Source organism: Mus caroli, unplaced genomic scaffold (genome assembly GCF_978045245.1).
Source record: "Mus caroli unplaced genomic scaffold, Mus_caroli_1 scaffold_18, whole genome shotgun sequence".
NCBI lineage: Eukaryota > Metazoa > Chordata > Mammalia > Rodentia > Muridae > Mus > Mus caroli.
The window spans coordinates 38,904,325-38,973,658 of NW_028227273.1; the positions used below are offsets into that span (position 1 = coordinate 38,904,325).

Here is a 69,334-nt window from a genome sequence, read left to right on the forward strand (position 1 = left end):
TTGTGTTAGGGGGTGCTAGGGTTGGAACCCAGGCCTTGTGCGCTCTGGAAGAGTGCCCACCCCACTGAGCCCCGGGCTCTCATCTCTCACCACCCCCCTGTCTCACACTCTGCCCTTGCTTTTCCTCTGCATCCTTTGTATATTCCTGTAGAATCTTCAAAGAGGTTTCCATTTCCACCACCCCAGTCTCTACACTCACAGATAAATGCATACTCCCTTTTGGATCTAGAATACTTTGAGAGAAACTGAGGCATGGGGTAGAAGGTACTCAACCCCTTTCTCCTCACAGCCTGGAACACAGGATGTCTGCTTGCCCTCTGTCTTTCCCCACCCCCAGTGTCACTTCAACGGAGGTGGGGTGGATACTGTGACAGGAAGAGAGTGTGTGGGGTGGCTGAGGTGACACAGGTGCAGCATGGCGGCATGGTGAAACTGGGGCCTGATGGTTCAGGGATGGGTTTTCCTGGCTGGGTATTCATCCTTCTGCAGCTCTGGAGTGAATATCTGGGGGTCCCCACTTTGTGTATCCCCTCCAGTTACCTAGCCCACTTCAGCTGCCTGATTCCTCATCAGAACCACCCTGAACTTCAGTCTCCTCTTCTGGACACTTAGGCCCTCATGGAGGTTGGATGCCCTTATGGAATCTTCAGAAGAGTCCAAACCACAACTTAAACACCAACCTTTGGGGACCTGGGACCCCGCCTCTTTGGCCCTCACACTTTTTTGTTCCTTTGAGACAGGATACTGCTTTTGGGGGGTCAGGTTCCTACTATGTAGCCCAGGCTGGCCTGGAACTCAGAGATCTGCTTGCTTTTGTTTCCGAAGAGTTGGAATAAATGCATGATCCACCATTGTCTTAGTTAGGGTTTTATTGCTGTGAACAGACACCAAGACCAACGCAAGTCTTATAAAAATAACATTTAATTGGGACTGGCTTAAAGGTTCAGAGGTTCAGTCCATCATCACCAAGGTGGGAGCATGGCAGTATCCAGGCAGGCATGGTGCAGGCAGAGCTGAGAGTTCTACATCTTCATCCAAAGGCTGCTAGCGAAAGACTGACTTCCAGGCAACTGGGGTGAGAGTCTTAAGCCCACACCCACAGTGACACACCTACTCCAACCAGGTCACACCTATTCTAACAAGGCCACACCTCCAAATGGTGCCACTCCCTGGTCCAAGAATATACAAACCATCACATTCCACTCCCTGGCCCTCATAGACTTGTTCAAAAACATGAGTCTATGGGGGCCATACTTAAACATAGCATAATGCAAAGTGCATTTAGTCCAACTTTCAAAGTCCTCATAGTCTATAGCAGTCTCAACAATGTAAAAAGTCCAAAGTTCAAGGGCTCTTCTGAGATTCATCCAACTAATTAACTGTAATCTCCAAAGCAAGGCAGGAAACCAGCTGGACAAACTCCAAACTCTGCATCTCCATGCTGATGTTAAAGCAGTCTTCAGATCTCCATTCCTTTTTCATCTTTGTTGACTGCAACAAACTGCTTTCTCCTGGGCTAGTTCCACTCCCTGTTAGCAGCTTTCCTCAGCATGTATTCCATGGCTCTGGCATCTTTAACATCTTTGAGTCTCCAGTGCAATTTCAATGTTTGGACTCCTCCTAAGGGCTGCTGGCATCACATCTCCAGCTCTGCCCTCTGTAGCATTCTAAGATCAGGTTGATCCACTCCACTATGGCTGCTGTTCTCTGTGATCATCCCATGGTACTGACATCTCCAATACACTGGGGTGTTCCACTCCAACTAGGCTTCACCAATAGCTTCTCATAGGCTCTCTTCATGGTGCCAAGCATCAAATCCTTTGCCTAACCCATTCAGTCCTGGGCCATCAACTACAGCTGAGGCTACACCTTCTCCAATGGCCTTCCATGACCTCTCACAGTGCCAAGCCTCAGCTGTTCTTCATGACACCTTCATGCCTTCAAAACCAGTACCACCTGGGTGACTCTTACACATTACCAAGTCCAGCTGCAGCACGAGGCACAACCTTGGCTATCTCTGGAACACAGCTTCTTTGTGCTCCTAGAAAACAACTCCCAGATTTCAACTCAGTGATGTTGGTCTCTTCTTAATCATTGCTAATGTCTTAGCTCCAATTAACCAGCATCAATTGTCCCAGTAGTTCCTTCCATTCTTAACTCTAGAGCCAGAGCCACATGACTGAAGCTGCCGAATTCAGGTGCTTACAGGAACAAGAACATGATCCCCTAGTACTATTACATTATCGCTAGCTTTTTGTTTTCCAAATCCTTCACTGCCTAAGCTTGGCTATCCTGGTTCTTGCTCTGTAGATTGACCTTGAATGCCTGTCTCATGGGATTAAAGGTGTGTACCACCATGCCTGGATCTAAATTCAGCTGGATAGGATCTTGTGCCAAGGTCCCACACCCTTAATCTGTTATTTCCTAGAACACAGGATTTTGCTCCATTTCACTTCCTGGTATGCCTTTAATACTCAAACCATATATTTTATATTTTGCCTTTCTAAGCTTGCTATGCTTGTTCAAACTTCTCTTTGTGACACTTAACCAGAGAACAAAGTCTCTGCTGGGCTTTTTTGAAACTTCCTTTGTCAATGCAATTAATGCAATTAATCCAAGTCTCTTCACCTTTGCCTCAGGCAGACTTTTCAGACAAGGAAAAAAAGTAGCCACATTCTTCACCAAAATACCACAAAAACAGTCTTTATGCCACATTCTGAAATTCTTCTCCTTTGAAATCTCTTGAGCCAGGTCAACACAGTTCAAATTACTCCCAGCAACAAAGTCTTCCATATTTCTACTTGAATGACCCATTAAACCCCATTTAAAGCATTCCACTGAGTTCCAAATCCAATGTCCAAAAATCCATTTTTTTTTTTTCAAATAAAAGCATGGTCAGGCCTATCACATCAATACCCCACTCCTGGTACCAATTTCTGTCTTAGGGTTTTACTGCTGTGAACAGACACCATGACCAATGCAAGTCTTATAACAACATTTAATTGGGGCTGGCTTAAAGGTTCAGAGGTTCAGTCCATCATCACCAAGGTGGGAGCATGGCAATATCTAGGCAGGCATGGTGCAGGCAGAGCTGAGAGTTCTACATCTTCATCCAAAGGCTGCTAGTGGAAGACGGACTTCCAGGCAACTGGGGTGAGAGTCTTAAGCCCACACCCACAGTGACACACCTACTCCAACCAGGTCACACCTATTCTAACAAGGCCACACCTCCAAATGGTGCCACTCCCTGGTCCAAGAATATACAAACCATCACAACCATGCTCAGCAGGGATTACACACACATACACACACACACATCTGAGTTGTTAGTGTGTATGTGAGTGCAGGTACCCCCAGAGGCCATAGGTGTGGGGTCTCCTGAAGTCATTATAAACACTAAACCATCTCTCCAGCCCTTCCCCTCCCCTTTACTATATGAGTTGTGGGGGATGAAACTTGGGTCACAGGCTTAACAGCAAGTGGCTTTACCTGCTGGCCAACCACATTTTTTTCTTTCGTGTGTGTGTGTGTGTGTGTGTGTGTGTGTGTTTGCATGTGTTGCATGCACGAAGGCCCAGCATTCACCTGGGGCATCTTCTTCCTCAAATCCATCTCCACTAATTTTTTGGGATTTAGTTTCTCTTTGGCCTTGCATGGATCCTCCAGTTGCTGTGCCTTGGGGTGCAAGCTCGGCCCTTTGTCGGGGCTCTGGGAATTCAAACTCAGGCCTTCACACAGCTCGCCAGACTTGGGTGACACTCATGTCTTCCCTAGGTGTACAGGAAGCTGTTAGCCTGAACAGGCATCAGTGGCCCCTGTGGGTGAGGGTGACACAAGGTGACAATGTGTCTCCTGTCCTGCGGGGTGATGATGCAGAGTCAGGCCTGGGAGAAGCTGTGTGTAGAGTAAGACAATGATGTTTTTTTTTGTCACCTACTCGTCTCCAGTGGCAGCCTCATCTCTGGGGGCTGTGGGAATAGGAGACAGCTGTTCTGGTGGCCACCTGAGGACCTCACCCTGTGGCTGAACCATGTGAATCTTGAGGACAATGGGAACTATGTGTGCCAGGCCACCATGGAGATTCCCAAGTTGTAGGAGGCCAAGGGCAACAGGAAAGAAGTCCTGGCAGAGGCAGGCATGATGGGGGATGAAGTGATATGTGGGTGGGGAAAGGTTCTAGAATCTTCAGACTCCTGACTCTTAGATCTGAATATAAAATTTTCACAGTGCTCTTGTGGTTCCAGTGCTTGAGAAGCTGAGGTAAAAGGATGCCAGGCTCAAAGATAGTTTGGGCTCCGTAGTGAGAGAAAGAAAGAAAGAAAGACAGAGAGAGAGAGAAAGAAAGAGAGAAAGAACAAGACAAACAAACAAACAAACAAAAACAGGTGGTGGTGGTGCATGCCTTTAACCTTAGAACTCGGGAGACACAGACTGGTGTATCTGAGTTTGAGGCCAGTCTGCCGACAGAGAAAATTCCAGGACAGCCAGAACTACACAGAGAAATCCTGTCTCTAAAAACAAAACAAAACAAAACAAACACAAAAGATAGGCAGTTGAGGCAGGAGGGTCAGGAATTCAAGGCCAGCCTGATTTACATGAGATCCTGTCTCAAATAACTGAGTGAGGGGATGGAGAGGCAGTTCAGTATTTAAAACGACTGTGGTTTAGTTCCCAGCACCCACATGGAGGCTCACAACGGGCTCTAACTCCAGCTGCAGGGGACCTGATACCCCCTTCTGGCCACCATTGAAACTACATGAACACATAACTAAACATAAAAATAAAGTCCTTTTTAAAAAGGTGGCAGGCCTGTCATGCTGGCTCTTGGGAGGCTAGCCTGGGCTACACAGAGAGATCCTAAAATAAATATATAATGGTAGGGCCCACTGCAGTGGTACACTTCTGTCACCCCAGCATTGGGGAGGGTGAGGCAGGCAACAGACAAACAGCTTTAGTGGGATGTGCTGACACTTGCCTGCTAGCTTAGTGCTCAGGAAGCTGAAGCAGGAGGATTGCCAAGAGTTGTTCGGGGTTCATTGTCTCCACACAAAGGCAACTGCAGCATGAACAGCTTGGTGCCCTGGAGCCAGGCTTGCATCCTTCCCTTTTTGTGGGTGCCTTGTGGGACCCCACAGACCTGGCCTAGAATGGACTCAATGGATCCTGCCACCCTCACCTGGTCTGTTCTTAGCAGCTGGCAGGGAGTGGCAGGGTGTGGTTTGTACCTACTGGACTGAGGGAATTAACATGCTTGCAAAGGATGGGGTTAGGGGGCAGCTGCACTCTGCTGGCTTCTCTACTCCCAATAGTCTCCAGGGACCCCTGCCCTGTTGTTACTGGGTTCTCAGCCTGTAAGAGGAGGGTTAGGGAGATCTGCACCTTTGACTACAGATCAGACTCCAACCTGGCATGTTCACTAACCTGGTACCTGAGCTCTGTGCCTGTTCTGTCCCTTGGGGCTTTCCTAGTGAGGCAGGGTGAATACAGAGTGATGGTGTGTGTGTGTGTGTGTGTGTTAAAGATTTATTTATTTTATTTCTATGAGTACACTGTAGCTGTCTTCAGGCACACCAGAAGAGGGCTTCAGATCTCGTTACAGATGGTTGTGAGCCACCATGTGGTTGCTGGGAATTGAACTCAGGACCTCTGGAAGAGCAGTCAGTGCTCTTAACCACTGAGCCATCTCTCCAGTCCCCAAGTGATGGTGTTTAACATGCTTCATAGTAAATTTGGGGTTTGGATGAGAGGTAGAGCTAGTCTCCCATAGAACCCCTCAGTGAGGGGCTGGGAGCAGAAGTCATCAAGAAAAATGTGGAGGGGTGCTATCCTGCCTGCCATGCCCCTCTCTAACACTGTGTTCTCCCCACTCAGGGCTTCTGGTGGTTGGGGGTGTGATAGTGGCCTTGGCAGTGCTGTGTTGTGGGGTCTCAGCAGGTGTTACTGGGAGGACTTAGGTAAGATCATATGTCCAGGTGAGTCTCATGGATACATGATGCTCCCACCCCTGTGCACCATGCTAAGGGTGCTGAGAAAGGGGGTGGGACAGGGGGCAGCATAGTATAGAAGGCTGGCACTTCAGCCATGCCAAGACAGCTCTTGACACTCTTAACTGACTGGTACCTTCTAATTTATGCCTTCTGTCCCCAGGAAATTCTTTCTACAGCAATGTCCTCTTCCAGCCCAGCAGGGAGACTCCACACAGGCCTGAGGCCTGGCCCAAAGAGAAGGCTCTGGACATCCGAACAAGGCTAGGCACCAGAGAGCCCAGGTCATCTCTCCTACCACCTTCCCCCAACCTTCTAGGGGACTCTAGGCAGATTCTAGGCAGGGACTCTACTTCTGATTCCAATCTGAAGTCTGTGATGGAGTTGAGGTGCTACCAATAACAAAGAGTTATTTGTGGGTTCCAGAGTCTTTGGAGATGGCTTCTGTTATGCCCAGTTCTTGAGAACCCCAGGAAACCAGCAGGGACCACGATGCTGATGCAAACATACAAGACTCCAGGGATACAAGCCTCCCTGCAAGGAGGAACGTGACACTCAGGTCTGGGGCTAAGGGCTCATAAATGGGAAATGCACAAGCTGGAGCTTTCGAGCCTTAGTGCTACATGATTGGGTACAGAGTAAAGCAACTCTATCCTTCAAACTGATAATGTATGTTCAGACAGCAAGGAGGGACCATACATGTGGAAAAGGACCTTTTTGACCAGGGAAGAAATGACACATTTCGTTATCAGAGACCAGTGCATTTTTTACAAGCTGGACGCAGCTGTTACATCTCTTTTTGACTGTTGGGAACACTTGGTTGTCTCTTTCCCATAGCTCAATGGGGGGGGGGTTATCACTTCAAGGACATTAATTTTCTGCCTCCTTCAAAGACAAGAGACAACTGCACCACGTGAGGAGTGCTGGCTGTTTAACTTGGCACTGGGGCTAATGGAGGCGAGTGCTGGCTGCCTTTGTCTCTTCACCTGCACATCTCACTTTGGCCAGGAAGTGGCCACTTCTGCTCCACTTTTGAGTTTTCCTTGTTTGTTTTGAGACAGGGTCTTGCTATGTAGCCCTGCATGTCCTGGAACTCACTATGTAGAGCAGAGCTCACAGAGATCACCTGCCTCTGCCTTCCACGTGCTGGGGTTAGCCTGAGTGCCTTATATGTTTACAATAGGGGCCGAAACAAGGGCTGAGGGGTTAAGAGTTCACACTGCCCTTCCAGAGGGCCATTTCCCAATAGCCACTTCTGATGTCTCAGAACTGCAGACACCTGCATGCATGCCCACTTACACACACACACACACACACACACACACACACACACACACACATACATGTGTTTGTTTATTTATTCATTTTGGGATTATAATCATGCCATTTCATACCCTCTCTTGCTTTTATATATCCAAGGAGCAGGTAGTCCACACACAGGCCTGGTTGGCTTGGCCCCTTCCTCTGAAAAGGCTAGGCTGACTCCATGACAGGCTTCAAATGGGCAGTCCAGGAGACTAGGCCTAAGAACTGGGCAAGCCCAAGCAAGTAGAGACCCCAGTGTGCTGGACTTCTGCAAAGTAAAACATTCTTTGCATTTACATACTATTTGAGTCTGGGTATCATTCTTCAGTGAATCATGGACCCTTACACCCCCTTAGTGGGCCCGGGGATGGCCTTTTCTGGAGCAAGGAAAGGAAAGTTGAGGGTCAGAGCTACCAGCATGTACTGTACTGTTATTCTGTGTCTGCACATCACAATGAAGTGACAAGGGCAGTGGCTGCCTTTTCTTCCCTTCTGAGGATTTCTCAGGTGTAGGGGAGGTGTATGTGTGGGGTGACAGATGTCTACTTGAGAGGCCAGAGGCCCAGCTGCAGGCTGAGAGATGAGGCGGAGCTGTCCCTGACTCTGGGGACACTGAACTTCTAACTCCAGCTAACCCTGTGACAAAGGCCTGAGCCAGCTTTGTCATTCTCTGCTCAGTCCCCACCGGCACCTGTGCTGGGCGTGGCTTTAGAGATACTTCAAGGTCTGAGCGATCACCTCTCCGGCTGAATCGGGGGAGTCTCTCCCACAGCTCCGAAAGAACAGTAGGGACTGACAAGGGTTTAAGATTAATTTTTATTGCATTTATTTATTAATTTAGGGTGTGTGACTTGTTTGTAAATCAGAGAACGACTTGCAGCTCTCGGCTGCCACCGTGTGGATTCCCAGGGTTGAGCCCTGCAGGCCTGGCAGCAGCGCCTTTCTTCACCTGTCAAGCATGCCCGCAGGCCATGATCTGGAGCACCCACTAGAGGGCATTAAAGGAAGTCTGTGCGTCATGGGTCCCCTTGTCCCCTCTCTGGCTTAGCAGCCAATGTGCAGGGTCCTTGAGAGCTCTGGCTGCTGGTGACAGGATAGAGCAGGGCCAGGTGCTCTGCCCCTTGCACAGGCAGTGGGCGGGCACTGTAATGCAGGACCAGCTCAGGTATGCTGGGGAAGGGCCCACTGTGCTGTCCCAGTACCACCTGGTTCTCCCGGGTCCTTGCGAATTTCAGATGCATGGAACCCTGGTTGCTTCTGTGGGACAAGGCAGAACATTAGTCCCCAGACTCACTAAACTCTCCATCTTTCCACAGCTGCCTTCCTATAGGTGCAGGCAGGCACTGGTCAGTCAGAGAGACCAGACTTGATGACTTCAGTCTGAATCCCCAGGACCAACATAGTGGAAGGCAAGAACTGAACCCCAAAAGTTATCTCCTGACTTCTACACCCACATGCACACAGAACTAACATAAAATAAACATCTCGGCATGTGAAAGGTAGAGGCAGGCAGATTGCTATGGACTCAGGACTAGCCTGATCTACATAGTGAGTTCCAGACCAGGCTGGGGTCTGCAGTAACACTACTTCCCTTCATGCCCTGCCTGGCCCTGATTGCTCTCAGCTCAGTCTGGATGTCACTTCTGTAAAGAATGCTTCCCTCACAGCCTCTCATCTTCCACAATCCTAGTTAGGAACTCAATCAAGATCAGTTGTGCCAGGGTCCAGGCTCAATGAAGAGACACTGGAATGCAACAGATACTCAACTGATGTGGAGTCAGTGAAAAGCCTGCTTCTACTGCTACGCCCCCTTTAAAATTTTTTTAATTTTTTTTAAAGTTATGTACGTATTTATGTATGTGTGTGTATGTATGTATGTACATACATATGTATGTGTGTGTATGTATGTATGTATGTGTGTGTGTGTGTGTGTTCGTGCACATATCAGGAGTACATACGTGGAGGTCAGAGGATACCTTGAGAACTTGTGCCAGTCTATTCTCTCCTTTCACCATGCAGATCCTCAGACTGAACTCAAATTCTTTAGGCTTGGTGGCAAGCACCTTTACCCACTGAGCCATCTCATCAGCCCAGATTTATTTACTTATTATTTATTTACTTATTTAATTTTTGTTTTGTTTTTAGAGACAGGGCTTCTCTGTGTATCCCTGGTTGTCCTGGAACTCACTCTGTAGACCAGACTGGCCCTGAACTCAGAGAGATCCACCTGCCTCTGCCTCCCTGGTGGTGGGATTAAAGGCGTACGCCATCACTGCCATGGAGTTTTAGTGTGTGTGTGTTTGCAGTACTGATAGTGAGATAGTGATCAGAAAAGAAAAGGTGTCATATTTCCTGGGGCTAGAATTACAAGCAGTTGTGAGCCTCATGATGTGGGGCTGAACCCAGGTCCCCCTGAAAAACAGCAAGTACCCTGACACTGAGTCACCTCTCCAGCCAGCCCTGTTTCCAGTTTTTTTTTTTTAAAGATTTTATTTATGTTATGTGAGTATACTGTCACTGTCTTCAGACACACCAGAAGAGTGCATTAGATCTCATTACAGATGGTTATGAGCCACTATGTGGTTGCTGGGAATTGAACTCAGGACCTCTAGAAATGCATTAACCACTGAGCCATCTCTTCAGCATCCCCCTTCTCTGCTTTTACTGGGACAGTCTCATGTAGCCCAGAAAATCCTCCTGCCTGCCCCAGTTCCCGGGGGTGACAGGCCATGTGATGCTATACTAGACTTGCACTTTAGGTTACACTTTCAGGCATCTTTAGGAACTAGAGCCTGAAACTCAAGTGCTTTCTAAACATTTTGAGAATCTGTCTTCAAACAGACAGCGTTTCAAGGTTTGGACGAGGCCATTCAAAAGAACCTTGGGCATTGGTTCCCAGCACAACCAGAGCTTTGGATCGGTTCGGCTTCCAAGCTCATTCCCTGTTGGACCCATTTAGCCACTGGCTCAGGAGCCCCACCCATCTGCCTGGAAAGCCCGCCCACCTTTCAAAAGCCCCATCCACTGGCCCAGGAACCACACCCACTACCCCTGGAGCTTCACACACTCTCCCAGACCTCCACTCACTGGCCTGGGAGCATCACCCCAGTGTGTCCCTAAGGCTGGGTCTCACCTGAGAGACAGAATGCAGTCCTGAGCCCTGGTCTCGCTGAGCCGCACGAGGTAGCTGCCTTCCTTGCAGAGGGACAGAAGGTTCTCGGCCTCTGCTCGATTCAGGGGGCCATGAAACCACCTGGGCAGGGTGGAGATAGACACCTCAAGAAGGGGCGCAGACTTCAAACAGCTGAGGGGAGTAAAAGGGCAGGACCCCAGGGCAAAGCGAGACACATCCATTGGACGTGAAAAGTGGGGGCCAGTCTGGGCTACATGAGACCAAAGAAATGAATGAATGAATGAATGAATAAATGAGGCCCCAGCTCCTCTACAGATCTAAGAGTCCTAGGGGCCACCCCTCCTCCAGGGACTGCACTCACGGCTGCTTCTCCAGGGCAAGGGCTGTATCCACACGCTCCGCAGGCTGTGGTCTCCAGGGCTCCTTGGTGGAGCATGGAGTCCGTTCCCAGTCAGGACCATCAAATTGCACTGGAAGAGGAGAAAGAGAGGTTAAGTCTCATTCACTCAGGGGGCAGAGCAAAAGCTCTCCAAAGGGATTTCAGTGGTGGGAATGGGGCCTAAGATAGGACAGGACTGACTCAGGGGCTGAGATTGGTCTTTGGAAGTGAAATGGCAAGGCCACCCACAAATCAGGTAGGGGATGGGGGAGGGGGTAGTGCTTTGACTGACAAATCAGAGCACAGGGGGTGTGGCCAACAGGGATAGGTTATAAGTTTGTAATCAGGGGGTCCCTTCAGCGGTAAAGGTAAAGATGTGTGTGGGGAACCTGGGCCTACTGATGCTTGATCCCCAGGACCCACATGGTGGAAGGCTAGCTCTGGTTCAAGTCATGGCCCCATTTCTTCCCGACCTGGGTTATTTGATATTCTATAGGTTGATCCTATTACCCCTTTACTTTTTGAGCCAAGTCTGTCCCTGGACAGCTCCTAAAATGCCCCACTCTGCCTTTCACTAGCTCCCACACAACCTAGCACATTCTAGTGCTTAGTCTACAATCACCCTGTTGGGTTGGCCCTGTAATGACCGCAGGTTCCCAAGACCTCAGAGAACAAGGCGATTGCCTTCTACTCTAGAAGCCCTTTCTGCTCCCCGCAAAGGGATTTTCCCTGGGGAAGAATTGGCAGACATCGGCTGTGTGTTCACACGTTAGTGAGAACTGAGGCACTGGAGGGAGGAGGCCTTGGAGGGGCTCGGCCTTGAGCATACCTGCGAAAGCCCTGGAGATGTGATCCTTCTTCCACTCCCAAGGCTGGTCGTATTCATCTGCTGGCCTCTCATCCTCCAGGGGCCTCCGGCTCTGGCCCGAAGACCCTCCATCTTCTGGTTTCGTAGCCTGCTCCTCATATGGAGTATCGTAAAGCTGGACAGCTCTGCTTGGCTGTTCTGGGGTGGGGCGGGGGGGACACTGGTCACCCTCCCCTCACAACAGCACATTTCCCACAGCCCCCCCAGCCATGTGTGCTCACCACTGGAGGCGCTCCGGGCATCATAGGGCTCCATGTACCCATTGTTGGGGGCTGGTGGCTGAGGCTGGGCATCAAAAGGGTCTGAGTACTCAGTGTCTGCTTCCGGCTGCTGGGAAAGGCTGGGGCTAGCTCTGGATGACCCTGCTGTGGGGCACTGTACTTTCTGACTGCCCTTGCTGGGCCGGTTCACACTTCTCAGAGCTAGGCTGGTGAGGGAGTCTCACGTGTATCATCCTGTCCCTGCCTTACCAATGGCCACTGGGGTTTCAAGACCATGTCACTACACTCAGCTCTTTAAGTGGGTTCTGGGAATTTGAGCCCAGGTCTCTCTCTGATATTGTTTTAATATCAGCCCTTAAGCCCTTAGTAAGGATATAGGCCTACTTTACAGGTGAAGAAACAGAAGCACAGAGAGAGTCACACAGGGTCACACAGCTGGTGAGTACGAGGCAGGCCTTGATCCCAGTCTGTCTTGTCTCTCTGTGTTCCTTACTCCTCTTATGCCTTCCAGAGATTTGTGGGGTAAGAGGATTACAAGTTTTAGGCCAGCTTGGACTGCACAGGGAGAACCTGTCCCCAAACCAAACCAAATCAAACCAAACCAAACCAAACCAAACCAAACCAAACCAACCCATCAGAGCAGTGGTTCTGGACTTTCCTAACACTGCAACTCCCAACCATAAAATAATTTTGTTGCTATTTCATAACTAACTTTTAAAAATGAATTATGATTTTTTATTTATTATCTGTGTTTTCTGATGGTTTTAGGCGACCCCTGTGAGAGGGTCATTCGACCTTAAAGGGATCTTAACCTTCGGTAGAATAAAGAAGGGCATGCACCAGGTCCAGCTTCCATCAGGCACAGCATAAACAGTGACTGTGACACATGCCTGTCATCCTGTGACACACACTTCAGAAGTAGAGGCAGGAGGAGGATCAGGAGTTCAAACTCATTGTAGCTAGTTTGAGGCCAGCCTGGGCAACTTTGGACCAGGTCTCACACAAACCAAAAACAACACCTACCCTCTGTCTCCCTGAAGGGAGAATGGGCCGAGGCGGATACTGGCTAGCCCAGAAGATCTAAGACTCCCCAGGGGGCGGGGGATGAGGTGGGGAACCCAGGGTGATAGGGACGGAACACCCGTCCAGGTCCTCCACGCACCTCTTCCCCCGGGGTGCCCAGCAGAGCCTTGGCTCTGGCTATGTCTGCAGCCTCCACCTTGATCAGCCGGTGCCTAGGAGAGTTGTACTTGGGGTCACCGGACCCGGTGACCTCTGGCTCGGCGGCGCGGCCATTGGAATCCTCATAGGGGTCCTCGAAGTCCAGGTCCTTCTGTTCGCGGTAGGCCCGCAGGATGTCGCTCTCCGTGTAGTCGGGGGTGGGCGGCTGCGGAGGCGGCCTCCGGCTGCCCAAGTTCAGATAGTCTCGGAGCCACTTGGCCATTGGTGCCCCCAAAATATGCTGGTGTCAAACAAGGACCTTCATGCCTAGCTCTGCAGCTGGTCCTGGGGTTGGGGGGAGGAAGGAGGGGAGAGAAGAGGAGGGGGAGACAAAAAGGGAAGGAAGAAGGGAGAAGAGAGAAGAGGAAGAGGACAGGGAGATTGGAGGTCAGAAGTCCTTGGCTGGGCTCAGAGCAGAGGGGGCAGCAGGTGGCAACCCTGGTGCTGCAGGCCCATGGTCTGCGGGAACTGCGAACTTTAGGGTCCGTGTTGCAGATGTGGTGTCAACAGGGCTGTTTCACATTACCCCTTCAGCTCCATGCATAAAGTTGTCAGAGGCTGAGCCACTCCAGAGGGTCGTACTCCCTGTGGGACTGCTGTCCGATCCCGGGAGCCCCACCAGTCCCCAGATCTCTGACCCCTGATCCTTCACACCCCGCCCCCCGCCCCCTCCAATCCTTTATCCCCATCCCTTAATCTCTGAATCCTTTAACTCCCTCTCCAGTATCCCTTAATCTTCAGACCCCTTACCCCCCTCTCCATTTCCTTTAACCTCCCGGTCCCCTAACTCCTGCTCCACACCGCCCCCTCAATCCCTTAACCTCCCCTATCCCTTAACCTCCTGCAGCCGCCGCCACTGCACAACAAAAGGGACTTAAACCACTGAGTCCAGGCCCGGGGTCTCAGGGCCACCGGAGGGGCGAGAACAACCGCGTCCCATTGGGTCCCGCCCTGCGGACAGACCTGCAGACCTCAGACCTTCTGTGGCTCCGGGGTGGAGACAGCAGGACTCGGACCCTGGAGGATCCCGGAGGACGAGACCACCGGCGTGGGGACCGAGTTGCCCTTGGGACCAGGGCTGGGCAGGGATTGGGCGAGAGGCCCGAGCATCGCGCAGGGTCGCGGCTGGAGGTGGCGCAGGGCGGGAGGCGTCGTCCGTCACCGCTGCGTCCGTCCGTCGCTTTGTGCCGGGCGAGGGGGAGGGGTGGGAGGCGTCGGCAGCTGCGGGTCTGCGAGCGAGCGGAGGGAGGGAGGTGGGCTCAGACCTCAAGGGCTGGAGACGGAGCTGAGAGGTCGAACCCCAAGGAGAGACAGGCGGGCAGTAGTCAGCCAGAGTGACCCAAAAGCCATGGCCAACTGTCTGTGCGCCTTAGTCTCCCCAACTGGTAAGCGGTGCAGGAGGCATTGACAGCAAGAGTTACTGCTAAGGGTCCCAGGCTGCCCTCCAACTCACTTGCAGCAAAGGATGACCTCGAACTCCTGATCCTCCTGCCTCAGTCTCCAAGTATTTAGGGATGACACTCCAGGCTTCGTGCATGCTAGGCAAGCGCCCTACCGACTGAGACGTTGAGGTTGGGGAAACTGAGGCATAGAAAGGCTTTGTGTGTGGAGCAAAACTCAAGCCACCCATCTGACCATTTGTGCCTGGACATCTTGAGGATGGCACTGGTTGCTCACAGAGAGAGCGGTCATCCTCTTGTCCACTGTGGGGTCTGTTTTCCAGGCAGAGAAACTGAGGCCTAGAGCCAGCACGGCATCTGGAGTAGGCTGAGTCCCCCTAACCACCCACTCCTATCTCTGTCAGGCAGCGTCCCCAGGGGCCACCAGATCCCGTGTGTGCTGGTGTAGTCAAGAGCTTTCTCGCATGGAGCCTGTACGTGGCAGGAATAGCAATCAGGGGGCCTGAGGCAGAATCAAACGGCGCTTGACTTTCTGTCGCCTCAGAGCCTCCATTAGGGAGCGGGCGCCTGTGTGTGTGTTCGCACGCCTGCGCGTGTCAGAACAGAAAAAGCCAGAGCTGTAAACTCTTCTGATGGGGGAAGGAGGATCATGGCAACTACCTTGGGAAAACCTGGATGACTTGGAAGATGGGACAGGGGCAGTCTGTATCACACTGATTCCGGATTATAATTCACATGCTCTATCCCTGTCCCGTTTATAAGTACAACCCAAGGGCTGGGGGCAGCTGAGAGGGTAGTGTTGGCCCCCAGCACCTTAAACCCAAATGAAAGCACAGGGAAAACATGGCATGAGGGGTTGTATAGCCTATCATGAAAGCCATGTAATCTGCTATACTGCAGGTCCAGAACAACCAATCCACTTCCCTGTGCCTCTGCCAGTCCCCATGAATTAGTCCTGTCTCTGCCTCAGCCTGCTCTGGATAGTCCCCACGGAGTCTCGACTCCAGGTACCCTGTTGGTGGCATGGGACGGAACCCTGTTCTTGTTCAGGAACACTGTGACTATTCCATCCTGAGGCACACATCAGCACTCAGTGTACACACTTGGCAACTGGGGCCTCAGGGAACAGCAGAATAAGAATCGATGCCCCTCAAATCTGGGAGGGGTAAGTGTACCAAAGCATGGGACAGAAGGGGAGGGACTTGGTTCATAGCAGGTCTTTAAGGATGGCAGCCATACCTTTAGGCTACATAGTGAGGACCACTCAAAAACCCAAAACCCATGCATGTATATGTAGGGGACCAAAACACTCTGGCTGATAGGGAGGCAGGTCTTGCCTAATTGTGGTCTGGTGGCAGATGCAGGGCTTGCCTTGGGAAGCCTGCAGTCCGGAGGGTGCTGTAGGAAGGCTCCTGGCTTGAGGGAGGCATCAGGACCATGCCTTTCCTGGTTCCCAGCCTGATAGAAGGAAGTACACATTTGGTTCTCTGAGCTCATAGTCTGAAGGAAGAGGCAAGCCTTTCAGGATCCCCAGGCTGGGGGTGAGGTCCAGCTGCTTCAGTCTGCTGGAGGAACAGTGGCCCTGGCTTGAGGGAGGCATCAGGACCCTGCCTTTCCTGGTTCCCAGCCTGATGGAAGGAAGTACACATTTGGTTCTCTGAGCTCATAGTCTGAAGGAAGAGGCAAGCCTTTCAGGATCCCCAGGCTGGGGGTGAGGTCCAGCTGCTTCAGTCTGCTGGAGGAACAGTGGCATCTGGGACAAAAAGACCTCACAGATGCCATTGTAGCATGCCACCCCGCCCCTTGCCATGTAGCTTTGTCATCCTGCAGGGACCAGGCTTGTGACCAGCAAGCAGGCAGAGGGCTATGGGGGAGCTGGTACAGCCAGCATCTGAATGCCCAGGGCAGGTGGTGGTTCCCTTTGCCAGGGGTCCCCAGGGAGCTGACAGATTAGACCTGACAACTTCTGAGGACATGATGGCAGCTACAGAGCTGAGTGAGTGGAGGTCAGCAGGACAGGGCTCCAGCCAGACACCAGGATGTCCCTGATCTTGGCTTGGGAAGCCCTACCCCCAACATGGGCTGTGAGAAGGAAGAGTCCCCATGGGAAACGCAGACTCCAACACGAACATTTCCGGTTTAAGATCAGTTTGGTGGTTCAGTCTCTGATCCCAGCACTGGTGAGGCGAGAATGTGGCTACATACGCCTGTTTCTCCACCTCTACACTGTGCCTGGCTCACTTCAACAGAACAGATTCAGCCTCAACATCGCTTCCTTACAGTATCATAACACAGACTGATATAATCCCAAATTCTGCATGAAGGACATGCCGAGAGGCCAGGCGCAGGGGCGTATGGGAGAAATCCTAGGTGTTAACCCTGGGGTAGCCCCTGCAGCCAGGCAGGTTCTCTCCACACGCTTCTGGTTCTCAACTGATTTTCTATTCTTCTTGTTTTTTTTTTAAACAGCACTACTGTGTTGCATTCAGATGGAGCCCCAGGCCTTGTGCATTGTTGGGAGATGGTGCTAGGGAGATAGGGTCCCTGCCCCCCTCCCCCATCCCATGTCAGACAGTGTTCAGATCTGTGGCAGGAAGGGACCGGCCAGCAGGCTCCACACAACTCAAGGACTGAAGGAGAGGACCAGGCTGTCTGTCCTGGGGTTCCTGGGGACACTGCTTCTCCGTACATTGCCAGGCCATGGCAGAAATGGTCCCGAGGCCTTTGCTGAAGGTGCTTGCTTGATCCCATCTCCTCCTCATTTCTTGGGTCTATGAGACCACGGTGGGCATCACTGATACTCAGCTGTCGCTGTCCTCGCTGTCCCCGTATGCACCCAGCTGGCTCAGGGAGGACGTGCCAGGTGTCTGGGGTGTAGGGTTGTCCGCCTTCCTGCTCTTGGGGGCACCTGTGGAGAGGACAAGTCAGTCCATGGGAATGTGTCCGGCTTAGAGGACCCTGTGACTTGGTCACCTCAATCTTAAACTGGGCCAGAGAGATCCTGCCCAGGGCAGCTGAATGCCCACAGGACACTGGAACAGTGTCAAGGGCCAAGTGCTGCCAAGGGCCTCCATGACTAAGAGGGTGCACAGGTGAGGCTCCAATACTGGGCCTGCTGTGTGGCTTCAGGTAGTGCGTTAGGATCTGCCTCTGACAAATGTTAATAGTGGCAGTGACAATTGTGTCAAATGTCACCATCTGTCAACCCCAAGCCAGGCCTTTTCTACATATGGTGGAATTATTCAAACTCCAGAAAAGGACACTAAAGCTGCAGGCCACATGGACAGTGCACTAGCTACACTACCTGGAGTTCCTTGACCGTGTGAGACCTGTCCCAGGGCACCTTTAGCTATTCTGTCACTTCCAGTCCAAGCCTCTGCTCCTTTTCTCCTCTTTGTTTTTCAAGACAGGGTTCTCTGTGTGGTCCTGGCTGTCCTGGAACTCACTCTGGATATCAGGTTGATAACTAAGAGATCCTTCTGCATCTGCCTCCTGAGCACTGGGAATAAAGGTGTGCACCACCACCATCCAGCTCCATTTTGTCTTTTGAGACAGTCTCATGTAGCCCAGGCTGGCCTTAAATTCCCTATGTAGCTGAGGCTGATCCTTTTACCTCCCTCTGGTGCAGTGTGGCAGGCTGCTGGTTGGCCTCTGCCCATCGAGAGCTGCAGCCTCACTCTGGTCCCTCATCCTGCCCACCTCATGAACGTCCCAGACAGTGCTGGATGCACTGGTGCCACCCATGGCTGCTGAGGGGACTCACCTGCGGCGGTGGGCACCCCGACCTGCTCTGACGCCCCATTGGCTTCTGTCTTTATCTTCTTTGGTACAACTAAGCCTGCCAACTGTGCTTTGCTGCACAGGGCCTCTGCCTTCCTCTTGGTCTGCGGTACCTGTGGAGACCATGCACAGCTGTTGTCCCTCCGGCCTCCCTGACCTGGCTCTGTGGAACTAGCTTGCTTATCAAGCCTGCCCCTCACCCTCACCTCACTTTGCACCCGACTCCTCATCTGCTGCCCAGTTTCATTTTGTGAGCTCCTACCACCCCTCAATACCCATCTCAAGCATCTGCTGGCCCTCTTCTGGTGCGTCTGAGGACAGCCACAGGGCACTCATGTACATGAACAGAACAAAACAACACAACAACAAAAAACAAAAGCTGGGGCCAGATCTGCTGCAAAGTTCTGGATGCACCCAGGACCCTGATGAGACTTAGGGAGAGCCCCTCATCCTTCATAGCCTGTGGGCCAGCTTCTGGTTCTGTGGGCCCTTGTGCTGTGTACTCCGTATCCATGTGGAGAAGCCAGAGACTAACACAGCTAGATGTCTTCATCAGCTGCTATGCACCATGGTTTGTTTCTGAAGCAGAAACAGAGATTTGTGGATCCCACCTAACACAGCCCAGAGCCCTTCTATCTTTTCCTTCCCAGCGCAGGATTCCAGGGCTGCTGGGCTGCATCTGGCTTTGTTTTTTTTTTTTTTTTTAAGATTTTTATTTATTTATTATATGTAAGTACACTGTAGCTGTCTTCAGACACTCCAGAAGAGGGCGCCAGATCTCGTTACAGATGGTTGTGAGCCACCATGTGGTTGCTGGGATTTGAACTCTGGACCTTCGGAAGAGCAGTCGGGTGCTCTTACCCACTGAGCCATCTCACCAGCCCCCTGGCTTTGTTTTTTGCAGCAGGATCTTGCTATGTAGCCATGCTGACCTCAACCATGAGAACTCCACCTGCCGCTGCTCCCATGTGCTGGCTTTACGGTGCGTGTCACCACAGCCAGCACACGCATTCAGCTTTTTATATGGCATTGGGCCAAATCCCAGTCTTGCACTTGTGGGGCAGGCACTTGACTGAGCGACTCCCTATTTTTTTTTTTTTTTTTTTTGGTTTTTTGAGACAGGGTTTCTCTGTATAGCCCTGGCTGTCCTGGAACTCACTCTGTAGACCAGGCTAGCCTCAAACTCAGAAATCTGCCTGCCTCTGCCTCCCAAGTGCTGGGATTAAAGGCGTGCGCCACCACTGCAAAGCTGACTCCCCATTCTTGATGTACTGTTTCACCGGCTAGTCCCTTCCTCAGGCTCAGAAGCATGAAACAGAGCAGAGCAGCCATACTGTGGGCTGTTTGTCCTGTTATGAACTACAGTTTTGCTGCCATGATTTCTCCTATGGCCATTCAGCCTGGGTAAGCAACCCACACCCGGGCCTGGCTTACCTCGTTGAGGATGGCTGTGGGGTTGGGTCTTGCAGTTGCCCGTGGTCGGGAAGGTGGAGCCTCATCCTCTGACTCAGAGTCCTCCAGAAGCCTTCGATGGCGAGCCTCCTCCAGCAAGGCCCTATGGGATGGACATGGTGAGGATGTACTGCGGGGGGCGGTCTTCTGCAGCAGCTAGGGGATGCTGCCTCTTCCTGCTCTCTTGGTGTCAGGAACAGGGGAGCAGGTAACCACATTAACAATTTTGAGGGCAGCAGCTCAGTGGCTGAAGACGGCTGGCACATGTGAGGCCCTGGATTCATACCCAGCACCACAAAAATAAATAACATATAGTTGGGTGTGGAAGTACATGCCTACTGCCCAGCCCTGGGGGGGTGGGTGCAGGAGGATCAGGAGGTCAAGACCATTCTTGGCTACTTAATGATTCTGAGGCCAGACTGGGCTAACATGAGGCCTTGTCTCAAACAACAAACCCAGTCATGGGACGGAAACAAAAAGCCAGAGTGATGGCTATGAACAGTGGGTCTCAGGGGTCCCAGCAGCTGCACTTCAGTAGAGTCTAAGGGGACAGGACAAGACGGGAGGGGCAGCCATGGAAAGATCCAGAAGGGCCTGGCTCACGCTGTCTCCCGCTCGTCTTCCTCCTCCTGCTGCTGCTGCCACTGCTCCTGAGACATGCGGTGCTGCCGCAGCATGGCCTCAAAGTCCACGTGCGCCTGCCGCTGGTTCAGGTCTTTCAGCTCTTGCAGGTTTTCCAGCACTTCCATCTCCAGCTTGGAGTCCTTCGTCCGGTTCTCTAGGACCTGGGGGTGCAAGCGCTGGTGAGAGGCCGCAGGGGTGGGAGAGGAGGTGCAAGGGAGGGTGTGTAGGCAAGGGGAGAGGGAGTAGGGATGGGTAAGAGGTGGAGACAGAGAAGGGGGGAATGGGGGGCACTTGGGAGGGGTGCAGGGGTGGGAGAGGGTAGAGGCTAGGGAGGGGTGCAGGGTGTGGCCCAGGGCTTGCCTTCATGGGGTTGTTCAGTTCCTCATCCTCTCGCTCCTTCTGCACGCGCTTCTCCTCCTCCTCCAGAAGCTTCTCCGCCTGGAAGTTGCGCGTGGCCCCGTGCTCCATGGTGTAGTCCGTGTTCTCTGGGTCTGTCTGTTAGGGCAGGGGAGAAATGGCTGCCGGGTGCTAGCATGGGCCCTTTGTGTACATTTCTCCATTCCTCCTACCAGGATCTGTGCTTACTCCTTTGGTGGCTGTGGGCCTTTCCTCCTAATGCCCACACCCTCTGGAATATTCTGTAGCCATAACAAAGAACACCTGACTCCCTCATGGACTGTTATCCCCTTGTGTACACTATTAGTGCATCCCCCTCCATCTGTGCCCTTAGTACACCTCTAGACCTGCACCTTCACGCCTCTGGGCTGTGAGGCAGTGGACAGTGCCACCAGACAGAAGAGCTGGTAAGGTTGTAGCAAGTTCAGAACCCCAATAAATCTTATAATTGAGAACAGTGGGAATTCAAACTAGCCCCTGACTAGCTTCCTGCCCTGGAGCATGTGGCCATGGTACCCCACTAAAAGGACTATGACAACTGGTCCATAAAAACCTTGAGTTCTGCTGGGTGGTGGTAGTGCACACCTTTAATCCCAGCACTTGGGAGGCAGAGGCAGGTTCGAGGCCAGCCTGGTCTACAAAGTGAGTTTCGGGACAGCCAGGGCTATACAGAGAAACCCTGTCTCGAAAAACCAAAAAAAAAAAAAAAAAAAAAACCAAAAAAAAAAAACCCCAAACCAAACCAGAACAAAAACACCTTGAGTTCTTCATGTTAATGAAGTTATCAAGATAGGCCTGGAGTGTTTAGTCAATGAATTTCCCTTCCTGGGCATCCCTTTCTGCAAAAGGTATTTAATCTCTGGTTCACCCTGAGTGAGATGTCAGCATCCCCATCTGGCATGAATAAAGCAGTCTGGACAAGCCCTTCATCAAGGACTGCCACGGGGTGCAGGTGGGGAAAAGAAACCTTCGTCATACCGAGCCATGCCTCAGCCTCCAGAAGAGGGCCCTCTGTACATTTGGCACTCAGAGCCAGTGGGGTCCTCCCCTCCGGAGCTCACTGTGGGCTTGTGGATCCCATTGCAGACTCTGTTTCACTTTTCCTGAGCGGTGTGTTGGCAGCCCAGTGGCAAGGAAGAGACTCAGCCTAACACCACTGCCTTTCACCTCCCCTGAGCAGCAGCACATCCTGCAGTATTGCGACACCCCAGCGTTGAGGCAGAAACACAAAGTGACCCTGCGCTGTGTGCTCATCTAGCTTTATCTTCTTGTTTACAAACTACACAGATGACCCAACGTGCCGTGTATCTGTCAGGGTGGTGGAAGCAGGGGGCCATAAAGTAAATGAGGCTAGCCCGGGCTACAGAGGACCTTAATCAAAAATAAGGGGATGAGGGGCTAGATTCTGGCTGCCACTGCAGAGGAGCTGGTTCAGTTCCCAGTGCTGACATGGTGGCTCACAAACTCTGTAAGTCCAGTGGCTGGGGACCCAAGCCCACCCCTTGTGGCCTTCCTGGGCACCAGACACACAAACGTGACGCATGTAAAATAAACTGTAACTTCTTCAAGCTTATGTTTTGTTCACTTTAATCAAATCCTATTTTTTTTTTTTCCTATTTTTCTTTGAGGCAGGGTTTCTCTGTATAGCCCTGGCTGTCCTGGAACTCATAAATCTGCCTGCCTCTGCCTCCCATGTGCTGGGATTAAAGGCGTTCGACACCACTGCCCAGCTTTTTTTTTTTTTTTTTTTTTTTTAGGTTAATAGGTTAAAGCTTATAGTGAAAAAAATAACAAAACCAACCAACCAAAAAACCCAACCTAATCTAAACCAAACCAAAACACCACAGCCTCCAGTGGTGCAGATGGAAGAGTGCTTTTCCTCTTATCTTTCTCCAAGTCCTCAGGCTTTGTGCTTGCGCAGTGGCTCAGGGAGAACATTTGCCTAGTGAATGTGAAGCTCTGACCTCCATCCCAAGAAACACGAAAGAACAGAAGAAAATCATGACTTTTATCCAGAGGTGGTGGCATAAGCCTGTCGTCCTAGCACCCCAGAGGTGGAGGCCGGAGGATCAGGATCATAGTTACCCCTGAGTACATCGGAGTTTGAGTCCAGCCCGTGCTACAGGAGACTGTCTAAGCAAAGCAACAAGCAAGGCCCAGAACAACATGATTTTTCCTGACCCCGCAACATATCCCATACCTTGCACACATGCAGGTAGGCAGGCTTTTCTGTGTGGGGTTCTGCTGCAAGCACCTCCCCAACACTTTGCCCTTTTGTGGGGTGTCCACAGAGGGAAAGCGAATGAATGAAGCCCCTACCTTGAAGGTGATCTCGGCCAAGCAGCGCGTGCACTTGATGTAGAATCGGAAGATTGGCAGGCCCAGGTAGGCCTCGTTCTGGACTGTTTCCTTTCGTGCATTGAACTTCTTCCCCTTGTAGATGTATTCTCCACACGTCTTACACCTGCAGCCGGGGCAGGCGCATGAGTGTCTGTCCTCTGCTCCAGCACCCAGTGGCAGCATATGTACCTTACAGGTAGGAGGGAATGCCCTGCCTGGGTGTACAGAGCTTCTGAGAACTGCCAAGGGGACAGCAGAATCCTGACCCTGGCTGCTCCCCCGACTTCCTGTCCTGGTTTACTGCTGTGCCTACAAACACCTCTGGCTTAGACCTACCTCAGGCCTTTGCTCTGCTGTCCTCGCAGCCTGAGATTCTAACACTTCCCTGACTGTCCAGCTGGCAGACCACCTGCCCTGCCTGCCTCATGTGTCCTTGTGTTACTACAGAGGATGGGCATGATCCCCACTCCCCACTAGCCTCTGAGGGTCAGTAGGCTCCCCTTGCCCCATCAATGATAGGTGCCTGACAACTGCCTGTAGAGGAGTGCAGTGGTGTGAATGAGAATGGTCCCTAAGAGTCATAGATTTGAATGCTTAGTCACGGGGAGTCTTGGGGGGCCCGGCAGGGGGGGGGGAGGGAGATGATTAGGAGGTGTGGCCTTGCTGGAGAAGTGTGTCACTAGAGGTGAACTATGAGGTTTCAGAAACCCCACAGCACATCTGGTGTTTCTCTCTTTCTGCCTGCAGATCAGGATGTAGTCTCCAACTACTTCTCAAGCACCATGACTGCCACGCTCCCCACCATGATGACAATGGACTAATCCTCTGAAACTGTAAGCAAACTCCAATTAAATGCTTTCTCTTCTAAGAGCTCCCATGTTCACAGTGACTAAGACAGGGAGCAAACAAAGAAATGAAGACAAGATATAATCAACTAGTCACACAGACAGCTTCTCCATCCTCAGTGACTGTACAGGTGTGACTGACAGGATTGTGATTCTCACACACAGTCAAGTGTGAATAAGCTGGTTGAACCCAGGAAAGTGGGGGTGAAGGTCTAAGAGGAGGCTGGCAGCCTGCCTGGGATGAGATGGGAGACAGGCTCTGTCAGAGAAGCTGGTGACAAGAGATCTGCAGGCAGAGGCCATAGGTAGTGCAAAGGCCCTGGGCAGGAGAAGGGCTGCAACTAGAGGGTCCAAAATCCTGCAGGGCCAAGTGTCACTCTGACTGTCCACTGAGATAGGGGTTGGGGACTCTGTGAGGGTGGGAACTATCATCTTTGTTTGTTGTTTCTCCAGAGAATCAGCCTCCAGCCTCATGTCCCCAGGGATTCACCTCATGTTGAAGGGGGCCATCAGACGCACCACATACTGCCGGTCCTTGGGTAGTTTGAGTTTCGGGATCTTCGATGGGTCAAAGTCAGGTGGGTAGTATTTCTGCGGAGAAGAGGGCATTGCTGTTTTCTGGTGCTCCGGTCCCATATGGGCAGGAATGGGGTCTGAGAGCCATGTCAGCAGACACAGGATACCCTGGTTTTAGGGATCTATCTGCTCAGGATTCAGCTTGCTGGAGCCTTTCCAGACATGAGCTGTTTGAAGCACAGTCATGAGAAGCTGGGACAGGGAGGAGTGCACAAGCTTCCAAGACAAATCACATAGTGTGGTGGGTCACTTTCCTAAGCTGTGACATGCCTTCTAGGGAAGGTTCTAGAGGCCCAGGGTTTGCAGTAGGGGTGGACCCCTGCTGCCTAGCACATGATAAGATTCTAGACACTCATGAGGAAATGGAGGCCCGACATAAATCAGACCTTGTCAATGGTGGCCTAACCTGCACTAGGGTGCCACACAGGCTCCAGGGCACCACCCCAGGGCAAAATCTGGCCAGTGAATCTCCTTGGAGAGAACAGGCTCTGGCCTCTCTGTGTGCTTGGGAGGCTGGGGTGAGGCACACAGGGACAACCACTCTGGGTTACTGGCATGCCAATGTCCAAACCCATCACCCAGCACCCAGGAATCTGAGACAGGGGGCTGAAGAGAGACAACCCCCCACCCCCTCCAGAAAGAAGCTATGTGGACCACCAACAAGGAGGCTCTGCTTTTGACACCTACTGGCAACCAGGCTCATGGGAGAGGAAGCCTTGCTAATTCAGGCTTTAGACGGGAATGATGGTGTACAGCTGTCATACCAGCACTCAGGAGGCTGGTGCAGAACTGTGAGTTTACAGTCAGCCTGGGCAGTGCACACAAAGTGCTGCACAGACAGACATGAAGGAAAAACATAAAGTGAAAATAAAACTAATCCTTTAAAAAATGAATATAGCCCAGCGTAGATGTACACACCTTTGGTCTGTGAGTTCGAGGCCATTCTGGGCCTTCTGTGTACAGTGAAACCCTAACCCAAAACAAACATTTAAAAAAACAGATCCAGGAAATGGAGAGCAAAATTTTTCAAGAATGGAGACTGAGTCACCCCAGAAACCCCAACATGATGTAGACATCGCTGCAAAAGGTTTCGGATATTAATTCAACAAAAGCCGGGAAGAACTGAGGTGACCAACAACATCCCCTGATCTGATCTGGGGAAAACCCACAAAGAAGCAGTCCTGCCCCCAATCCGGTAAAGTGACAGAAGCTCCGCTTCCCTGGTGATGATTGGTTACTCACGAAGCTAGGGGAAAAAAAAAAAAAAAAAAAGCTAAGGACCGCCCCCCAAAATGTGATTGGCAAGAGTTTGGGAAGCTCACGCCCGACTGGAGGACGCGCGTGCGTGTGCGCGAGAGGGGTTTGCAAAAGGAAATGACCGGAAGGAAGCACGCCTCTCCCGGAGCCCTCGCACACTTCACCCTCTGTAGGAACATCTAGACTCTGAGCACTTACGTTTAAAACTTTCCGTTCCGACATTTTAGCTTCCTGTCCAGCGAACAAGCGAAGAAGCGGTCCTCAGTCCACAGGGAGTTTCTCCGATTCAGCGCCTCAGTGTCGCCACTTCCTTAGCCGGCTCACTGGTTGGTGCCTACCCGCTTCACCGTTCTCATTGGCTGCAATCCTTGTCGATCCGAGTCGGGAGTGCGCTTCCGTTCCCTTCTGGGTGCCGGTAGGTGAAGCCCGAAATAAAGGTTCCGGGACACGTGGATCCTGTGTGCGCCTATCTATCACACTGAAAGGATGGAGAAAGCTGCCTGGGATATTAACATTTTCTCTCCTAACTCTGATCAATAATGCTGTTTGTTTTTTTGAGTCAGAGTCTCACTGTGTGTCCCTGGCTGTCCTGTAACTCACTATGTAGCCGAGGGTGGTCACAAACTAAAGGAGATCCTCCTGCTTATGAGTTCTGGGACCAAATAATTAAAGGCCACCATGTCCCGTTCTGGTGTTCCTTCTTCTTAAGTTTCTTCATTTCTGCTGCTGGGATGGAATCCAGGGTCTTTGTATATGCCAGGCAGGCACTCTACCACAGAACACCACCCAGCGCTCTAATGCTGGGAGGTAGCCTCTCACTAAGATGCCCAGGCTGGCCTGGAGCAGACTCTACAGTCCAGCGTGGCCTTAAATTTGAAACAATCTTACTGCAAGCCTGGAATCAGCGACCTGCCTGTTTTCATTATGTTTCGTTGGTGGTGTGTGCGTGTGCACGCGCGTTTCTTCTCTCTCTCTCTCTCTCTCTCTCTCTCTCTCTCTCTCTCTCTCTCTCTCTCTCTCTCTCTCTCTTCCGAGACAGGGTTTCTCTGCGTGGTCCTGGCTGTTCTGGAACTCACTTTATAGACCAGGCTGGTCTCGAACTCAGAAACCTGCCTGCCTCTGCCTCCCAAGTGCTGGGATTAAAGGCGTGTACTACCACCGCCCGGCGCGTTTCTTCTTTTATGAGAGAGGAACTCACCACGTAATCCAGGCTGACCTTGAAAACTCAGTAATCCTCCCCTCCCTCTGACTCCCAAGTGCTGGGTTTACAAATAAGAGACACAGTGCCCAACTCTTTTTACTTTTTTCTTTAAAAAATAGTATCTTTGCTGTTGTTTTGTTTTTGTTTTTGAGACAGGGTTTCTCTGTAGTGCTGGCTGTCCTGGAACTCAGTCTGTAGACCAGGTTGGCCTCAAACTCAACAAAGATGCGCCTGTGGCTGCCTCTAGTGTTGGGGATTAAAGACATGCACCACCACTGCCAGGCTTAGTATTCGTTTTTTACATTTGTTTATTTATTATTTGTGCCTACAAAATATGACAAGCCCCAGCATTGAGCCCAGCCCCCATCGATGCTCCTCCTCCTCCTCCTCCTCCTCCTCCTCCTCCTCTCCTTTTGGTCTTTTTGAAACAGGATTTCTAGGCTGGGCTTTAGCTTGCCACCATCCCCCACCCCTACCCCCGCCCTCGATATCCTCATTTCAACAAGGCTGGACTTTGTCCTGTTTTCCTCTTAGCTGAGGAAACAGGTGCTAGGGGGTGTGTCCCCAACATTCTCCTACAGGTAGCTCCTGTGCCATTTCCAGGGCCTTGCACCTTGCTCCGTCCTCTCCCTGTCTCCCACTTTCATGCCCCCCGACCCTTCCCCCTTTATGCACTGTACCATGTGGAATTCCTTTTTGAAGATAGCACCATTCTGTGTCCTCCCAGGCTCCTGACCCTCGAGCCACATTAACTTCTTTTTGTCATGAAGGCCTTGTTTGGGGGCCTGTGGAGATGACTCAGTCAGTGAAGCCTTGGAGGTATGAGGTCCTGAGGTGTGCCTTGTGCACACAAACACAGACAAGCCCCAATGTCACTCACTCCATGGACACGATGGACAGACAGGGATAAAGAGGCGCTCCTGTGCTGGAGCACAGGCTGTTCAAACTGAAGACCCAGCAGCCACCCTGTGGACCGTTACTCCTGCTTCACGGGCTCTGGCGCCCTCGTCTGGCCTCAGTGGGCACTGCACATACCCCCATATTTATATTTGAAAATAAAATTAAAATATTTAAAATTTAAAAATGGGCAAAGAGGAATTCTTACTTTTAATAGTAATTCCTATTGGGTGGTGGTGCACGTCTAAGTCCTAGCACTTAGGAGGCAGAGGCAAGCGATCTCGGTGAGTTCGAGGATAGATTGGTCTACAGAGCCAGTTCTAGGACAGCCAGGGCTACACAGAGAAACCCGGTCTCAAAACAAACAAACAAACAAACAAACAAACAACCCAAAAAACACGATGGTGATGATTCTTATTTAATTCGTCTTTCTAATTAAATCACACTTAAAGTTCACAAAGCCCCACACCGGCAGAAGAAAGATCATCCCACAGGGTTGGAAATTGAGGTCTGAAGAAGTCAAGTGAATTATCCAGTGCTTCGGAGTAGCCCAGTACATGGAAAGTATTCGGACTCAGGACAGGCCACCTCGCCACCCTCAAGTAGACGACATCAGGGTCTGATATCAAGGATCCAGTCCCTCTTCAGGGCTTATGGGGTGCACTTTCTACTTGCCCAGGGAGGCTCCAGTCACTTGGTTTCCCATAATCTGTGAGGTCCTGAGCTGACACCTGGATGCAATACTTGGCATGGGGTTTCGAGTTCCTGAGGGTGAAAGTCGTGGCTTCAATGGGTCCCACCTGTGGGGAGAAGGGGGTGTCAGGCCAGTGGAAGGAGGAGGTGGGAAGGACCACAATGCATTGGGGAGCTGGGGAGCTGGCTTGGTTTGTAAAGAGCTTGCAGTGAGTTCAAATTCCCAGCAAGCAGGTAAAGTCTACTGCTGAATCACACCAGCAATCTCTACGCTCCAACCGAGGCGATAGGCGGAGACAGGAGATTACCCAGTGGGACCCAGTCTCACCCAGCATCCACCTCTGTGCTCCTCCTTCTTCCCCGCGCGCAGCTCACCTGGCGGAAGTGAGAGGCTCCTCGGCGCCGGTAGCGGAGTCGGTACTTGAGAGAGAAGATGTCCGGGAAGGGCCAGGAAGCAGGGGGATGCCAGAGCACCTGCAGGCGCTGTCCTGCTGTGCGCAGGCGCACGCCTTCCGGAGGGTCGGGCTTGACTGGTGGGAGCAGGACCTGGGTCAGCGTCTGCTCTGCCGGTTCATCCCTCACACACTAAGTCTTCGTTTGTGACTCTCATTCATTCACACGTTCGCTTTCACCTTCAGACAGCTATTCATGGATTTGCTCAGTCCTTCCGTTCATTCATACTCACACTTCATTCGTTCACGTATTCACTAAATTCTTCACTAATTCATTCCTCAGTTACTCACCATCTCACTCACGTTTATTTATTGTTTGATTCAAGTGCAGATTTGTTCCTGGATTCATTAACTCATTCATTTGCGCTTATCATTTATACACTCATTCGTTCAGGGATCCATTTCCCAGTCACTAGGTCATTCACTGTATCCTTTGTGAATTCATTCATTCACTCCCTAATTGAGTCACTCATTCATTCATGCAGTCACTCATGTCATTCATTCATTTACTCATGGCCTTCATGTATTCATTTTTTTTTAAAAGATTTATTTATTATATAAGTACACTGTAGCTGTCTTCAGACACTCCAGAAGAGGGAGTCAGATCTCATTGCGGATGGTTGTGAGCCACCATGTGGTTGCTGGGAATTGAACTCAGGACCTTCAGAAGAGCAGTCAGTGCTCTTAACCGCTGAGCCATCTCTCCAGCCCATCATGTATTCATTAGGCATTCATTATGTCAGTTGTGCATTTATTCACTCATTCACTAAGTCATTCATGCATTCATTCGTTCATTCACTAAGTCATTCGTGTGCATGCACTCATGTCATCTATGCCTTCAGTCACTCATTATGCATTCATTCATTACTAAATCATTCACTCATCCACTTGCTATCAGTCATGCAGGCGTTCATTTATTCCTTCATTCGTCTATCTACTCAAGGAAAAAGCATTTGCGGAACCACCCTCATCACTGCTGATAGAAGTCACAAGGGTCACACAGGCAAAGAAAGGTTCCGAGTGCAAGTCTCCAGTAGGCTGAAGGGCTTTTCTGAGATACAATTCTGAGAGCACAAGTCTCTGCTAGAAGACATCCCGTGCATCTGCAGAGAGCGTTTTCATTACTCCACCTACTTCTGGAACACTCCTTCATGACAACACAAGCCATCTTCCTACCCTTCTCTGTCCTCAGCACTCAGACTTCCTGTCTCTAGACTCCTCTGTACTGCAGCCCACACTGTGTGGGTTGAGTCTGGGTTGCTCACTGAGCGTAGTGTCCTCAAGGTCTTGCCACAGGGGATGGTGCCAGAGCCTCACTCACTCTTCTTTAGGGCTGAGTAACGCTAGATAAACACTGTGTGCCCATCTCTCCATGGGAACGCACAGGGCACTGGCCTTCTGGATGCTGGCAAGGAGGTTGCCAAGGATTGGTAGGGAGGAACAGCTTTATTGCTGTTGAGCAGATCCTTAGGTTTGGAGTTGGGAGATCATGTGGAGACTTCAGGTTTAAACCCTCGAGAGCTGTGTAGCCTTTCACTGACCTGCATCAGCTTTTGTTCTTGGCTTTCTTTTCTGAGACAGGTGCTCAGGAGTGACCCTGGCTTGCCTTGAACTTGATCTGTAGATCAGGCTGGCCTTGAATTCTCAGAGATCTGCCTACCTCTGGGATTAAAGACTTGTACACCACCCTTGGCTTTCATCCTCTCTTAACTGTGACTATTGCTTATGTTTAATGTTATACTTTTGGGGAGGCCTCACTGAGGAGCCGACATTGGAGCAGAGACCTAGGAAGGCCAAGGAAGGAAGCAATGCAAAGGCCCCGGGGGCAGACAGGAAGCCTGTGAGACGGGAGCAGAGCCAAAGGATGGAAGCTGCAGGGACAAAGCAAGAGGTGGGCGGGGGTAGGGGGCGGCGGCAGGGAGGAGCCAAGGGATGGAGCAGGTGGAGAGGGACAGGGAGGACAGACACTCACTGATTCGCTCAGCCACAAAGGCTAGGAGGCTGCTGCTGGCGCCGCCTGGGTGCACTGCAGTGACATTTAGCATGTAGGGCACCGTGGAGAACAGGTGCACGTCGGGGATGGTGCATCGGGAGGCCTGGGGGTTCCGTTGTAGGCAGGGCTGGCTCTGCTGCTGGGTGGCCACACCGAGCCTGCATGGGAAGCACCATGGGGAATCTCGAAAGGAACCTGGGTGCCCGTGAGGCCCCAGCTCACCCCCAGCTGACTGTGGGTCAAGCTCAGGGGGTGATATGCTCAGGGGGACTTGGGGACTGTGGATTCTGAAGAACTCCCTAGAATACCCACACCCCACACTTGTTCTGTTGTTTTAGAAGCAGGCTCCCATGGGGCCTAGGCTGCCTCCTACCCTGAGTGGATCAGGACATTGGAATCTCTTGATACTCGGCTTCCTCCTAAACCCTTTCCATTTTCTGACCTGTAAGTGGCAATGAAGGACGTGGATCTGGTGGAGTTGGGAGCCTGGAGAGGAGTCCAGGAGCAGTCCACGGCCACGGGATACCGAGAAGCATGGCATTGCACTCTGGGCTGGCTTAGAGCCACGAGAGCTGGAGGAGACAAAGGAACGGGAAAGGAACAGGAGCTTCCGTAGGCCGTGTAGGACTCTGTTATGCATGGAAGCATGAGCTCCTGCACCTACCACAAACCCCAAGGTTCTTAGCTCAATTTCTAGATGAGAAAACTGAGTTTTTTTTTTTTTTTTTTTGAGACAGGGTTTCTCTGTGTAGCCCTGGCTGTCCTGGAACTCACTCTGTAGACTAGGCTGGCCTCGAACTCAGAAATCCATCTGCCTCTGCCTCCCTAGTCCTGGGATTAAAGGCGTGTGCCACCATTGCCTGGCCTGAGGTTTTTTTTTTTTTTTTTTTCCAATTTCCCTTCTCTCCTTTCTCCTTCTCCTCCATCTCCCTCCTCTTCCTTCCTCCTCCTCCTCTTCCTCCTCCTGGAGGGTCTCACATAGCCTAGGCTGGCCTTGAACTTACTATGTAACTGTGGATGAACCTGAACTCGTGAGAGCTTCATGGCAGGTGTGCCCCACTATACCCAGTATTGTCTACCATTTCTTTTTCTTTTTTCTTTTCTTTTCTTTTTTTTTTTCTTTTTTTTTTTTTTACAACTGCTGAGTCACAAAGGTGAGGCTTCAGGTTTCGGGTTTCTGAGAGTCAACTGTCTAGCTCCACAAATGTCTAAGTTCAAGGGTGCCTCTGCCTGGATAAGTGAGGTTTTGTGTCTTCATGCCTCAGTTTCCCCATCCCTGTAGTAGAAGGAGAACAGGTCCAACGGGTATAGACGTTAGTTCCCAGCTGATGGTAGATATGACCTTAAACTGAAAGGGAAGGGCTAGTTCCCTCCACCCAGGTGCCCCAGTCCCACTGTGGTCACCTACCTGTCCCAGTGTAACCAGGGGAGCGGCTGGCCCAGAGGGCAAGTGACAGGAAGAGCAGCTTGGACATGCTCTCTGGCTCTGTTCCTTGGATCCGAGTTAGTGACCCATCAGAGAGAGGGTGAAGGACATGGGACCCACACAGGGAACCTGGCCCCAAGGAAGGTCCTGCCCAGTGTGGCTCAGTTGACCAGTGTATGGGGCAGGAGATGATGATGGTGACGGGAACCCCGATTCTGTCACCAGCTGCTGTGTGTATGTGTGTGTGTGAGTGTGGGGAAAGGCCTTGAGGTAGGAGGAGGGCCCCAAAAGGGAGAAGTCACTGAGCAGCTTTCCTTCCGGCTGATGGCCAACGGGGAAGCCCCAGGAAGGGGCCTGAGGCACAGGGAGAGGAGGGAACTGAGAGAAACAGAGACAGAATCAGGGAGAGAGAGAGAGACAGAGACAGAGGGACAGAGAGACAGGGGGACACTGTTCTAGAAACTAGGTAGTGTTCCTCTCACCACTTACAATCTCCCCCAAACTGCATCAGGCCCCAGACAACAAGGAGCAACTACCACCTCCAGGTTGTTCCCAACTCCAGGGACACTGAACTGTGCAAGACACCTGTGCAGAATACCCAAGGAAACCCCCATGGAGAGGCTGAAGTCTCTGGGAACTCCAGGTCACATGTGTCCCTTCAGCATCAACAGAGCTCAGAACCCTGGGGGATTCAGGGGGTTTGCCTAGAAAAGGGGAGGGGGGGGTGTTCGGAGTAGGAACTCCGCCAGAAAAAGGCATAACAATACTCAGGCTCAGGCATAACAATAGCCATTTGTCATCCCAGCATGTGGGAGGCTGAGATAGAAGGATGTCTGTGATTTTAACTCCAGCCAGATACTCAGGGAGATTGCCATCTCAAAAGAAAAGAAAAGAAAAGAAAAAAAGTAAGAAAGGAAAAATAATAATAGATGAGGGTCCAGAGTCTTGAGTTCAATTTACACACACACACACACACACACACACACACACACACACACACATACACACGAACGCTACCACCAAAAGGAAAAAAAAAAAAAAACCAAAAAACCCCAAGATGAACCAAAGTATTGAAATGAAGAAGAGTGAGAGAGTCGTCTGTAATTATTTATTCACCGTTTAGCACTGATTGGAGGAGAACCCAAGACCTCAAATACACCATTCTAGCCCTAGCCCCTTCCTGGGGGTATAAAAGAAATAGGATTCATGCCCTGAGCCATAACTCCATTCCCTGCTTCCTTTAGACATTGCATTGCATTCATACTTATTAACATACCTATGTTTTGGGTCCAGAAGCTCAGACTATGTTTTTAGCCCTCTTTGCCCCATCTTCACCCTTATCCAGTGCTCCAGACTAGTTCCATTTTTCTTGTCAATGAGTTTATACTCCTGGGGGATGGTTGGGGTGTAGGTGACATGTGCAGAGAATTGCAACATCCCAGGTATAGGGTGACAGGACTCAGAAAGTCAGAGTGTAGGGCGCCATTGGCAGATTCAGCTGGGCACCACTAGTCAGATCCTAAGCTGGTCTCCCAGTCATGCACTCATCATGCACTGAGTGCAATGCTGGGAGATGGGGAAGTCGCCTGAATGGCATGCAGGAGATGGTTGTGGTACAGGGCCATGCTCCCGGGCCTCTTCCCGTAGGCATAAGAAATGGAGAGGAATGGGCAGAGGGATCTGGGGTTCAAGCTCATCATTTGATACATAGTGAATTTTAGGTCAGCCTGGGCTACATGAAACCCTGCCTCAAAAGGAATGTGGGGAGGTAAGAGGGGAGGAAGAAAAGGAGAAGGTAGGGAATGGGGAGAAAGGGAACAGGAAGAGAGACCCTTCCATAGTGAGATATACCCTTTGTACCTGAGTAATGGCTAAGTCAGGGATGTGTGCCTGAGATGCTCTGAGCAGCCTGGATTCTGTCTGTACTCCCATTGGTCTGTCTGTGGCTCCCATCACTTGCCTCACAAAGGCAGTGACTCTATTCCCTGCTGCAAGGCTGTAACCTGGCCACACAGGTCATCCTCTTCTTCAAATCTGGTTTTGGCAGGACTTTTGAGTGCCAGATGTGGGGAATTAAAGGGGTGGGAGAGATGACCCACATCCCACCAGAGCTCCGGGGCTCTGGGCGGGAGGACTCAGGAGACTGCTGTGCGCTCTCCATGCTACTGGGTGGGTGTCTGGCTGTGGGAAGCCATGGAACTCCAGTCCACTGTGGTGGAGAGGGAGCAGTCCGAGGTCCCTTAGCCTCATGAAAGATAGGCTCTAGCTCTTGGGCATCAGGACGTCGCTGGACATCACATAAGAGCTGAGAATGGGAGGAGATTCCGGGGGTGGCTCTGTCTGCCCTGGGACAGAAGGGAAAAGGGGCAGGAGGAGAAGGCACTGGGTGCTCCTCACATGGGCGAGAGTATTTGGTCTGGTTAGTGGATGGAAACGCTGAGAGGCCTTCGTGAGAGATTAGATGTGGCTCTTTAGGGGAAGACCTATTCCATTGCTCTAGCATGTTGAGTCTAGATGAAAGGAGCCAGTCTATGGTTTCAAGGTGTTTATTGTAGAAAGACAGAGAAAGGGAGAAAAGTAGAGAAGTAGAGGGTGGCCATGGCCACATGGAAGAAGGGAAGAAGGGAGGGGGAGAGAGGGAGCAAGAGGGCTAGAGAGAAAGCAAGAGAAGCAAGAGAGGCAAGAGAGAGAGAGGAGGGGCCAGCAGATCCTTTTATAGTGGGCTGGGTTACCTTGCTGTTGCAGGGTAACTGTGGGGAGGAGCATACCTGGCTATTGCCAGGTAACTGTGGGGGTGGAGTCTGGACAGCCTACGTGACTGATGGCCACAGAATTATGGAGCTGGATCCTCGCATCAGGAGTCTATGTCTGGGAACATGGCAAACTGGCCTCCCGTCCCTTGCAGATCAATCTGTTGGGTTTCCGAGGTTTGAACCTAGCTCGGCCAGAAAATGGGCTGCCTTTCACGGTCCCACACAGGGCGGCCTGCTGCACCTTTAGAGCCTCCTTCTTGGGACCAATCTATGATCTGGTAAGGGGAGGGGCTCCATGAGCAGCCTTGATGAGACAAGCAGAAATCAGTGACTTCTGCACCGCTACTGGGCAGCTTGGTAAAAGGTCATGGATTCAGGCTTGGAGCCAAGCTGACTCAGTACTTGTACTAGTACAGCCCACAGCCGAAATAGTTGAGCATCCCACTCACTGCACTCTCAAAAAGAGAAGGCTCACCATAGAACTCCTGGTTGTGGTCATCATGGCTATCTTAATGTTCACATTAGGTCATATTGGGGAGGCACATGACTCCAGCAAGGTCATCTTGGAAATGTAGGCTTAGATTTTTTTTTTTTTAAGAAAAAAATACATCAAAGAACTTCTCATACTATTCTGGTGGCTTCTTGTCACTTCTACAGATTTGGACCAATTGGCAGAGCCTTGTGGTTTCTTCTGGATTGAGCTGCCATTGCTGATTCATGGATAGTGTTTGCATGTGGATGGAGCTACCGGTGCTGATTTGTGTGAACTGAACTGCCAATGTCCTGACAACAAAGATTGAAATAGCCCCAAAGAACTATTTCTTCCATTTTGAGTAGGGGTTGAGTAAAGTTTAAGTTCCCAAGATCTCCCTGGGAACTGATGGCTGACTTAGCAGAGAGACATGTATGTGGGTAACTGACATCTTGGTTGGTAAGTTAAGACATAATATTAGATAAGTTGAATTGACGACTAAAATCCTGTCCTTACATTGATGGATCTTCTCTATACAACAATGAATTAAGAGACTGCAGATTTTTGATGGATATTTTTCATACACACACACACACACACACACACACATACATATTTATTTATTTATTTATTTATTTATTTATTTATTTATTTATTTATTTTCGAGACAGGGTTTCTTTGTATAGCCCTGGCTGCCCTGGAACTCACTTTGTAGACCAGGCCCTCGAACTCAGAAATCTGCCTGCCTCTGCCTCCCAAGTGCTGGGATTAAAGGCATGCGCCACCACTGCCCGGGTATTTTTCATATTTTTAAATTGAACTTTTGTTTTTTAAAGCAAAAAGAACATCATAGCAGATTTTTCATAGCTGTCTTGAGGTATGACTAGCTCAGAAACTGGCAAATTTCCTCGGTGCTTTCTCAGTTTCATAGCAAAACCAGATTAATGCCCCAGAAATGGGACCTCAGCCCCAAGAGGCTGGTCAGAGTGGAGATATGGCTCAGTAGATGGATGGTGCCAGCCGAGGTTCAAGTCATCATACTTTCCTTTCTGGCTGGGATGGTGGGAGCCCCTCACCTCATGTAGGTGTCATAGTACTACAAACGTTTTGAGGTTAGGGTTGGCCTTGCGAGACTATACATTTCCTCTAGCCCTAAAGGTAACCCCTGAGTTCAGGTACATTCTAAGATTGCAGGTCTTTGGGATGGGGATTCACTATCACGGAGTCATCTCCAACTTCCTGTAGTCAGGGCTTCAGGTACAGGGAACACAGGCCTACGAGCACAGTAGGAAGTGAGGCGTCACTTTTTCTTCAAGGTGAGATGGTCCTTGTAAGGCTGGCAGGAAGGAGTGGCCTGTCCTGAGGCTGAGTGGGGTCTATCAGATGGAAGGCATGCAGCCAAGCTCTCAGACACCTGTTGCACATCTAGACAGCACTTCAGCAGGAGGTTGGCCGTGGGTAGATGTCATGTACCCAGGGCCCCTGTGAAGACCACAGTAGCATATGTAATGTCACAGGACTTCAGTAGGGGGAGTCACTGCCTAGATGCATGATGAAAAGCCCTCTCTTGAGGTCCCAGAGCCATGGTTCCCATGACAAATGAGCCGTCGTAAAGAGCCGATGGCCACAGAATAGATCCGGTTTTCAGTCTGGATGCTGTGTAAGCACTGCCTGAGCAGGCCAAAGGCAAAGTCCCCGCCCCAGAGAGAGAGACCTTGGTGCATCCTCCAGAGGCTGTGATTGGACAGGTCCCGTCTTCACAGTTTACTTCACTCATCTTAGTACAGATTTCTTTGCTTTTTGTCTTTCTTTCTTAAATTTTTTTCTTTGTCAACTCAGAATAGCATTAGTTGTTTAATCCAACAGGAACTGCCCAGGAGATAGGAATTTCCGTGAAATGCTCTTCAGTTGTAGGAAGTTGGTAGGAACTCTGAATGCTCTGCTTCCTAGTGTGATGCTGGCAGTGTGGTGAAGGTCTATTTTGATTAGTGGTTGTATTAACACACAGCTAGCTGTTCTGCTGGATTTTCTCTGTTTTGGTGATTTTAAAAAATTTTTTGTTTGTATTGATTTCTGTTTAAAAATTCTGAATTTGCTGGGCAGTGGTGGCACATGCCTTTAATCCCAGCACTTGGGAGAGGCAGGTGGATTTCTGAGTTCAAGACCAGTCTGGGCTACAGAGTGAGTCCGGGACAACCAGGGCTACACAGAGAAACCCTGTCTCAAAAACAAAACAAAACAAAACAAAACAAAACAAAACAAAGCAAAACAAAATAAAACAAAACAAAACAAAAATCTGAATCAGTGCCATTGAGACATGTGTGAGCAAACATACTATAGCACATATGTAAAGGTCAGAGGACAAGTTGGAGGAGTGGCTTCTCTCCTGTGTATTGACCTCAGGATATCACACTTGATTGCAAGTGTCCTTACTTACTGAGCAAACTACCTGGTTCCTCTCACAGTATTCCCTTCTGATCCACCTATTTCAGCATGTTGGTTGTAGTAGCTTTACTTTCATTTTGGGATAAAACAACAACAACAACAACCAAAAAAAACCAAAAAACAAAAAACCCGGCACTCATTCTAGAGCCCCTCCCATGTGTGGCCAGAATCCACTGAGCATAATAGAAAAGTTATTTTGAGGAAGGGTCTGGTTAAGTTAACCAAGTATTTTGTAAACACAGCCTGTAGTCATACCAGCCCTTAAACTTGTGAAGCTTAGGACTCACCATTCCATGTGGTGGGATTCCAAGAACAGATCACCACTCTTGACTCTAAATGCATGTGAGAAATTAGCAGTTTGTGTCGGCCTTTTTTTGTCAAAAGGTACATTTTTGTCAAAAGGTAGTTTAGCTAAAGGTGTTTCAATTATGGTTTTTAAAAAAATCAACTTTTGGTGTCATTAGTAGTTTATTATTCCCTATCATGTAGCTGTCATCTCCAATCTCTCCTACTCTTTCTTTCTTAGTGCTAGCTGTCCATGAATTGATTCTTGGGTTCCTATTTTCATATGTGTTTTTGTTTAGGTTGGAGGTGGGTCTTTGGGAGCTAGGCCTATCCAAGGCTTTCTCAGATGCCCCGATGAAAGCACCAAGAGAACATTGCTTTTGTGACCTCTCCAAGAGCAGACTTGGGAAGGTCTGGTCTGGTGCTTGAGCGAGCATCTTGAAGGAGTCAAGGGAACCATGGTCTTCAGTTATCAGTCTCATGGCCAGTGTGTGCTCACTCTGAGGTATCTATCCTGGGTCCTTCTAGCCAACATTGCTAAATTATCTTTCTGCTGACTGTCTCATTCTCCACCTATAGTGTATCAGAGCTGTATATCGTCTGAATAAACTTGCTTAACATGAGCCATTATGTTATGCAAGACATACTGACCCCAAACTTTCTATTTTTGTCTTCTCCTCCCAGGTTCTCACCCTGGTCATCCCCTTTGGGGGCCAGAATAGTTAGTGTTTGGCTTTATAGACCAAACTGGTTTAAACTTTTTTTTTTTTTTTTTTTTTTTTTTTTTGAGACAGGATTGCTTTGTGTATCCTCCCTGGCTGTCCTAGAATTACTAAGCTTAAACTTTTGGTGTCCTGACTCCACTTCCCATCATGAGCCAGTGCAACCACTAAAGGCTGGGAATGTGTTAGTGTTTTGGCTACCAGTGTTTAGCTGAGAGAAGTGTGAGTAAATTAGATGAGTCTTTTTAAAAAAATGGATGATGCCCGGTGAATATCAACCAGGAGGTTTAAATTTGACCTGAATAATCTGGGTGCCCTTTCGGCTGTGGGGCAGGTGGATCACGCCACTTGAGGTCGTTTAGTGATCTGTGTATGCTGGAGACCTTGTGCCTAGATTAAGGAGCCTCCTGAGTGCAGCGGAGCAGGGACTATGCAGTCCTGCTGTTAGGAAACATAATGGATTGAGGTGAAGTAGCTTTGGCAGATCGAGCCAAAGTGTGTCCTGAGAAATTACACCATGAATCTGGTGTAAAAAAGCTTTACTGGGGGTGGGGGTTGGGGTTGGGGGAGTGAGGTCCTGGGGAAGGGACAGAGGCAGAGAAGTGGACATATGACAGGCAGAGAGAGAAAGAAGCGCACACCGGGAACAGAGAGATGGCCTGCCAAGTAGGGAGAGAGCTCTGGTGGCTGGTGAGTGGATACTTTCATCCTGAAACAGGCGGGGCGCGCCTGGTGGCATCAGCAGGTGATGGCAGTCGATGATGACAGAAGTCTCTGCTAGGTCCCCAAGAGTAGGCTTGTGGACCTGCCTGTACCCTAACAGGCGCAAGTTCTATGGCAATGTCATTCTCTCCGGGTCTGGGACAGTTCTGTGCCTGAGCGGAGGCCAGGGCTGGGAACCACTGTGCTGTGACACTTCACAACCCTCGGTGTCTAGGGGAGCTGTCACTCATGCCTCACTAGCCAATCACGATCTTCAGATGGATCCGCTAGCCAGAATGGGGAGAGCACTTCCGTTCCCCAATACTAAAGGTTCGGGCTCGGGTCTGAGGGAGGCTCTTGTGGTTCCGTATCCTGGTCTGCCACCCGCTGCCGGGAGCTGTGAGGAGAGCGGGGCGAGCTCGGGCTCCACGCCATGGTGAGCGGGGCCGCCGTCCCCACGCGGGGAGGAGCCGCGGGAGACTGTGTGGGGTTCGTCCCGGGGTGCGGGAACCGGCGGCCAGACTCGCCGCCCGGCGTGATTGCGTTGTTCACCTGAGGTCCCTGCACCTCCGGAGCGGAAGCGGGACGTCTGACTTCGATCCCGGGCTGCGCCTGCGCAGAGTTTGGGGTGCGGGTCCTGGAGTGAAAACATCCTTGTTGCTGACGTCACCATGCAGTGAGCGTCTCAGCTGCTTTTCCTGTGTCCAGGGAAGGCAGATGTGCTGACTCGCAGAACCCTAGTTTCTCCGGTGTCTTCTACAAGTTCTGCACTTGGCACCTGACGTTCAGGTGTAGGATCCGTCCACAGTTAACTCTGTGCAGATGCAAAGTGTTTGTCATCGACACAGGCTTGTAGATGCCTTGACCGTCCAGTAAAGTGTGTTAGTAAGGCCAGGCTCACTGGGTTTCCTGGCCTCTTTCATCAACATTTACTCTATTTTACTTGTGTATATATATATTTTTTTCTTTCTAAGTTTGCTCTCATGTTCTGTTAATCTCTATTCTTTCCCAGGAAGTACTGTGCAGGCAGGTTTTTCCGGTTTCCAGAGAGAACTGGGTGGGGAGGGAAACAAGGGATAATACAGAGAAAAGATACATACCTAGACCGGAGTTTGGCCAGGCAGTGGTGGCACACGCCTTTAATCCCAGCACTTGGGAGGCAGAGGCAGGTGGATTTCTGAGTTCGAGGCCAGCCAGGTCTACAGAGTGAGCTCCAGGACAGCCAGGGCTACACAGAGAAACCCTGTCTCGAAAAAGCCAAAACCAAACCAAACAAAAGAACAACAACAAACAGAAAACAAAACAGAAAACCCTTGAGTTTGCAGTCCTCCAATTGTTTAATCTCTACTTAGACAAGGTAAGGAAGGTTATATTAAGAAGCCTGTATCCCAGCCAGAGAGTTGTTTCTTCCCTATTTGGAAGAAATATTTTTTTCTTTTGTCTATCTGTCTGCTTATTTTTTTCTTGCTCTTTATATTTTCTTTCTTTATTGCAGCTGTTTGAGGTTTTGAAGTCAGGTTATCACTGTGTTTAGTATTTATCCAGTTTTGTGTGTTGATTATTTTTTTATTCTTGGTTACTTATTTTCATCAGTTTCCTTTGGTATCAAAAATGGTGACACTTTTTATTGGGCATTTGTTGAATTTATAGCTCAAATTCTGCATTGTGATATTTTAGCATATTAGCCAAGATGGCAGCATACTACACAGTTACTTTCTACTCAAGGTTAGCTCATATCCTGCTAAGGTGAGGTCATCTTCCATCTTCTCAAAGGTTAAATGTACAGTGCTACAGCCTTTTCTTTAGAAATACCCTTTTACGAGGTTAGCATAAACATAGAAGGAGATGGTACCTATGTCATGGTCTAGGCAGGTAGATCTCCCCATAGCTATGGAATAGAAGATAAATGTCCATGGCCTCAAGCAGAGACAGTTGATTCCATCCTTGTCTTACCATATAGATTGTATTGTGGAAGGCAAGCTTTGTCATCTACCTATTTTACCTTCTCAGTCCTCAGACTCGAAGTGTTGCTTGACCCCATGTTATTCCAATTGAGTATGATCTGAGCTGTGATCAGACAGATGTCCTTGTTGGCTGGAATGTAAGACTTTCAGATTTCAACTAGTTAAATAGTTGAATCACATTGAAAGCCTTGATAACCTTGTGTTGCATGTCTGCACAGCTAGAAATGCAGCTCCCACATGGCATCATCTACAACAGTCACACTTTAAGCACAGCGAGAGAGTGCCTTCATTGCTTCCTCCTGACCTCATCCTAGGTTTTCCAGGTTCCATGAGGGAACGATGCAGGGAGGGAAATGAGGAATAATACCACGTACTTAGAAAAAAGATAAGGACTTAAGCTGCAGTTTGGGGGCCTCCAATTGTTTAATCTCTTCCTGGAGAGGCTAGGGAAGGTTATAGTAAGGAAGCCTATAACCCACTGAGAGGAGCTGGCTCCTCACTGTTCGGATGAAATCTTTTCTTTGTCTTTTTCTCATTCTCTTTTCTCTCTTACCCTCTTTCTCTACTTCCTTTATTTTCTTTCACTTTTTTTTTTCCTTCAGAGCTGTTTTCTACTTAGGTTATGTACCTGTCATGGTTTATATTAGCTCAACAGCCTCATGGTCCTATTTTTGGATGCTTGGTCTTCAATTAGTAGAACTGTGTAAACTTAAGCAGTATGACCTATGGGAGAAGGTTTGTCTCATTTGTTCAGGTGTGTAATTCTAGGTGACTTTTTGAGGTTTCAAAAGACCAGAGCAAGGCAGGTGTTTCTTTCTGTTGTCTGCCTGTGTATCAGGATGTAACACTCAGCCCCATGCCTGCCTATCATGATGCTTCCTTTCAAGATGACAATGGACTATCACTATAATCACTCCCAAATGTATTCCATTATTAGAGTTGCCTTGGTCATATTGCATTTTCACAGCCATAGAACAGTCACTAAGACAGGTTGTTTGTATAATAATTTGACATATTCTCTCCTTATTCTGTCTTGTGAAATCAAGGCTAAATGAAAGGATAATGGACTGATCTCTAGACAAAATATTTAGTCTGTGGCACGGTTATTACTCATGACTCATACAGGGTCACAGAGAAAAAGAGACACAACAGGGACAGAAATTAATGTCACCCGTGTGGTTGTAAAGAAAAAGAGGTGTAAGTAAATTCAGACTGTAGTCATGTGCTGAAACCGATTCAGTAATTATCACTGAGACTAGGGCCATTAAAGAAAATGCACATGCTCTTCTTTGCACAAATAGAGAATGTGTTGTGAGGGTGCTGTACCACACAGCAAAGTGTTTAATTATGGGAGGAAAAGGTAATGTTATTCACCACCATTTCAGACCCTATCCATATTTAACGGAAAATAGAAGCATTTGCTTTTCTTTGAGAAGCCATTTTTCTAATTTGATATTTTTATGTCTATATTTTTGTCTATGTTTTTCTACATGTCTTAACATTTGTTATTATTCTGAGCTTTACCCACATCTTGACGTTTAAACTTTGTTAGAGGCTATATTTTTTTACACCAGAATGGCATTACATACATGACATTAATACTGATCTCTAGAAATTGGAGTGCAGGTTATGGCATTCCCTATGTTTTTTTGTTTTGTTTTGCTTTGTTTTTAATTGTAAAATATGTGCTTGAGTCTTTTGCCTATAATTATAGATGTGAGCATGTGAAAGCCTAGTGTTCACTGAAGTCATTTAACTCTTTGGAGGAATTTTGTGTGAGCCTCTCTATGCTTTCTATCTTGGTGTGTGTGTGTGTGTGTGTGTGTGTGTGTGTGTGTGTTTCCTTGGGACAGGGTCACTTTATGTAACTTTTGGTGTCCTGAAGATCACTATGTAGACCAGGTTGTCCTGGAAATCACAGAGATTCACCTGCCTCTGTGTCCTGAGGCTGGGATTAAAGGTGAGTGCCACCATACCAGCCATGCTTTTCCCACTTTAGCCGTTAATAATTTTGATGTAGTTTTGCTGACGTAGCCTCAATTGTGCTGCTCTGTTTGTATCTCTTTGTATATATTAGTAGGCATTTTTCCTACAATACAGTCTCTCTCTTACTCAGTGTGAACAGAAATGAGAGGCTTGATTCGTCTTTACTGTTTCCTTCTAAAATGAGTTGGTAATTGCATTTGAAATTCTCTGACATGGAATTAATATGTCTAGTACATAGAATTATCTAAATATATATGCCATGAAGTGTACACTTAAAATGTAGTCAGCTTCACTATATGTTTGTGTGTTTGTGTGTGTGTGTATATATATATATATATATATATATATATATATATATATATATACACAGATGTACATACATCGTATACTTTAGGATGCAGTGACTTACGAGGATGTGCATGTGAACTTCTCTCAAGAAGAGTGGGCTTTGCTGGATCCTTCTCAGAAGAGTCTCTACAAGGATGTGATGCTGGAAACCTACTGGAACCTTACTTGTATAGGTAATTATGTGCATTTTTCTTCACTTTTCAACTTAAGGGGACATGACTTTGTTAGAGATGGGTGTTCTTCTGTGATTTTGATTGTGAAAGAGGAAGAATTGGTAAATAAATCAGACATTGTTCTAAAGTTCAATAAAAAGAACAGTTTAAATTTTGCATAATTTCTAGTAATGTACATTTCTGGTACTGTGTTTTAGGCTACAAATGGGAAGACCACAATGCTGAGGATCAACATCAAAGTTCTGGAAGACATGGAAGGTAATTTTCATGTGAAAGCTGATGCATAGGTGTCTCTGAAGAAATTTTAATGCACCCTGAAATTTTAAGGAAAAAAAAAAGTTTAACCAAGCACAGCTTTGTGAGGTTTATTAAATTCTCACATACCATATTTCTCAATGTCAGGTAGCTGATCAGTGTTTACAAATTATTCCTTTAATAAACAAGAAAAAGTCATAAGGACTCAACAGATGTCACAGCTTTAATCATAGTCACTTGAGAACCATGTTGTAGTACTGTCCTTTGTTGCAGGACATTTGATCACATTCTGAACCCAAGATTGTGAACTGGAAAAAGCTGTTTGTTGTTGTGGTAGGGCTCAGCTCTAGCACATACCAGGAGCTCTCTGTAAACAAGTGTTAAGTAAAGTGAATGATAGGTCAAGAGGCAGAGCAGTTGACCAGTTGACAGGGAGGGAGAAAACCCAGGAAAGAAAAAGGAGGGTCTTTGGTTCCAGGGTATTTAAGAGAGCATGGAGCAGTAGAAGGAGCTTTTACCTTCTGGGACATTGGTGGAGTAGGAAGGTCATCTGGGTGTTTTCTCTGCCTCCCTTGAGCTAGCAGGCTTTCACCACAGCACCTGGCTCTCGAGTCTTCATTTGGTAAATCTAATGTTTGGGATTTTGTTTGAAAAACAACAGTCCAACCACTTAGTTTTACACCATTCAAGTATCAGAAAATGTGAACACATTGGTTAAGGGATTAATGTATGTCCAAGACCTGTTTTAATCAAATCCTCCATAGTGAAGCTCGTGTTACTCATATACTTGTAGGATGCACCATAGTATATGAGAGAGAGAGTTTATGAGAGTCAAGAAGGTGTTGTAGTGGAGAAACTTGAATCCCTAAACCACATGTCTATGAGGAACAAAAAGTTAAAGTATGTGAATGCAATGTGGACACCTTTTATTTGTTATTCTTCCTTGAATAGGTGCATCAACTGTCCCTCTGCATATGGAAAGAAGCAGTGTACCAATCTCTTTCCTAGAACAATTAGACGAAGATACGTAGTCACCCCCTTTGTGAGTAGAGGAGGTGAATGTGATACAAGTTTACAAGTACTTGGTTTTCCAGCTTCAGTGGGAATACATCAAAATACTGACCTTGGAGAAAAGCCCTCTGCGGAAAAGGAACGTGGAAAACCTCCTATCTGTCCTGGTTCACTTTGCACATGTAGTGTGCCTCACACTATAGGAAAATGTTATGAATGCAGTCAGTGTGCTAAAGCTCTGAGTTCTTCCTGTTCTCTTCAGAGACGTGACCAAACTCATATGGGAAAAGTAAATGATAAATGTGAGCCAAGTAGTAAAAGCTTAACCCATCCCAGGTATCTTCAAATACAGAGGACGGCCTATAATGAAGAGGACCTCTATGTGTGGAATCAATGTGGTAAATCCTCTTTACAGCCACACCGAAGAACTCATTTGGAAATGAAATACTCTGAATATAATCATGAAGATAAACTTATTTCACATCAGAATTGTAATCAAGTAGGTAGAATTAATACTACAGACACAAAGCATGACTATCATCAATGGGGTAAAGTCTTTGCATATCCCAGTTATCTTCAAATATATGAAAGAATTCATACTGAAGAGAAACCCTATGAATGTAGTCAATGTGGTAGAGCCTTTACATGTCACAGTACTCTTCAAATCCATGAAAGAATTCATACTGGAGAGAAACCCTATAAGTGTAATCAGTGCGGTAAAACCTTTGCATGTAAGAGATATCTTCAAATCCATGAAAAAATTCATACTGGAGAGAAACCCTATAAATGTAATGAATGTGGTAAAGCCTTTGCATGCAATAGTTATCTTCAAATCCATGAAAGAATTCATACTGGTGAGAAACCCTATAAATGTAGTCAGTGTGGTAAAGCCTTTGCATGCAATAGTTATCTTCAAATGCATGAAAGAATTCATACTGGTGAGAAACCCTATAAATGCAATCAGTGTGGGAAAGCCTTTGCATGTAACAGTAATCTTCAAAAACATGAAAGAACACATACTGGAGAGAAACCCTATAAATGTAATGAATGTGGTAAAGCCTTTACATGTCACAGTACTCTTCAAATCCATGAAAGAATTCATACTGGAGAGAAACCCTATAAATGTAATCAATGTGGTAAAGCCTTTGCACGTAAAAGATATCTTCAAATCCATGAAAGAATTCATACTGGAGAGAAACCCTATGAATGTAATCAATGTGGTAAAGCCTTTGCATATAGCAGTAGTCTTAACAAGCATGAAAGAACTCATACTGCAGAGAAACCCTTTGAATGTAATCAGTGTGGTATAGCCTTTGCATGTCTCAGTAGTCTTCAAAAGCATGAAGGAATTCATACTGAAAAAATGCCCCAGCAATCTAAGAAATGAAGTGTAGCCTTGTATACTACATTCATTTTCCCTTCTGAGTTTTCTCAGTGGTGTTTGATGAAGATTAGCAGAACCATTCGTCATTAAAATATTGTCTCCTTTTCAAATTTTAGACATATTGTCACTCCAATATAGGAATACCAGACAATTTGGATAATAAAATCTATTTGTGAATGAAAATATTTATGTTGTCATTATTTCTTGGATTATATTAGTTTATCCTGAGGTCTAAAATTTGTCTGTAACACTTTCTCAGAAACACAGGTAAATGGAGAGAATTGTCTCAGGGAGTAAGTATTGTTTATTTTAAGGTTGAAGACCTGAGTTCATTCTTTTGGACATCCACATTACTCATTCAGTTTTTCTCTGAATACTACACTTGGTTTGTATGCACACCCACACACCAGTATGTAATACAAATATTGTTGTAACTGAAAATAAAGGCCAATGAGTTGACTCTCTAGTTTAGGGCTCTTGCTGCCAAACTTAACTAGGTGAGTTTGAGATCTAGCACTTACATAGACAAACTACAAAATGGACACTTCCAAGTTGTCCTGTAACTGGCACATGCATGCCATTGCAGAGTTACACACAGTTGAAAAGTCTAAAAGAGATGAAGTTAACAAAGCAAAGAAATTAATCAAAAATAATCGGAACATAGGTGTCATGGTTTATTAGTTGTAATTCATTTTAAAATTCCAAGCAACACTACTGTTCAAAATAATTAGTGTTCCTGTGTAAGTCTTCTTTTTTAAAGACTTATTTATTTATTTATTTATTTATTTATCTATCTATCTATCTTATGTATGTGTCTTCAGACACACCAGAAGAGGGCATCAGATCTCATTACAGATGGTTATGGGCCACTATGTGGTTGCTGGGAATTAAACTCAGGCTCTCTGGAAGAGCAGCTGGAACCGTTAACCACTGAGCAATCTCTCCAGCCCCCTGTTTAAGTCTTATCATTTTGTTCTCTGATTCATAGATAGTTCACTTTAAAAACATATCTCAGCTGGATGGAATGGTGAACACATGTAATCCTAGCACTTGTGAGAGAGAGGCTAGTGGATCTCTTTGAATTTGAGGCAAGCCTGGTCTATATGGTCATAGCTACATAGAGAGTTCCTGTCTCCAAAACAAAACAACCAAAAACAGAAAACCAACAAAAGGGGTTGAGGAGGATGACTCAGATTAAGAACCTGGCCTTCTTCAGGGGACCCAGTTCAATTTCCTGCTCTCACATGGAAAGTTAGAACTGGTTTGTAACTCCATTTCCTGAGGTTCCAATATCGTCCCAGAGATATTCATGCAGGCAAAATACCTATGCATGTACAAGGAAAATAATCACTCTTAAAGACTGTAGATCACATTATGGAACTTTAAACATAATCTGGACTCATCTCTACCTAAGTAAGTCATTGTCTTAACTCATATCAAGAGAACTGTGTAAACTGTGCAGAGTTCATTCACAGTGATAGATATGGGATTTTCATCACCTGTAGGTGATAGAAGGAGTAACTGGGCATCTTCATCTTCTCCATTATAATAACATATTTCGGGGCTCAGGGTTGGACTCAGTAGTACTGCTGCTGTTATGTACCCAAGTTTTGTTCCTAGCGTTCTCATCAGATGGCTAAAATGTATCTTTTAATCCTGGGCAAAACGTTCTGATGAACTTTTCTGCCTTTTTTTTAGGCACCAGGTATGCTAATGGTGTAGATGTGTGTGTGTGTGACTCCATATATAAAAAGGGCTTTTGGGCTGGAGAGATGGCTCAGCAGTTAAGATCACTGACTGCTCTTTCAGAGGTCCTGAATTCAAGTCCCAGCTCACAACCATCTGTAATAGGATCTGATGCTTTCTTCTGGTGTGTCTGAAGACAGCTACAGAGTACTCACATACATAAAATAAATAAATATTTTTTAAAAAAGGATTTTCTTCATTCTACTTTTTTAAATAAAATGAATTCATATGCATTCCTGGGACATGATCTAGGAATCAAGTCATATCCTTGAATCAAGTATCCTTGTGAGAATACTCCAAGAAAACCCTAACTAAGGTTAGGGTTTTACTGTTGTGAACGAACACCATGACCAAGGTAAGTCTTATAAAGGACAACATTTAATTGGGACTGACTTACAGGTTCAGAGGTTCAGTCCATTACATCAAGGTGGGAGCATGGCAGCATCTAGGCAGGCATGGCACAGGCAGAGCTGAGTTCTACATCTTCATCTGAAGGCTGCTAGTGGAGGACTGATGTCCAGCAGCTAGGATGAGGGTCTTAAGCCCATGCTTACAGTGACACACCTACTCCAATAAGGCCACACCTCCTAATAGTGCCACTCACTGGTCTAAGTATATACAAAACAGTCACATGACCTAAGTGCCTTCAAAACACAGAGTTATTCGTGGGATGTATTTGTATGCTCCTCTCGGGTGTCACAAATAGGAGTGAGTTTATTTCAGATTACTCACTGTTTACTGTTGTTATTTAATTGTTTAAACTATCTTTTATATGTCTGTTTGGTTTTGTAATTGTATATTCCTTCACTCATTAGAACTATACTTGTCTTCATGGCTCTACAACTCCATAACCCTGCCCTCTTCCTTTTATTTAGGTGTAGTCTCTGCAGACACATTGGAAGCTCTTCATCTATCTTCCATAGGTAGAGTCAGCCTTTTCAGGTATCTACAAAGGCTTTTTAGTGCCCTGAGGAAAAAAAATACACGTATAGCCTTGGCTCCAGTGACTTTCTGGCCCTGGGCATTTTATTGACCTGACATAACATCTCTCAGAAGGACTGTGACTGTAAATTTTCAGAGGGGGGCCCCAAAGTGTTCAGCAGCAAGCTCTTTCTTGTCAAAATTAAAAATATTAAAGTCTATATACTAGAGGATAAAGTGCTGTGAGGAAGCTATAGTACTCTTCTCCCCTTCCTTTCTTTTACCTTTTCTTTTTATCATAGTATAGAATTTACTCTTTCGCACAGAATTAAGCATGTTTTCATGGTTTTAGTAAATTCACAAAGTTGTAGGCACACCCACAGTCTAATTTTACAACATTATCATCACCCCAAGTATGAGTGATGTATATGTATATATGTGTGTGTATCTATATCTATATCATCTATATCTATATCTATCACCTATCTATCTATCTATCTATCTATCTATCTATCTATCTATCTATCTATCTATCATCTATCTATCTATCTATCTATCTATCTATCTATCTATCTATCTATCTATCTATCTCTTTATGTTTTTGATTTAGGATTAATTTCTGGATACAGTTAGAGACATTTTATTTATTTATTTGTTTATATTCACATCCCAAACACTGCCCCCTCTCTGACCTCTCTCACAGACTCTCCTCCCTCTCCCCTCCTCTTCTCCTCTGAGATGGTTGTGTAGAATCCAAAATAAATTCAATACTGCCTAGCCCCTTCCCCCTCTGAAGGGACTTTTCAAACTATACTAGCAGGCCAAGTGCAGAGCCAGATAAGGAAGCTGGCCTACTAAACAATGCTGAGAAAAACCATAAGGGCAGGCAGAGTGAGGGACTAGGCCAAAGGTAGTCACCCTATGCAAACCAACCAATGCCTGAAAGGGTTACTTGCTACACCAATGAGAATAAGACAGCTAGCCCTGTTGCCTAAATATGCCCCTTACAAGGTATAAAAAGTGTGTTCTTTGTTTGTTCGGGGTCTCTCCTCTTGCCTGCGTGCTGAGGGGGGTCCCCAACGCGTCGTATCAATAAAAAACCTCTTGCAGTTTTCAGCAATGTTGGTCTCTGTGGTCTTTGTGAGTGAGGGTCTTTTGGTGGACTCCAACAGTTGGGTCCCCCTGGGAATCCCCAACCCTGGTGCATCAAGTCTCTGCCAGATTAGGTTGTTCCTCTCCCATTGAATCCAGACAGGGCAGCCCTGTTGGGGGATGGATACCACATACAGGCTACAGCTGTAGGGAAAGCATCTGTTTCATTGTTGTGTGGCCTGTGGGTTTAATGGAGGCCTGCATCTGATCAGGGCTCAGGCTGCTGGGCGAGGCTGGACTTGGGAAGTTTTGATGGCTTGTTCCCCAGCTGCCATGTTGGGCTGTGAGAAGCTGCAGGACCCCGGGGGGTGGGGAGGCACAGTATGAGGTCTCTGTGGACCTGCAGTGTTGGCTTGGACTGCCCAAGACGCCCCTGGATGCTGTGGAAGAGCTGAGAACAGAGAGAAGGTCCCCCGGCTGGCTCTAGCCCAGGGCTGAAGGGAAAAGAGCAGGAGGAGAGTTCTGGCTGGGTCCCACAGGAACAAGAGAGTCCTTCGGATGGGGAGGGGCTTGGCTTGGTGGAGACCATGGCTGAAAGCACAGGTAGGCTGCCTGTGGGAGATTAGATGCAGCTCTTTAGAGCTCTTTAGCTCTGCTCCATTGTTCCCCAGGCAGATCCCAATAGGAAGAGGCAGTCCATGGTTTTATTGTCATGGCAGAGAATTGTGATGAGTGAAACTGTACCTCACTTTCTCAGGGCAGGCCTGAGGTTAAATATCTTTTGCAGGGAGGAGTGTCTGGGAAGAGGAGCTTAACTGGCTAAGCCCATGGAGATCTGTCTTGATCTATCTTCTGGTGATTAGGACAGTGGATGATGCTTACCTTGCCAGGGTCATGGAGGGCCCTCAGCAGAGCCAGTATTTCCTCTTTGTTCTTATTTTTTTTCCCGATGTCAGTATACCCCATGTTGATATATAGCCCCATGGACGTGGGCTGTGGCAAAAGTGCACCTGCTATCCATGTAGCTGTTGAGTCGTTTTCCTTTTCCTAACTTCAAGGCCTTAGTGAGGGCAATCAGTGCTGCCTTTTGGGCTGTTGTGTCCTCTGGCAGGGCCTGTGTCCAGATAACTTGGTGTCTGTCTACCACAGCTGTTCCAGCATGTCTCCCCCGCTTCCTCTAGATAGTTGCTCCTGTCTGTGAACCAGGTAATGTCTGCACTCTCTAGTGGCTGGTCTGTCAGATCTTTATGCCACCCATGTGCCTCCTCAAGAACTTGCTGACAGTCATGGAGAGGGGGCTCTAAGTTTGCTTCTGGCTTGTGGAGGGGCAAAACTGACTATCGGAGTTGAGCGACAGTGTCTGGTAATATGTCATGTGAGCGTTAGTCAGCCATCAGTCAGGGGGCTGAAGAACTACACTTTCTAGGGCATGCAGTGCCGAGATAGATGGAAGGGCTTAGTCACATCTGGGGAACCCAAAGCTGGAGCTGACATTAGGGCAGTCTTAATGGCATCGAAGGCTTGTTGTTCTTTATTTCCCCATACGAAGGGCTGTTTATCTCTTGTGAGGGGATAAAGTGGGGCCACTAATTCAGCAAAACCTGGAATGCACAATCTACAAAAGTCTGCAGCGCCTAGGAACTCTCTAACTTGCTTTGAACTGGTCGGTGGGGAAGTATGAAACATAGTTTCTTTTCTAACTTCAGAGAACCACTGTTGCCTTTCTTCTTCTTCTTGGGCCTGTCTCTTTCCCAGTGTCCTTTTTCTTTGCAGTAAACACATTGATCTTTAGCCAAAGACTCTCTGTGGTTGCCCAGTACTATCTTACTAGGTTCTATAGTGTCCCTGACCACTGTGGCCAGTATTTTATGCAAGTTTCTCTTGTCTCTTGATGCTTTTTAATTCTCTGGTTTCCTGTTTTTCTGCTTATCATTTCCAAGTGCTAGCATTATCAGCATGTGCCACCTTGCCAGACTCTAGTCTTTGTTATTTACCTCTCTTTGCTCCTGTTTTCCTGACTGTAATGGAGGTCTCATACAATGTTCTCCCTCTCCCCACTCTATTCCTTGTTCCCCCTCCTTGTACTTTCTTATCGACCTGTACAACTCTCTTATGACTTACTCTGTCTTTCCTTCTAACTTCTGTAATTTCCCTTTTACCTTGGTCAGATTGGTGGAGCACTTCCTACCCCCACAGAGATGAGACCCAACATTAGAGCCTGGCGATAGATCTTCAGATGCTCCCTACCTTCCATGAACCCAGTATCCATGTTCATGAGCACCTGAGAGGTCCTTTCATCCACACCCGGGACGATCATCCTAGCTTCTAAGAGAATTAATTCTCTGCCTTTCCTCTTAGTTGGGAATGGCAGGGCCTCAGGGCTGGTGAGCTCTGGCAGCTGCGGTGGTCAGCAGTGGTGCAAGGTGTGGGGGCAGGTTCACCTTCAGCACTGCGACGGCAGCAAGTACCTTGCTCTGCCTTGCTCCTCCTTGTGCCCCTTGCTCTACCTCTCATGAGTGGCACAGACCAGGGGTGAGTGTGAGGGGGATGGGAATGGGGGCAGGGCTTCCTGAGGAGGCATGGGAGCAAGGTGAAAGGAGGGCAGTGCCTGCTGACCACGTCCATGCCAACAGTGCTCTTGCCTGCTGTGCTAGGCCACTGACGTCTAAGGAACTGCCCCTTATCTGTTTCGGGTCCACGGGCAGGGCTGATGATCTGCCACCTTGGCGATCTGAGGACGGCAGCAGTGCCTGTGCCCTGCCAGCTGCTTTCTGGGGTTGGAAAGAAAAAGTGTAATAGGGCAGTGGAGGATCTGAAAGGAGGAGGTCAGCATCGGGGTCTGACAGGATTCTTAGGCATTTCCTGGAGGGCAAAATTACCGACCACTAGGGGACCTGTGAATAGGAGTAAAGGGCAGGCCCAGAGGGAAGGGTAGTGTCTGTCCCATGATTCTCAAAACAGTCTTCAGTCCAAGTCTGAACACAGAGACCCACCAAGACACACATGACACAACAGAAACCATCTGTCCCATCAGTTCATTCAGATAAAGTGACACAATAACACCACAGAAACAGAAAGTAACCAAAACAAACAAGACCAATACAGGGTGTCCTAGACGCGATTCCCACAGAAGCCTGATACTATCTGTACCAGGCGGTAGCTGCCTCCCAGCTACTACTGGGTTAAGAAGGACCACTTCTTTTTTTTTTTTTTTTTTGGTTTTTTGAGGCAGGGTTTCTCTGAATAGCCCTAGCTGTCCTGGAACTCACTCTGTAGACCAGGCTGGCCTCGAACTCAGAAATCTGGAGCATCCTCCAGTTTCCCATGGGCCATGACATCTTGTCACGTCTGCGTGTGACAATGATCATTCAGATGGGTCACTCTCACGAGAGAACACCAGAACCTAAGACCTAACCAGCCTTGCAAACCCGAGACCTAACCAGCCTCACAAACCTGAGACCTAACCAGTCTCACAAATGACAAACACAGACAGCAGACAGTGACAAGACAGACAGACAGGCAGAAACAGACAGACAGGGATCCCACTTTACCTTGCTTGAGCATGCCTCCAATGTATGGCATCTGGGTCCTCTTGAGGAGGATCTTCCCTGCCAATGCACCAAATGTTGGAGTCCGCCAGAAGACCCTCACTCACAAAGACCACAGATATCCACATCGCTGCAAACCACAAGAGTTTTTTTTTTTTTTTTTTTTTAACTGATCCAACACGGGCTGGTGAGATGGCTCAGTGGGTAAGAGCACCCAACTGCTCTTCCGAAGGTCCAGAGTTCAAATCCCAGCAACCACATGGTGGCTCACAACCATCTGCAACGAGATCTGGCGCCCTCTTCTGGAGTGTCTGAAGACAGCTACAGTGTACTTACATATAATAAATAAATAAATCTTAAAAAAAAAAATTGATCCAACACGTTGGGGACTCCACTCAGCATGCAGGCAAGAGGAGAGACTCCGAACAAACAAAGAACACACTTTTTATACCTTGTAAGGTGCATATTTAGGCAACAGGGCTAGCTGTCTTATTCTCATTGGTGTAGCAAGTAACCCTTTCAGGCATTGGTTTGGTTTGCATAGGGTGACTACCTTTGGCCTAGTGACTCACTCTGCCTGTCCTTATGGTGGGTTATTATGATTGGTCAGCAAAGCAGCAGTACATTTTGAACTTATGGGTCAGCTATCAATGTCACAGCTATTAACGTCACAGCTATTAATGTCACCGGCAATTCTAGCGACAAGGTCAGGGCAGTTTGTGGTTTTTCTCAGAATTCAGTGTGGGGCGGGATAGGGGAATTTTTCTGGGAACTGCCAATCTTGTTTTGGCAGCTGCAGGCTTAGTCTGGTCATTTTGAACACTCATTTGAAAAGTCCCTTCAGAGGGGGAAGGGGCTAGGTGGCCTTGAGTTTATTTTGGATTCTACAAACCAGTCTGCATTTAAGAGTTTCACTGGGCCCACATGGAGACTGAGATGCATGCCTGCTACATATGTGCCAGGCACCTCTGTCCAACCTGTGTATTCTTTGGTTGGTAGCTCAGTCTCTGAGAGCCCACATGGATCCAAGCTAGTCGACTCTGTTGATCTTTCTGTGGGGTTCCCATCCCCCATTCAGGACCTTCAATACTTCCCACAATGCTTCCATAAGAGTCCCTTACCTCCTTCCAATGTTTGGCTGTGAGTATCTGCATCTACATCCAATTAGCTGCTGGGTAGAGCCTCTCTGTAGGCTTAAAAATTTCAAAACCTTTAATAAGAGTTTTAAAAAACTTTTATCTCCCTTTTAGCCCACCACCCACCAGGTAGTAGAAAGGAAAGGTTAATAGGGCAAAGGGGAATGTAGGCCTGTTTAGAAATAGTTCTGTGGGGTTATTACAATCTTTGTTGTCAGGATTTCAGCTGTTCAGTTCACACAAATCAGTAGTGGTAGCTACTCCCAAACATCATTCACAAATAAGCAATGACAGTTCAATCCAGAAGAAACCACAAGGCTCTGCCAATTGGCCAAAGACTACATCAATAAACTCTGGAATATCATGAGAAGTTCTTGGGTTCATTTCTCTCCATGAAGTCATGACAAAAGATGATCACTAAAGAAGGCAAGGTGAACCAATGCCACAATGTTGTCCATGAAGACCAGTATCAACAAAGGCCAATGAAGACCAACAAAGTGTGTCAAGGCCAACCAATACCAAAATCTCTTCCACTGTCTGTTAGGTTATACTTAACACACTTGCTAAACATCACATGTCCTCTCAAGTAAAACATCACAAGCTCCTTTTCCAGGCAGCTTCCAGAAAACACATGTGTGTTCTCAGCAAAATATCTTCTTATATATCTGCTTCAGCAAAACATTTGCTCACAAGACAGCTTCCAGAAAAACCTCACATGACACAACTGAGTCTCCAAAGAAACCAGAAGTTTCCACTTCATATAGCTCTTTCTGTTTAAAAATTGTCTTTTTCAGACATAGACTAACAGACTGGATATGTAAACAGGACCCAGCATTTTGCTGCAGACAGGAAATGCACCTCAGTGACAAAGACAGACACCACCTCAGAGTAAAAGGTTGGAAAACAATTTTCCAAGCAAATGGTCCCAAGAAACAAGCTGGAGTGGCCATTCTAATATCAAATAAAATCAACTTTCAACCAGAAGTTATCAAAAAATATAAGGAAGGACACTTCATACTGGTCAAAGGAAAAGTCTACCAAGATGAACTCTCAATTCTGAACATCTATGCTCCAAATGCAAGGGCAACCACATCCATAAAGGAGACTTTACTAAATCACAAAGCACACATTGTACCCCACACAATAATAGTGGTAGACTTCAACATCCCGCTCTCAGGAATGGACAGATTGTAGAAACAGAAACTAAACAGAGACACAGTGAAACGAACAGAAGTTATGAACCAAATGGATCTAACAGATATTTATAGAACATTTCATCCTCAACCAAAAGAATATACCTTATTCTCAGCACCTCGAGGTACCTTCTCCAAATATAATAGGTCACAAAACAGGCCTCAGATATAAGAAGATTAAAATAACTCCATACACCCTATCAGATCACCACAGACTAAGACTGGTCTTAAATACCAACAAAAACAATGGAAAGCACACATACACATGGAAGCTGAACAACGCTCTACTCAATGATAATTTGGTCAAGGAAGAAACAAAGAAATGAAAGACTTTTTAGAATTTAATGAAAATGAAGAACATCATACCAAAATTTATGGGACACAATGAAAGCAGTGGTAAGAGGAAAATTCATGGCTCTAAGTGCCTCCAAAAAGAAACTGAAGAGAGCTTACACTGGCAGCTTGACAGCACACCTGAAAGTTCTAGAACAAAAAGAAGCAAATGCACCTAAGAGGAGTAGATGGCAGGAAATAATCAAACTCAGGGCTGAAATCAACCAAGTAGAAACAAAAAGAACTATGCAAAGAATCAACCAAACCAGGAGCTGGTTCTTTGAGAAAAAAAAAAAACCAGGGTAGATAAACCCTTAGCCAGACTAACCAGAGGGTACAGAGACAGTATCCAAATCATAAAATCAGAAATGAAAAGAGAGACATAATAATGAAATATATCTTAAAATAATTATTCTGTTTGTTGAATATTAACAGTTGAAAATATTAAAATCATGTTCTATAAACATCATTGAAATATTAATTTTTCTCACTGAGCTTTAAATTAGCATTTTCTTAATGTTTAACTTCAAAGAGTTTTTTCTGTTTTGAAATTTTAAAAATATACTTACTGATAAAATAATTTCTCTCCTAAAAACACTGATAATCCTTTTTAAGTAAACTAATTGTTAGACAATGTACTCAGTTATATAATGTGTTTTAAATACTCTCTCACTATGTCAGGTGGAATCATATCAGGGCTTTTGAATATATTTCTTAATGATTCATTTTTAATATTTTATGTTCTTTTACTATGCTTAATTCCCAAAGAATATTTTGTATGTATTGAAACAATTTAGTATTCAGCATTAGATATAGGATCCTCAGTTATGCATACTATTAAATATTTATTAATGATATTTTTAGGGTATGAAATGATATGAATATAAAAGTTGGACAATTTTTATGTATTATTTGATTCTCAAAATACTTAATATTATTAATATGTTTAATGTATAAAATGCATTTAAATATTAAAAAATTAAAAAATTGCCTGTTCCCCTCTAACATTAACAATCTATATACAATAGAAATAATTATAAGAACCATAAGTTTTGTTGGTAACCATATTTTTCACTCCCTATAGATACATAAGCATAAGAACATCCCCATCTTAAAACTATTGCAGGTTTCCATCCTAATGTTAATGCATCTTTATAGTATATTGTTCGGCCTGTTTCCCCAGTTTTTTCAATATCCCAGTGTCTCTCAGCTGCTGCTCTTCCTTTTTCACCAACATAAAGAAATTTAGAGTTAAGAAAGCATTATTTAGTCTGTCCCTGGGGGCTTTTACTCTTCCTTTTCATTTAATAAGTTTCTCTGTTAAGATACAATTGGTTCTTTCTATAACTGCTTATCCTGCGGGATTCTGTGGTATACCAGCAATATGCTTTATATTTATGATGGTTTGAATATGCTTGGACTGGGGAGTGACACTATTAGGAGGTGTGGCCTTGTTGGAGTAGGTTTAGCCTTGTTGAAGAAGTGTGTCATTGTAGGCATGGGCTTTAAGACCCTCATCCTAGGTCCCTGGAAACCAGTCTTTTCCTTTTTTGCCTTTGGAACAAGATGTAGAACTCTCAGCTCCTCCTACACCATGCTTGCCTAGATGCTGCCATGCTCCTGCCTTGATGATAATGGACTGAACCTTTGCACTTTTTTTTTTTTCAACAGCCCTTTTTATGTCTTTTTTTTTTTTTAAGATTTTATTTATTATATGTAAATACACTGTAGCTGTCTTCAGACATTCCAGAAGAGGGCGCCAGATCTCGTTGCAGATGGTTGTGAGCCACCATGTGGTTGCTGGGATTTGAACTCTGGACCTTTGGAAGAGCAGTCGGGTGCTCTTACCCACTGAGCCATCTCACCAGCCCCGAACCTTTGCACTTTTAAGCTAGCCCCAATTAAATGTATTCCTTATATCAGGTGCCTTGGTCATAGCAGTAAAACTAAGACAATACTGTAATATGCAAAGATATGCAAGAGCATTATCAGTTTTAATTTGTAAGAAATTGCCATTATTTCCAATGTGTGTAAGTACGCAATCAGCCTGTAGTAATAATATTTAATAAATCCTGGTATGGGGTTACTACCTGCCTCAATTTTTTATATTCCCAAATGAAACACACCCTTTACATTTGGCTCTGCTTCTCTGTCCCGCACACTCCGCTGGCATGGTGATTCCCTTTTTCTCTTCCTTGCAGTCCCCAGCCCATGAATCTGAAATTCTACTTCTGTCTCTATTTCCCAGTTATTAGCTGCTGGCATCTTTATTTACCAATCAGTATTAACTGGGGATGGGTTACCAGAAGCTACATGCAGATCCTCTCATGCAAACTGTTTTGGGGGACCCAATTAGCATTAGAATACAAGCAGCTACATTTCCCCCCTTTTGTCCAATTAAAAAGGCTCTTTTCTCTCAGATATACATCGAACACAATTACTCTGACTTAAAGAGTTCACAATTCTGTACCTCAATCATGTATTATTTCAACTTTCATTACCATCTGAAAACCATCCTTTCAAATCCTGAACATCTTCCTTTTTTTTTTTAACACTTTATTTATTTATTTATTTATTTATTTATTTATTTATTTATTTATTTATTATATGTAAGTACACTGCAGCTGTCTTCAGACACTCCAGAAGAGGGTGCCAGATCTCGTTACGGATGGTTGTGAGCCACCATGTGGTTGCTGGGATTTGAACTCTGGACCTTCGGAAGAGCAGTCGGGTGCTCTTACCCACTGAGCCATCTCACCAGCCCCCTGAACATCTTCCTTAATGTTAAACAACTTAAGTTCAATTATGAGACTATAATTAGTCTTCAACCCTGTCAGAGATCTGAGAAGGAATTAAATATTACCTGAAATGTAGGAAACATAAAGACATAGTTTCCAAAACTTATACAATTTGTAGAGATATCTGGACAGTCGCCAATATTCCTTACAATGTTGGAGCATCTGTCTTCAGTTTTCTGGCTCAGAACCATCTGACAGGCCTTAAATGAAGCAGGAATTATGAAGGACTATCTTACCCTGTGTTGGCAGAGCTTGGCAGTCAACTATCCTGAATCCATTTGTCCTTTCTGGACAGTATTTCTGTCTGTAGATGAAATCAGGTCATTTCTTGCTCAGTGGCTATCTTTCCACAATTGGAATAACTCCATCTATATGTAATGATGCTCAATATCTTCTGTGAAGTGGGATGGGGGTACTGTCAGGAGTATACATGTCTCCTAGTCAAAAGGTCTATTAATAATGAAATGACTTTAAATGCCATATCCTGTGGATATCTGATGCTTTTGAAGACCATCTATCTCTATATAGAATAACTGAAATTTTAAATTTAGCTATTTACTATTTGAGTTATATTGAAAAAACTTTATTGTAATTAAATTAGAATCTAATATTACCATGGATTTACTATCTGACCAATAAGTTGCATTACTTAACCATCATAAACAGTTTGTAATAGCAGCTATTAAAAGGACTGGGTCTAAGCCTTGTATTCTTTTTTTTTTTTTTTAGATTTATTTGCTTATTTTTATGTATGTGAGTACACTGTAGCTGTACAGATGGTTGTGAGCCTTCATGTGGTTTTTGGGAATTGAATTTTAGGACCTCTGTTCTGTCTGGGCAACTCTGCTTCCTCAGGCCCAAAGATTTATTTATTATTATACATAAGTACACTGTAGCTGACTTCAGACGCACCAGAAGAGGGTGTCGGATCTCATTACAGGTGGTTGTGAGCCACCATATGGTTGCTGGGATTTGAACTCAGGACCTTTGGAAGAGCAGTCAGTGCTCTTACTTGCTGAGCCATCTTGTCAGCCCAGCCTTGTATTCTTTTTGCTTGTTTGTTTGTTTTTGTTTTTGTTTTTGTTTTTTCTTTTTCTTTTCTTTTTTTTTTTTTTTTTTTAAAGATTTATTTATTATATATAAGTACACTGTAGCTGTCTTCAGACACTCCAGAAGAGGGCGCCAGATCTCGTTGTGGATGGTTGTGAGCCACCATGTGGTTGCTGGGATTTGAACTCTGGACCTTCGGAAGAGCAGTCGGGTGCTCTTACCCACTGAGCCATCTCACCAGCCCTTCTTTTCTTTTCTTTTCTTTTCTTTTCTTTTCTTTTCTTTTCTTTTCTTTTCTTTTCTTTTCTTTTCTTTTCTTTTCTTTTTTTTTTTGAGACAGGGTTTCTCCGTATAGTCCTGGCTGTCCTGGAACTCACTTTGTAGACCAGGTTGGCCTCAAACTCAGAAATCCGCCTGTCTCTGCCTCCCACCAGCCTTGTATTCTTAAATGAGTTGCATAGGCACAATGTCTATCTAAGAGTAACAAAATTAAGTTTCAATTTTGTATCAATATAGAAAGATTTATACCAATGAAAACCTTAAACCTGTATCAATATGTAAATTTTGTTCCAAATGTAAGAAAATATAATTTCAGATCTGCAATCAAAATATAAAGATTTCTACCAATGTAAGATTATGACTATATAATGCTTTAATAATTCACCACCATATATTTAATTTCTTATAATATTACTCTATCCATGGTCTTCTTTTCTTTTTTAAAAGATTTATGTATTTATTATATATAAGTACACTGTAGCTGTCTTCAGACACACCAGAAAAGAGCATCAGATCTCATTACAGATGATTGTGAGCCACCATGTACTTGCTGGGATTTGAACTCAGGACCTCTGGAAGAGCAGTCAGTGCTCTTAACTGCTGAGGCATCTCTTCAGCCCCCCTTTTTTCTTTTCAACACCCTTCACTTTACCTAAGAAAGAAAGGATAGAGAAGAGGAAAGGAAAGATAGAAATCCCTGAGTCCAAGCTCTTTATTTAGTTTCCTCTCTGTCCAAGATATGACCATTTCCAATTATCTCTTAAAATGACAACCTATCTATAATGTATAAAATAGCCATAATCAGACACCCCAAACCCAGGAGTATCAGGATGATGATTCTCCACAACTTCTTCCTGCTGAATTGGGGTAAAGCATTCATTTTGGGGGGCCTAAAAGGAAATAGGATAGCTAGCATCATTTGCTGTCCAGTCTCTGTATGCTTAAAAAAAGTTCAGGGCTTAACTGAAGTCCTGACTGGACCCATTCAAAAGGCTAGATGAACCAAGGTCACTGGGATCAGCAGCCATCCTTGAAGCTGCTCTGGAAGCAGGTCTCTGGAAACAGCATCAGGTGAGGCAGGATGAGGTAGGGAGCTGGAACAGCAGGTCATCTCAGCATCCCCAAGGGTTAATCTTGTCAGAGCTGCATCTTGGTGTTTCATTCTGCGATATATGAATCTTACAACCAAGCTTTTAGTTCTATAAAGATATTTGTATGGATTGTGTAAAGTTCACAGATCAGTTAAGGATGAATTTCTGCTCCTTGTTTGAGCACACGAAAGATAACTGTCTTTTCAATGAGTTAGTTTGATCAATAACCAATTCTAATACATCTTCATTCATGGCATATGAAGGATAGCATGATGAATTTTAAGGATTCTGTAACCAACAAGATTAACTGACTATGGTTAGCTCAAGTTTTGGCTGCAGATATTTTTATGTCTAAGCCGGTGGGATCAGCAGTCCATATTACATGTTCTATTTTTTCTTCTTGAATTTTTCTGTCTTGTCTGTGGCAGAGGTCTTCAAGGGGTCACGTCTGATCCATATTACATTGGAAATAGTCCAAAGCTCTTTCTCCTCTCCTGTTAACACAAATACAGAGCATCTCTCCCAAAATAGCTTGTCCTTGACGTGGCAACCCAGAATCGATTGATTCAATTTAGCAGCCTCTTTTTCTTTAAGCCTGCTCTACTTTAACCTCTCTCTCAAAGGATTCGTAATGCCATTAATACTACTAAGCTTATAACCACTTTTTTTTTTTTTTGGTTTTTTCGAGACAGAGTTTCTCTGTGTAGCCCTGGCTGTCCTGGAACTCACTTTGTAGACCAGGCTGGCTTTGAACTCAGAAATCCGCCTGCCTCTGCCTCCTGAGTGCTGGGATTAAAGGCATGTGCCACCATGCCCGGCTTATAACCACCTTAATTTTGATAATTAAAACAACTCAAAACAATTAAAACAATTCTTATTATTGGCTGACATAGGATTTATCTCCATTTCTGCTCCTCTGTTTCCTACATTTGAGATCAAAGGCCTGGGTTTCTTTATTCTTTCATGTATACTTAAAAACACTTAAAAATCATTATTATTTATCCTTTCTATTCTTAAAGCAATTAAAGCAAATTTTCTTTATTTCTTCCTTCTAAGGAGATTAATATCTGTGGAAATATAACTATATTGCCTTTCTCTTTATATAACTCGAATTAACATCCTTTCCTATGTATTTAACTTTAATTAAAGGCCCTTCTATTTTCTGTATGAGCCTATTTTCAGGATAATTTAAGGATGAATGCCACATTATGCTCTCTCAGAATTCCCACAGAGCCTGCATTCTAAGATTCTGGTGGCTCGTGAAGCACTGACTTCTTAAATTTCCATTAACTTTTCTATTCCTATCTCATTAGGCTGCTCTCTCATAGCATGCCTTATCCTTAGGATGTGCTCTCAGAATCCATAGCTTAATCTCTGTAGCTTAGAAACACGAGGAAACCTCAGGTGGAATCCCTACTTTGCTACCCAGAGTGACTGGATTAACTTGGGAATGGAGCTGTGTTTTAGATGTAAGCCATGAACCCAGAACTATGTGTGGCAATTTAACATGAAATTTTTCCTAGTTCAGAATCTGCATGGCTTGGGGAGGAACTTAGCTTGGCTAAGAAACTAATTCTCCTTGCCTCCTAATCTTTTTTTTTTTTTTTTTTTTTGAGACAGGGTTTCTCTGTATAGTCCTGGCTGTCCTGGAACTCACTCGGTAGACCAGGCTGGCCTCCAACTCAGAAATCCGCCTGACTCTGCCTCCCAAGTGCTGGGATTAAAGGCATGCGCCACCGCCGCCCAGCTGCCTCCTAATCTTTTTAAAAACTTTTAAAAAATTTAAACACACACACACACACACACACACACACACACACACACACACACACACACGATCCAGCCATTGCCCCTCCTCCTGCTCCCCCTTTCCACAGTTCCTCATCCTTTTCCTCCTCCCCCTTGTCTCTCAGAGGATGTTCCCCCAAACACACAGGGCTTCCTGCTCCCTGAGGCCTCAAGTCTCTCTAGGATTATCTTCTCCCACTGAGGCCAGTCCAGTCAGTCCTCTGCTGTATATGAGCTGGGGGCATGGGACCAGCCCATGTATACTGCCAGGTTGGTGGCTCAGTTTCTGGAAGCTCCCATGGTTCTGGGTTATTTGAGACTGCTGGTCTTCTTATGGGGTTGCCCTCCTCTTCAGCTTCTTCCATCCTTCCCCTAATTAAACCACAGGGATTCCTGACTTCAGTCCAATGGTTGGGTGTAAGTATCTGAGCCTATCTAAGTCAGCTGCTGGTAGGACCTCTTAGAGGACAGCCATGCTAGGCTCCTGTCTGTAAGCTTCATCAATAAATGGTGCTAGCCTAATTGGCAGTCTGTATGTAGAAAAATGAAAATAGATCCATATCTATCATTTTACATGAAGCTCAACTCCAAATGGGGTCAAGAACCTCAACATAAAGCCAGATACACTGAATTGAATAGAAGAGAAAGTAAGAAAGAGCCTCAAACTCGTTGGCACAGGGGTAAATTTCCTGAACAGAACTCCAATTGCTCAATGGCTTAGGCTCTAAGATCAACAACTGATAAATGGGACCTCTTGAAACTTAAAAGCTTCTGTAAGGCAAAAGACACAGTAAATAGGGCAAATTGGCAACCTACCAATTAGAGAAAAAAAACTTCACTAACCCCACATCTGATAAAGGGCTAATATCCAAAATATATAAAGAACTCAAGAAGTTAGCTACCAAAAACCCAAATAACCCAATTTTAAAATCACTATTGCTCTGTAATACAGTTTGAGGTCAGGGATGGTGATTCCTCCAGAAGTTCTTTCATTGTTGAGAATGGTTTTGGCTATCCTGGGTTTTTTGATTTTCCATATGAAATTGAGAATTGCTCTTTCCGTGTCTGTGATGAATTGTGTTGAAATTTTAATGGGGATTACGTTAAATCTGTAAGTTGCTTTTGGTAGGATGGCCATTTTTAGTATGTTAATTCTACCAATCTATGAACATGGGAGATCTTTCCATCTTCTGAATTCTTCTTCAATTTCTTTCTTCAGAGACTTGAAGTTCTTGTTATACAGATCTTTCACTTTTTGGTTAGAGTCACGCCAAGGTATTTTATATTATTTGTGACTATTGTGAGGGGTGTTGTTTCCCTGCTTTCTTTCTCAGTCTGTTTATCATTTGTATAAAGAAAGGCTACTGATTTGCTCGAGTTAATTTTATATTCTGTCACTTTGCTGAAGTTGTTTAGCAGCTGAAGAAGTTCTCTGGTAGAATTTTTAATCATATCATCTGCAAATAGTGATACTGTGATTTCTTCTTTTCCAGTTTGTATCACCATAATCTCCTTTTGTTGTTTTATTGTTCTATCTACAACTTCGAGTATCTATTGAATAGATATGAAGACAGTGAACAGCCTTGTCTTGTCCCTGATTTTAGTGGGATTGCTTCAAGCATCTCTCTATTTAATTTAATATTTGCTGTTAGTTTGCTGTATATTTCTTTTTAAATGTTTAGGTATGGGAATTCCTGATCTTCCCAAAACTTTTAACATGAAAGTGTTCTGTATTTTATCAATTGCCTTTTCAGCATATAATGAGATGATCATGTGATTTTTTTCTTTGATTTTTTTTTTTTATATAGTGGATTACATTGAGGGATTTCCGTATATTGAACCATCCCTACATTCCTGGGGTGAAGCCTACTTGATCATGGTGAATGATGGTTTTCATGTGTTCTTGGATTTAGTTTGAAAGAATTTCATTATTTTTTGCATCAATACTCATAAGTAAAATTGGTCTGAAGTTCTCTTTCTTTATTGGGTTTTTGTGTAGTTTAGGTATCAGAGTAACTGTGGCTTCATAGGATGGGTTAGGTAGTGTTCCTTCTGTTACTATTTAGTGGGGTAGTTTGAGGAGTGTTGGTATTAGCTCTTCTTTGAAGATCTGGTAGAATTCTGCACTAAAACCATATGGCCCTGGGCTTTTTTGGTTGGGAGACTTCTAATGACTTCTTCTGTTTCCTTAGGGGCTATGAGACTGCTTACCTGCTCTTGGTGTAACTTTGGTATGTGGTATCTGTCTAGAAAATCACCCATTTCATCTAGATTTTCCAGTTGTGTTGAGTATAGACTTTGTAGTAGGGTCTGATGGTGTTTTGAGTTTCCTCAGTTTCTGTTGTTATGTTCCCTTTTCACTCCTGATTTTGTTAATTTGGATGCTGTCTCTGTGTCTTTTAGTTATTTTGGCTAGGGGTTTATCTATCTTGTTAATTTTCTCAAAGAACCAGCTTTTGGTTTTGTTGATTCATTGCATTGTTCTTTTTGTTTCTAATTGGTTGATTTCAGCCCCGAGTGTGACTATTTCCTGCCATTTCCTGCCCTCTTCTTCTCTTGGGTGTGTTTAGTTCTGTGTGTTCTAGTGCTTTCAGGTGTGCTGTTAGTTTGCTAGTGTAGGATCTCTCCAATTTCTTTATGAAGACACTTAGAGCTGTGAGTTTTCCTCTTACTATTGCTTTCATAAGTTTGGGCATTTTGTGTCTTCATTTTCATTGAATTCTACAAAGTCTTTAATTTCTTCTTTTATTTCTTCCCTGACCAAGTTATCATTGAGTAGAGAGTTGTTCAGTTTCCATGGATATGTGGGCTTTCTGTTGTTTTTGTTGTTACTGAAGACCAGCCTTTAGGCCATGGTGATCTGATAGGATGCATGGGATTATTTTAGTCTTCTTGTATCTGTTGAGGCTTGTTTTGTGAGCAACTATATGGTCAATTTTGAAGAAGGTACCATGAGGTCCTGAGAAGGTGTATTCTTTTGTTTTAGGATGAAATGTTTTGTAGATATCTGTTATTTTCATTTGGTTCATAACCTCTATTAGTTTCACAGTGTCTCTGCTTATTTTCTGTTTCAATGACCTGTCCATTGGTGAGAGTGAGATGTTGAAGTCTCCCACTATTATTGTGTGAGGTTCAATATGTGTTTTGAGTTTTATAAAAGTTTCTTTTATGAATGTGGGTGCCCTCGCATTCGGGTAATAGATATTCACAACTGAGACTTCATCTTGGTCAATGTTTCCTTTGATAAGTATGAAAGTGTCCTTCCCAGTCCCTTTTGATAACTTTTGGTTGAACACCTATTTTATTAGATATTAGCATGGTAACTCCTGCTTGTTTCTTGGCACCATTTGCTTGGAAGACTTTTTCCAGCCTTTTAGTAAAAGGTAGTGTCTGCCTTTATTATTGAGGTGTGTTTCTTGTATGCAACAAAATGCTGGATCCTGCTTGTGTATCCTGTCTATTAGTTTATACCATTTTATTGGGGAATTGAATCCATTGATGTTGAAAGATATTCAAGACAGAGGATTGTTTGTTTCTCATATGTTTATTGTTGGAGGTGCTATTATGTGTGTGTGATTCTCTCCTTTTGGGTTTGTGGTGGCATGATTAATCTCTTGTTTTTCCTTGGGTGTAGACACCCTGGTTGTGTTGGGGTTCTCCTTCTAGAATCCTTTATAGGGCTGGATTGGTTGATAGATATTGTTTAAGTTTGGTTTTGTCATGGAATATTTTGGTGTCTTCATGTATGATGATTGAGAGTTTTGCTGGGTATAGTAGCTGGCATTTGGGTTCTCTTAGGGTCTGCATGACCTTTGTCCAGGCTCTTCTGTCCTTTAGTGTCTGGTGTAATTCTCACAGGTCTGCCTTTTTCCCTTTCAGCTTTTAACATTCTTTCTTTGTTCTGTGCATTTAGTGTTTTGATTATTATGTGACAAGAGGATTTTGTTTTCTGATCCAATCTATTTGATGTTCTATAGGCTTCTTGTACATTTCTGGCCATCTCTTTCTTTAGGTTGGGGAAGTTTTCTTCTATGATTTTATTGAAGATGTTTTTGGGTCCTTTGAGCTGGAAGTCTTCGCTCTCCTCTATTTCTATTATTCTTAGGTTTGGTCTTATCATACTGTCTTGGATTTCCTGGATGTTTTGGCTAGTAGCTTTTTATGTTTTGATTTTTTTGTGACAGTTGTGTCAATATCTTCTAAGGTATCTTCTACACTTGAGATTCTCTCTTTTATCTCTTGTATTTTGTTGGTGATGCTTACATCTGTAATTCCAGACCTCTTTCCTAGGCATTTCATTTCAGGGGTAGCCTCCCTTTGTGTTTTCTTTATTGTTTCTACTTCCACTTTTAAATCTTGGACAGCTTTGTTCAATTACTTCACCTGTTTGATTGTACTTTCCTATATTTCTTTCTGAGTTATTTATATTCTCCTTAAAGTAGTCTATTATCTTCATGAGATAGGATTTTAGGTCAGCTTCTGGACTTTCAGGTGTGTTGGTGTATCTAGGGCTTGCTGTGGTGGGAGAACTGGGTTCTGATGATTTCAAAGTATATTGGCTTCTGTTGCTTATGGTCTTGTGATTGTCTCTTGACATCTGGTTATCTCTGGTGTTATCTGGTCTGGGTGTCTCTGTCTGGCTTCTGCCTCCTGTGTCCCTGGGTTGCTGTAGGTCTCTTGGGAGGCTTGTGGCCCTGGCTGTAGCAGACCTCCTATGAGGCCTTCAGATTGTGGAGTCTTTAGAGGAGCAGTCAAGCTGTTGTCCTGTGTGATGGTTTGATATGCTTGGACCAGGGAGTGGCAGGATTAGAAGCTGTGGTCTTGTTGGAGTAGGTGTGTCACTGCAATGTGTGTTGGCTATCAGTTTCTTATTCTAGCTGCCTGGAAGTGAGTATTCTGCTAGCAGCCTTCAAATGAAGATGTAGAACTCTCAGCTCCTCCTGCCCCATGCCTGCCCGGATGCCACAATGTTCCTGCTTTGATGATGATAAGCTGAACCTGTAAGCTAGCTCCAATTAAATGTTGTGCTTATAAGAGTTGCCTTGGTTACCGTAACTAAGACACCCTGCATGTAGCTGTTGGGAGGCCTTCTGACTGTGGGGTCTTCAGAGAAGCAGACAAGCTGGTGATCTGTCTGGGCAGAAGGGGCAGGTAAGAAGGGGAGTAGAATTTGGGGAGTGGGGAAGGGAGTTTGGGGGGGTTGATGGGTATGGAGTCTGCTAGGCTCCTCGGGGTTCCCAGCTGCTGTGGTTGTTTGGTAGGATCCCTTACCTATTTCCCTGCAGCAAAACTCCTGGGAGGCCTTCAGACTGTGGTGTCTTCAGAGAAGCAGACAAGCTGGTGATCTACCCTGGCAGAAGGCGCAGGCCGGAAGGCTCCAATTAATTTTTTTTTTAAAGATTTATTTATTTTATGT

General features: G+C 46.3%; 5 protein-coding genes across 11 annotated transcripts; 2 read left to right on the top strand and 3 right to left on the bottom strand.

Moving 5' to 3' along the window:
* The first annotated feature begins 453 nt into the window (after positions 1-453).
* On the top strand, positions 454-6,386 carry Tmigd2 (transmembrane and immunoglobulin domain containing 2). Its single transcript, XM_085832655.1, is given in 7 exon segments — positions 454-496; positions 3,775-3,851; positions 3,853-4,152; positions 5,872-5,905; positions 5,908-5,972; positions 6,148-6,225; positions 6,228-6,386. Coding segments are annotated over 7 exon segments (756 nt in total).
* A 1,712-nt stretch (positions 6,387-8,098) lies between these two features.
* Positions 8,099-15,664, bottom strand: Shd (Src homology 2 domain containing transforming protein D). 2 transcript variants are annotated; one of them, XM_021149312.3, is made up of 8 exons: positions 14,565-15,664; positions 14,075-14,340; positions 13,053-13,396; positions 11,891-11,996; positions 11,631-11,807; positions 10,784-10,892; positions 10,423-10,542; positions 8,099-8,546 (listed from the first exon to the last, which is right to left on the bottom strand). In XM_021149312.3, the coding sequence occupies exons 3-8, from the start codon at positions 13,332-13,334 to the stop codon at positions 8,306-8,308; spliced, it is 1,035 nt and encodes a 344-aa protein (XP_021004971.1). In that variant the 5' UTR covers positions 13,335-13,396; positions 14,075-14,340; positions 14,565-15,664; the 3' UTR covers positions 8,099-8,305. The 2 variants fall into 2 exon arrangements, with proteins under 2 accessions (XP_021004971.1, XP_021004970.1); XM_021149311.3 differs by having other exon boundaries at positions 11,891-11,999.
* A 986-nt stretch (positions 15,665-16,650) lies between these two features.
* Positions 16,651-26,085, bottom strand: Yju2 (YJU2 splicing factor homolog). Of its 2 annotated transcripts, XM_021149309.3 has the most exons (8): positions 25,980-26,085; positions 24,439-24,539; positions 23,083-23,227; positions 20,728-20,862; positions 20,347-20,528; positions 19,726-19,846; positions 18,275-18,404; positions 16,654-17,419 (listed from the first exon to the last, which is right to left on the bottom strand). In XM_021149309.3, exons 1-8 carry the CDS (start codon positions 26,001-26,003, stop codon positions 17,313-17,315), a joined length of 945 nt encoding a protein of 314 aa, XP_021004968.2. In that variant the 5' UTR covers positions 26,004-26,085; the 3' UTR covers positions 16,654-17,312. The 2 variants fall into 2 exon arrangements, with proteins under 2 accessions (XP_021004969.2, XP_021004968.2); XM_021149310.3 differs by lacking the exon at positions 18,275-18,404 and having other exon boundaries at positions 16,651-17,419.
* Positions 26,086-26,119: 34 nt separating this feature from the next.
* On the top strand, positions 26,120-47,113 carry LOC110283804 (uncharacterized). Of its 5 annotated transcripts, none has more exons than XM_085832962.1 (4): positions 26,120-26,196; positions 44,167-44,293; positions 44,491-44,551; positions 45,500-47,113. In XM_085832962.1, the coding sequence occupies exons 2-4, from the start codon at positions 44,260-44,262 to the stop codon at positions 46,944-46,946; spliced, it is 1,542 nt and encodes a 513-aa protein (XP_085689088.1). In that variant the 5' UTR covers positions 26,120-26,196; positions 44,167-44,259; the 3' UTR covers positions 46,947-47,113. The 5 variants fall into 5 exon arrangements, with proteins under 5 accessions (XP_085689088.1, XP_029326954.1, XP_029326955.1 ...); XM_029471094.2 differs by lacking the exon at positions 26,120-26,196 and adding an exon at positions 39,520-39,586; XM_029471095.2 differs by lacking the exon at positions 26,120-26,196 and adding an exon at positions 39,968-41,179.
* Positions 28,292-32,693, bottom strand: Ebi3 (Epstein-Barr virus induced 3). Its single transcript, XM_021149313.2, has 5 exons — positions 32,426-32,693; positions 31,460-31,589; positions 30,997-31,175; positions 28,948-29,102; positions 28,292-28,679 (listed from the first exon to the last, which is right to left on the bottom strand). The coding sequence occupies exons 1-5, from the start codon at positions 32,490-32,492 to the stop codon at positions 28,524-28,526; spliced, it is 687 nt and encodes a 228-aa protein (XP_021004972.1). The 5' UTR covers positions 32,493-32,693; the 3' UTR covers positions 28,292-28,523.
* Positions 47,114-69,334: the final 22,221 nt, after the last annotated feature.

Bases quoted from the DNA above. Each gene is read 5' to 3' on its own strand.
- Shd (XM_021149311.3), bottom strand. From the start codon at position 13,334: ATGGCCAAGTGGCTCCGAGACTATCTGAACTTGGGCAGCCGGAGGCCG. The intron at 11,808-11,890 runs GTGAGCACACAT...GCCCCACCCCAG, and splicing joins TGCCCGGAGCGCCTCCAGTG to AACAGCCAAGCAGAGCTGTC. The intron at 10,543-10,783 runs GTGAGTGCAGTC...CACCCTGCCCAG, and splicing joins CTTGCCCTGGAGAAGCAGCC to GTGGTTTCATGGCCCCCTGA.
- Yju2 (XM_021149309.3), bottom strand. From the start codon at position 26,003: ATGTCGGAACGGAAAGTTTTAAAC. The intron at 24,540-25,979 runs GTAAGTGCTCAG...TCTTCTCCGCAG, and splicing joins CGGAACGGAAAGTTTTAAAC to AAATACTACCCACCTGACTT. The intron at 23,228-24,438 runs GTGAATCCCTGG...CCCCGGCTGCAG, and splicing joins ATGGCCCCCTTCAACATGAG to GTGTAAGACGTGTGGAGAAT.
- Ebi3 (XM_021149313.2), bottom strand. From the start codon at position 32,492: ATGTCCAAGCTGCTCTTCCTGTCACTTGCCCTCTGGGCCAGCCGCTCC. The intron at 31,176-31,459 runs GTCAGAAAATGG...CTTCCCATGCAG, and splicing joins TCCTTCATTGCCACTTACAG to GCTCGGTGTGGCCACCCAGC. The intron at 29,103-30,996 runs GTGAGTGTCTGT...TGCTCCCACCAG, and splicing joins CTTTGTGGCTGAGCGAATCA to TCAAGCCCGACCCTCCGGAA.
- LOC110283804 (XM_021149315.3), top strand. The intron at 44,294-44,490 runs GTAATTATGTGC...ACTGTGTTTTAG, and splicing joins CTGGAACCTTACTTGTATAG to GCTACAAATGGGAAGACCAC. The intron at 44,552-45,499 runs GTAATTTTCATG...TTCCTTGAATAG, and splicing joins AGTTCTGGAAGACATGGAAG to GTGCATCAACTGTCCCTCTG.